Source organism: Lissotriton vulgaris, chromosome 9, assembly GCF_964263255.1.
Source record: "Lissotriton vulgaris chromosome 9, aLisVul1.2, whole genome shotgun sequence".
Taxonomy (NCBI): domain Eukaryota; kingdom Metazoa; phylum Chordata; class Amphibia; order Caudata; family Salamandridae; genus Lissotriton; species Lissotriton vulgaris.
In genome coordinates this window covers 400,110,949-400,183,037 of record NC_141697.1, presented here as the reverse complement: position 1 = coordinate 400,183,037, position 72,089 = coordinate 400,110,949, and positions in this window count along the sequence as shown.

Below are 72,089 nucleotides of genomic sequence, written 5' to 3'. Positions count from 1 at the left end.
TTTATATCCTGAAAAGGAACCAAAATGTGCTGCTAGTTCTTCGATCCTAGGGAAAAAGTGGCACTAAGAGGATAGACAAGTAAAAATAAGGAAAGAAGGGAAATATCAGAACAGAGGGCACACTATAAGCAGAGAGAGGTAGACTGTGCGAGAGACAGCAGAGATTATGGAAAAAGGTGCAAGTATAATTCTTTATTTTACAAAGACGCTCAGTGTGATTCTAGACAGAAACATTTTTAAACCATACATTTCCCCAAAACACTTTTACCACACGAAAACATTTTAGTGACTAAACACAATCCATATAAATGACCACTACATTTCAATAGACAATCCTGACACATTTTGCAAATACATTAACAATTTGCAACAAGGTGAGGAACATGGCGGCAGCAGGCTAGCTGCCGCGATACCCCGCTCTGGGTTCTAGCGGAGCGTTTGGCTTTTTTTTTTTCATTAATGAGGGCTAAACTTGGGCGCTAGCCTTTGTAAGTATGTCTGCACATTCTGCTATCTTTTTTTATTCTTTTTTAATATACCTCCTTTCTAGCCGAAGACAAGTGATTTCTCTGGTCATTGAGGCTGCTCGGCTCGGTCTCCTTTCCCTCTCCATGCTCGCTCCTGGGGGCGTGTTACGGTCTGACCCGGCGTCTGCACTCCTGGACACTTCGTTCTCCCTGCCAGCTCTGTCTTTACTACAGGCGCAGATTGTATCGTCAGCAGTCCCGTGGAAGTGGTACTTGGCCGTCCTGGAGCTCCGTCGAGCCAGGCAAGCCTGCTCCCTCTGCAGAGACCTTTTTCCCGAGGTTGCCGGTGGAGAGAAACGCGAGGCACCGTCAGCGGGCGCGACCGCGACTGCGTCCGTTATCACCTTGGTGCCGGCGTCAACTTCGGTTCTACTCGAGACAGCAGGAGACTTCGAGAGTCCAGAACTGACGACAAACAGGGTGAAGGGCAACCAAGGAGGGGGGGGGTCAGGGGCTACGCAGTCTTTGGAAGCACTTGAGGAGCCGCGAGTGGAGCGGTTTGAGGGTTTAACTAGTCTTAAGGAAGGCTTAAAACCCAAGGAAGGGTCCCCAAACCGAAGTACTAGTTCTGTCAATAATCCATACTCTCTCAGAAATCGAACCTCAACCCGACCTGAGTGTTCTGTAAAATTGACTCCGACAACATCTAATAAGGGGCGCAGAGGAAGAAAAACAACTAAGACAGGGAGTCTACACCATAATAGAGGGGGGAAGACAAATTATAATAAACCAAACTTGTTTTCTGCCTCAGCTCTGGAATCTATGCAAGAGTCTGGGCGGGGGGACCGAGACAATACTGCAGCAGGTTTTAAACTAGTTAACCCAATTAGTGCAATAACCACTAAGTGCAGCGGAAATACAAAACTTCATCTAAGTCCTCCTCTTACCTCTCTTCAGAGGCTAAACCAAAACGATCCAAAAAATCCAAGGCGTAAAATCAGTCTTGGATTCAGGCTCAAAGATAACACCCTCTCTGCGGTCCTATTTTAAGGCCATACCTCAGGTTATGAGCCTTGCACAGAGCAGTCATTACCCTACCAGAATATCCTCAGATACAATCTCTAGCCCGGTAATAACTGGTTCTATGGCCTCTGTCTCTCTAAACATGGAAGGGGGGTCTTGCAATGTAAGTCAAACCGATGACAAGGGAGGAGGCCTACCCATGGAAAACACACGGCCAGGCACTACGCCAGAAAATGCAGATATAAACGCAGTTTTAATATCAGAATTACCAACGCAACAGTGTATTAATGGCAGTGACAGTCTGACCACCTCTTTAAATCTCGATAAGACTGACAAGATACCTGCCATCCCTTCCAGTATCACAGGATTGGAAGACTCTAGTCTCTCTGGTAGATGTACCGATATTGAAGCAAACGCAACTCTGGCACTGGTAGATTTCGAGTTGGATAATCAACTTTAACTACTTGAGATTTCTCTAAATTCAGACCAGAATACTCAGAGTACTCTACTGCACTTAGCTCAGAGCCCACTTCTTAGTTCTGAAACACAACTACCACCAGACGCCACTATTTCTGCCTCACCCTTAGATCTTTCTTCAGTTCTAACTATGTTTTCCAAATTGACAGCTGACATTAAACGAGGCTTTGAAGAGTCATCTAAAATCCAGAGAGAGATTAGGACATACTGTGAATCACTGTATAGCAAAATTGACGGACTTTTTTCAAGAACTGGGGCTTTGGAAGAAACTACAGCGGTAATGTCCATAGAACTAGGCAATGCTTAGGAAGAAATAGTGAAACTTGAAAGAGAGGACACTCTATTGGCTGAAAGAATGGAGGTCCTGGAAAATAATGCGAGGCGCTGTAATATTCGCATCCTGAATGTACCAGAAGCAAGTGAAGTTTCCAACATCAAGGCATATATTATCCAACTCCTAATAAAATCTTTAAATTTAAAGCATATAGCGGAGGAACTCAATCTAGACATTCAACGGATCCACAGGGATCCCTTCAGGCATAATCTGCAGCAGGCAAAGCCCCGCAAGATTCTAGTGAACTTCCACACGTTTCAATTGAAGGATCACATTCTAAATCTGGCCCTTAAACAAAAATCTCTGACTGGAGAAGGTTTTTCCTTTCAAGTGCGATCTGACCTGTCAAGGGCCACCCTTGATAGACAGTCGGAACTAGGTCGGAGAATGGAGGCATTCAGAAACTTGGGGGCGCCTGTCCAGCTGAGTTTTCCTGCAGCACTGAAGATCATGCTTAATAACAAAATGTTTAATGTCCGCACAGTCCAAGCTGCAGATGAGTTATTGTTGAGTATTGGCACCTCTAAAAACTGACGGTAGCTTAGTTCTAGGCCAAGAAGTTTGAGGGTTTCCTTATATGGTTGCCTATAGAGTTTATCTATGAATGAATATATAAAAATCTTAGCTCGGCATAAACTTACCTAATAGAAGACAAGTAAAATAGAAAGTAAGTTAATTCAGAAAAGAAGAGAGTGGAAAAAAAAATAGAAACAAATAAGGAAACACATAAATTTCTTCTGGAAAAAAAAACAGCAATAGCAAAACACAAAGGACACAAATATACGCATACTACCTCTATAAACCTTTACAGAGATACCAGTTAATGCTACTTAATTAAATTGGAGTTTGTCCATAATGGGCTCGCCTGAAATTAGACCTATTTAGTCCCCCACTACTTTAGTCATTAACGCCTCGCCTGAGCCTGGACAGAGTATCAGGGGTATCACAAACCGGACCTATTCCGGTTGGTTAACCAGGGGTTCCTCAGGGGAGGAGGGGTGGTTTTCACGTAGGTAAGGGTTAGGGAAACAAAAAATAAAATGCTTCTCATCTCTAAAATGGCGGTCGATAACTTTATAAGTGAACAATGGACTAATTTTGCTCTTTTAAGTAGTACTAAGGGGTGTGAGTTAGCTAGACTCATTATCATTAGATATATCAACTATGAGTACCATTAAGATTCTCTCCTAGAATGTTAATGGCCTGCGCACCAAACCTAGATCCAGCACGATTTTACAATACATCCGTGACTTTGATGCGCAGGTCATTATTCTCCAGGAGACACATCTAGTTGAAGCTGAAGTACTGGACCTGGTAAAAAAGAACAGATGGATAGATTTATCTGTTACCACTTCTCAAACAGTTAACACTAGAGGGGTTGCCATTCTCTTTAAAAAAAACATCGCAACAAGACTCTTGAAGCAGAAGGTTGATCCTTTCGGTAGGTGGGTAATCGCGGCTGTCATGATAGGGGGTACATGCGTTACGTTGGTTGGATATTATGGGCCTAACCGTGATGACCCATCTGCCCTGGCCATGCTGTTCTCCGAGCTTTTACATTTTCAAGAACCTATGGTAATAGCGGGAGATTTTAATATCGTGCTCAATCCGCTGCTGGATAACTCTACTTCTGGCCGACAACTTGCTCACTCTAAATCCAGAGACCTCCTACATAAATACATGTATCAATATATGATTTATTGACATATGGAGAGCAAGGTTGGGTCAGAAAAACCGCTTTTCCTTCAGTAATTACAAGTACCGTCATAGATCTAGGATCGATTTCATTTTGGTAAACAAACATCTGGATCAATCGGTTAGGAGTGTAACCTATTTACCATCTCACCTGTCCGATCATTCGGCGATACTCTTAGACTTCGAACTGCAGTCTCAACCCCCGACCAGGTCATGGTCAATCTACAGATCTTTTCTTACATCCCCCGAGGATTTGGAGTATGTCAAAGTGGAGACGCAATCATTTTTTTAATTAACATTGGTTTGGCTTGCTCTAGCACAGTATGGGACGTTTTTAAATGCTTTTTGAGAGGGGTTATTAAGAATAAAACTTAGTTTCGAAAGAAATAGTATACCGAAGCGGTTACACTGATAGAGGCCAACATATCAACAGCCCAATCACAATTAGAAAATCTTAACAATGCCCCCGAACATGTCACACAGGCTAAATGGGAGGAGTTGATGAATCTTTAAGGGCAACTAGCTTCCGTATTAAACCAACGTATTTTGCAAAGGTGGGAAGCCAGTAAATTAGCCAATTTTGAATTTGGTGAAGGGGCGGGCAAATTACTAGCCTGGAAGTCTAGAACTGATCAGCATGAAATAATATTGACTTTATAATTACTGGCTCCGGCACAGTATCCTCTGACCCAGAAATAAGGTCAGCCTTCAAAGATTTTTTCCAGGCTATATATCGAGAGGATAATAACATCTCCTCTAATAATGCAAGAAACTGGCTTAATAAAATTTCACTACCACTACTCTCTACAGAACAAGTGGCTTTTTTAGAGCACCCTATAACGGTAGAAGAGGTATCAACTGCCATGCTAAACAGTAAATTTGGAAAGGTGGCGGGCCCTGATGGCCTACCGGCAGAGATATACAAACATATTGCAGCTGATATCGCCCCCTTTCTCGCCAAGTTATTCAATCAAGTTCTTATAGATGGCGATTTACCGCCCACATCATGGAATAAAGCTTCTATCACGCTTATTCTGAAACCAGGGAAGGCATCCACCGCCTGCGGTTCGTATCGCCCAATTTCAGTTCTTAACGCTGACTATAAGATCTTCGTATCACTTCTAGCCAAGAGATTGGGGCAGGTCGCCCCTCAGTCCTACACTCCAACCAAAAGGACTTTGTTAAAGGTCGCCAGCTTTATGAGCTGATATACGACCTAATAGGAGCGATTGACATGGCAACTAGCTCGCTACCCTTGGCTATTCTCACCCTGGACGCAGCCAAGGCCTTCGACAGGGTCAATTGGGTATACTTGTCGGGGGCCTTGGAAAAATTTGGCGTGGGTCGGGCCTTTCGCAGAGCGGTGGAATTACTGTACCATAACCCTTCGGCCTCGGTCTTGGTTAATGGCGGACTGTCGGAACCATTTACCATCACAAGGGGCACTCGGCCGGGTTGCCCGCTGACGCCCTACTCTTCGATCTCTATATAGAGCCATTTGCTCAAATAATTCGCGAAGATAATAACATCGTTCCATTTAGATATAGAGATTGGGGAAAAAAAGTATCTTTGTATGCTGATGATCTTATGATCATAACCTCAGATATCAGCACAGCGTTTCCGACAGTCATAAATCTAGCACAACAATTTGGCAACATCTCTGGCTATGAAGTTAACGCCACAAAGACCGAGGTTATGGCGTGGAACAGCACAACAGTGCGACTCCCTGTACAACCCTGTGACAGCATGAGATATCTAGGCATAAAAATTGTAAAGGATATTAATCTGATCGCCCATACAAATTTCACTCTGGTGGCTAAAGAATGTAGGAAACTAATGAGTTCATGGAGACATCTTCCATTAACGCTCCTAGTTCGATCAAACTTAGTCAAGATGTCTATCCTAGGAGGAGGAGCTTCGCGGGCAACCAAGATGGGCGCGTGAGCTTGGAGCTCCGAAGACCCTCCGATCCTCCGTACTTATCCTGTCACATATCCTCTCAGATTCTCGTGAAATATTGAAGATGAACCGACGCTGACACGGATCCCGTTGTCCGATTTCAAATCCGACACTCCTGGGTGCAGTTACACCGTGTGGAAGTTTGCGGACTGCGGGGGGACCAAAACTCAAGCCGGGGCCTGTGATTGCGACATTGCCAGACGGAGGTGACGAGTCATGGATCTGGCTGCTCCGGCCCACAACGAAGCTAGCATAGTGGCGGAGTGAGCGTATGCTGGATGGAGTGCGGGATAGATCGTCCCAAACGCAGGTGAACTGGTGAGGCCCGTTGTGTTGACTGGCGAGGTGGCCCGGGGACCAACAATGGCTGGCAAGGGTGGCACTGACAAAACACAGCCTCGGGTCAGCAGGAAGACTACGTACTCACAGTCGAACAATATGGAGCGCTACGCTCAGCCGAGGGGCTCGCCTGGTGCCTCCACGAGACCCAAGGACCTGCATCAGGAGGTGTCGCCTGAGGTTCAAGAACCCACGCTCCGCGACATAATGAGCGCCATTGAAGGCATGAAGGCCGAGATGCACCAGCAGCACGAAGTGATGGCGCGCAAGTTGGACACTCTGGCGATTGACGTCAACCTGATCAGAGCGGACTTGGGCAAAACGAACGAGCGATTCAAATCGCTCAACATCAAGACCTCTAGCCTAACTACGGACATCTCGGATTTGCAAATCGAGGTCCGTAATTTGAAGTCGGCCAACTACCTTTTTGCGAGGAGGCTTGAGGATTATGAGGGTCGGGCCAGGCGGCAGAACGTCCGCATTATTGGTGTGCCGGAGGGGGCCGAAGACTCGGCTGTGGACCTCTTCGTTGAAGACTTGGTCCAGAATCATCTAGCCCCTAATGGACTTAGCAAGTTCTTTTCTGTGGAGCGGGCGCACAGGATGCCTGGGGGTCGGCCGAAGGAAGGTGCCCCCCCAAGGACTATCATCACCCGCGTGTTTAACTTTAGGGACCGTGACTCCATTTTACAGGCCTCAAGGAGCGGTGGGCCTCTGCAGTTCCAGAACACTGCCATCAACTTCTTTCCGGACTTCACCCAGTCCATGCAGAAACGGAGACAAAGTTTCATGGGAGTGAAACGAAGATTGCGGGACATGGGTAGGAAGTACGCAATGTTGTTTCCTGCCAAATTGCGGATCGAACATGGCGGCCGAGCTTTGTTTTTTGACTTGCCGGAGGTGGTGTCGGACTGGCTTGACACCTTGCCCCCGTGACGTGAAGACACCGAAGAACGATCGGAAGAAGCCACTGGCGGTCAAGAACGGCAGGAATGAGGATTGGCTACAGGACTCTTTTTTGGACAATGGGTCTACCATAAGCTGTTTGGTTTGGTAATCCTGTATTCATAAGGGGGCTTCCCCTGTACTTTTCTATTTGGAGGATGGGGGGGGATAGGGTCACCTCCTTTCTCCTCTGGGGCTTTTCGTAGATTAGTTTTCTAGGGGCGACAGGCACACTGCGAGTTGGGTGGGCTATTTAGTCTTATGCAGGGGTGCAGGGTGGGGGGTGGACGGGCTCTTTGTTTTCGTTCTTGGGTTGAATTTCCCTATTCTCTGTTTCCTTTTTTGGCAAGGCAATTGGTTGTATGATTCTGTTCATGTAATGGCGGTGCCCGTCGAGGGCACCGCCATTACATGGGATGGGTGGGGATTTCGATGATGGGGGGTAGGAAAGTGAATGTTCTAAGCTGGAATGTCAACGGGCTGGGGGACCGTATTAAGAGGGGTATTGTACTACAAATGTTTAAGAGGTGTGTGCCGGATGTAATACTGTTCCAGGAAACGCATTTGGTGGGGAACACATGCTACGGGTTCCCGGGGGTGGGGATTATGGTGCGCTCGACCCTCCCCCTGGAGATTGACTCGAAGGTGGTCGATGAGCGAGGACGCTATGTCGCAGTCACAGGGAGATGGGAGGAGCGTAACTTGGCTCTAGTTTCGATTTATGTCCCCCCTGGGTTACAGACGGACACCTTCAGAGATCTTGGGTGCACCATTTTAGGTCTTCCCGAGGGGCTGCTTCTTCTGGGAGGCGACTTCAATGCAGTGGGTTCGGGGACATTAGATCGGCACCCATCCAGAGACCTTCGAGGTGTGCAGACCTGGCTTCCTGATTTTCTTGACACCTTAGGACTTGTTGACTGCTGGAGGCTGCTGCATCCACCCAGCGCCAATACTTGTTCCATTCAGGGGCTCACGGTAGCCTCTCCAGGATTGACTATGTTCTGGCATTAGCGGCCCACACATCGGCGGTCTCGGAGGCCTGATTGATGGCGAGGGGCATCTCGGACCACTCTCTGGTCTGGGTGTCCTTCGATTTTGATGTTGGAACGGCCGAGAGGGTGGCTCCGATAAACCTGTGGTATTTTCGTGATCCCAAGGCTCGCGGACTCCTGGCCAAAGCCATGGAGCTCTACTTCTCCGAAAACACGGGCTCGGTAGCCTCCACTGTCTCCTTATGGGAGGCATTCAAGACTGTCCTGAGGGGGGGGCGTTCTCCCTTATTGCTGAAGTGTGGAGACGCAGAGACGTGGACGTGGTGACTATCGAATCCGACATAGCGGCGATTGATACCCAATTGGAAGCCGGACCGACGCCGGATCTCCTGCACGCGCTCTCGCTCAAACAGTCGGAGTATCGCACCACTGTTACGGAGGCGGCGAAGGCCATGGGTAGGGAGCAGCAGGGGCGAATCTATGAGGTTGGGGACAAAGCCGGTAAACGTATTGCCGGCTAGATAAGAAGGAGAGGGGGCAAACTTTGTCCTGTGGAATTACAGAGCACTGTGTGGAAGCTCCTACCTCTTTCCTGCCAGCCGCCGTTGGATAGCCCTAAGGGAAGCGCCACTTCTTGCCGGACCCACTGCGCGGGTCCCGCTGCACCTGCACTGACTGAGGGGCTTCGTGAGGGGAACTAAACATTTCTTGAACCTCCATACACACCGGCAGGGCTGCGAGCAGCCCAGCAGGGACTCCATTGCCCAGGAGTCCCTGCGTGTCTCACCTGTGGCCGCTCTCCCTGCCAGCCACGCCCCCTGCCCTAGCCCTATTTAACAGTTTGGAGACACCGCTGCGCTGTACCGAGCGGTAGCGACCGGGGCGAAGACCGGGCAAAGAGCGGGCCGTTTGAGGCCGTTCGAGGTCTGAAGAGTCTGGGCTGGGCCCCACCCCTTTCGTCCTTCCCTGTACCATTTACTTGCTGTTTCTACCTTATTGTTTCTGTCTGGCTAGTTTAGTAGGAGATGAGTACACGGGTAAGCCGCAGCAGGGCTGCTAAGGGAATGTGAAGCAAAATGGGACCCTAGATGACTTCATTAAGAGGAGTCCCTGCGTGTCTCACCTGTGGCCGCTCTCCCTGCCGGCCACGCCCCCTGCCCTAGCCCTATTTAACAGTTTGGAGACACCGCTGCGCTGTACCGAGCGGTAGCGACCGGGGCGAAGACCGGGCAAAGAGCGGGCGGTTTGAGGCCGTTCGAGGTCTGAAGAGTCTGGGCTGGGCCCCACCCCTTTCGTCCTTCCCTGTACCATTTACTTGCTGTTTCTACCTTATTGTTTCTGTCTGGCTAGTTTAGTAGGAGATGAGTACACGGGTAAGCCGCAGCAGGGCTGCTAAGGGAATGTGAAGCAAAATGGGACCCTAGATGACTTCATTAAGAGGACAAATTTTGCTATAGACAAGGAAATCTCCAAAATACAACAACATGTTTCCTTAGATTTGGAGGCTGCTAGAAGATTGTCCCAGGACATTGCTAAGTCCAAAAAATCATCTTTGGGCAACATAGCGTCCGCATTAACCCCTGAGCGTTTGGCAAATCCGCGATGTATTATAACGCATGCTGATGTCCATCACACATTACCTCCGTCCCCTGCGATAATACCAACCCCGAGTCCCTCTCATCAGCTTGCTAGTCAAATTTCTACCGCGGTTATTCATGATCCAAGCCACGGTCAATTAAGTGTTAATGCTCCACAGATCACTATGATACACGCTAATTCCCCATGCACTAACATTAAGGGTACAACTCACAAAAGAAAACGCAACACAAGGTCTGCTTACACACGCAAGAAGGCTAAAGTTGCTAGGGCTCATCAAATTACTGTTGGCAATCTCCCTATGCTTAGTGCAGAAGGTGGGACTACTTTTCCGGTACAGACGCGTCCAGGAGTAGTTGAGGATGGCGCTACATTGGAACTTCCCAAGGGTAATGTTACAGTAGAGGACATAGGGGCACAACTAACTGAACAGGAGGGAAAAGATGTGGATTTTATCAAAATAGTCTGAGAAATCCTAAAAAAGTTGCTATCTCCCCTCGATTTAAGACTGTCACGCATTGAGAACCATCTCCTAGAGGTGGAAAAGAGTATTTTAGCCCTAGCAACTCTTGCTTTGCGAGGTCAGGAAAACATTAGTACTCCAGATGGCAACTTAGTTCCACCGATACCTAACACTACCCCTCTTGTACCACCCCTAATCAGGCCAATACTCAAACCACGGACTAAGGGTTATGATCACAAAGCTCCCAAACCCCCTTCAAAGTTACCGAGGTACCCTACTACACAACCTGCTATCCAAAATGCAGCAGGAATTGAACATAGGCTGAATGCCAATAAGGCTGATTGCCCAACCCCCCAGGTCCCACAAAACAAAAGTAACTTCTGTGGGGGCTTCATAGATCTTCCCCCTGATGCAAAGCCATATGTGGTGGTCTTGACAGGTGTTCCAGAAATTGAGTATGACCGTCAGGAAAACCACTGGTCCCTAAAGAATAAGGTTACCCACTGGCTAAATGTGAATAGACCAATCCCAAATGGAATGAGAAGTAGAATTTTAATGGTGCGTAGGGTTCCTTGGGTAGGCCCTTCCCGGAAATCTCGCCCAGGTGATTGTATAGTTGTGTCCTTTGAAGACCCACATACGGCTCACCATATATGCTCATGGACTACTTATGGGGAACACTCAGCCATTGTACCTAGGCCTCTAACATTCTTTTACCCCCCACGTCCTTACCAAAACTTCGGGAGGGAATGGTCTCTGGTACGCCACCAGGCACGTGGAGGGGCAAGAGACAAATGGCAAGCCCCACATAGAAGGTGGCTTGGGGCAACAACAGCCAATAGGTTTGGGTGTCTTGAAGAGGTAGATTGACTTCCCATGCTGGTTCTTCACCTCCTGCCAATGTCCCCTCGCCTCCTGTGGTCCCTGACCCTTTACCTCTGGCTATTAAACCTGTGGGAATCAGCATCTATCTCCCTGGCCACCAATCGGAGTACACTACGAAGGAATGGGGGTTGTTGGAAAATCTTAACACCATCACAGCCCCAGATAAAGCTCAGGTGACAGCTCCTCTTTCACTGTCCCCCTTAACATTGCACCTACTGGCCCCGCTCACTAGTAAAAGGAGCAATGTTGCTTGTACCCATGACACCTCGGTATTTATCCCTACTAAGGAGGAGGTCAACGCAACCTTACTTGGGGTTGCTATTGAGGCTACAGTGTTATCACAGGGGCCAAGAGGGTCTTGCCTTGTCTCTGCCCCCCCTACAAGTGACCCCGCCTTGGGGCTGAGTGCCACAGGAATTCCACCATTAAGGCTTCTTAGTTGGAATGTAGCATGTCTTGCACGTAACATCGACACTCCTGATTGGATCGCGTTTGTGGAACCGTTTGGGATTTGTCTATTGCAAGAAACCTGGTCCATGGAACCTCGCCACAGGGTGGGTTATACAACCTTCTTTGTGCCTGCATCCCAGGTATCTGGAACCAAAGGTTGCCCTTCTGGCGGCCTTTTGATCTGGGTTAGTATTACACTGGGATTAACCACAAGGCACATACCCACCAAATCTCCTGATTTGCAGAGACTATCAATCCAATGCCAGGGGGGGCAAAAGCTAGAAGTGTTTAACTTCTACTTAAGGGGGGCTAGGGGTGGTGGCTCTAGGCTTTCCTCAACAGGAATTGAGGAGGAGCTTGGATCCTGTAATACAGACTCCCTCATTATACTGGCTAGAGACCTTAATTGTTGTTTCGAGCCACTAGCCTGTGAGGACATCCTAGATATCTGGGAGGATGATGTTAGGAGAGGTATTCCCTTGCTCTCTCTAAATCCAATCAAAAAATGGACCCAGAGTGCCATCAATATTAATGGCCTTTGTATGGAATACGACCTCAGAACAACTAATGGTAGATCCAAGTCTGAGATCAAGGGAGCTCATACTTATAACAGGGAAGGGCACACTTCACGAATCGACTACATATTGTTGAATCATAAGCTTTGGGCTTACCTTCAAGATATGGAGGTCCTACTAACTTCTGATAGTGACCACAACCCATTAGCCCTGACCCTTATTCCCCCGTGGCAAGGCATGACCCCAACACAGCCACCGCATACATGGAAATCATCTCACGATCTAGTCCCTTCGAACTGCGGTAGGAGGTTAAAATGGAACAAAGTTGCTGCGGATGAGGGAAGGATGGCCCAAGCGAACTCCATAATGTCAACTGTGGAGTTGAGGCTAGATTCCTTGGAATTTAGTAATTCTGATGTCTCCAATGTTTTTACAGAAACAACCCTAGCTCTAAGTAAGCTGTTTGTTGTCCCGCAGGGAAGAGCTAGGGACAAGAATAGAGCTATGTCTAAGGGTAGAGCTAAATGGTATTCTTCTACCTGTGCCACAGCTAAACGCGAACTTATACCGGCAGTGAAATCTAAAGTTCCTGGCCAAATCAGCCTCGCTAGGAAAAAGTATAAAAAAGTCCTGTCTATTGCTAGGGGTGACTACGAAACTAATTTCTGGAACCATTTGATGATGGCTAGTATAAAGAAAGATTCGAAGGCCTTTTGGGAATTGTTGAGAGCCAGGGATAAACCCGCCGACTCTCTACTGACATGTAACATCACGGGGGAGGCGTAGTATGCTAATTTTTCTAAGCTTTACTCCCTACCTGTGGGTTCTGTAGATGCTATGACGGATCTGCCTCATCGAGTGTCGGTTGACTATCTAGATGAGGACCACCTTTTTCTCACTAAGGAAGTTGAGAGGGCAATTAAGTGCCTGGTTGCCAATAAAGCTGCAGGACCTGATGGCATTCCAGGTGACTTAATGCGGGCCAATCCGGAGGTGTGGGGCAGACTCATTGCCCTACTTCTAAATGCAGCTCTGAAGGGGGGACGTCTGCCTGATTCCTGGAGGGGCGCGGAGGTCGTCCCGATCTTTAAAAAAGGTTGCCGGGACGACCCCGCTAATTATCGCCCTATTAGTCTGTTAGACTCCACCCAGAAGATAGCTGGCAAGGTAGTTTTAGGCAGGATCCTACAGTGGGTTGACGATAATCAAGTACTGTCAGACTTCCAGGCTGGTTTTAGATCCGGAATGGGGACCATCGAACAGACATTCCGCTTATTAATGTTATACTGGAAAGTGGTCGTATTGGGCAAGGGCAGTCTGTATCTCGCATTTATAGACTTACGGACTGCCTTTGACCTGGTCCCACGTGTTCAGCTGTGGAGTGTCTTAGAGGGCTTGGGCATTCCCTCCTACCTACTTAGCATGCTTATTAAGTTCCACGAGAGTAACTTTGCACAGATCAGGTGGGGTGATCAGGGCCAAAAAACACCACGTATTCCTGTAAATAGGGAAGTCCGCCAGGGATGTGTGCTAGCCCCCACTCTGTTTTCTCTTTATATTAATGGGGTGGTGGAGCATCTGCTTAAGCATCCAGCAGATGCACCTTCCCTGGCTGGCAGAAAAATCCCTACCCTCCTATTTGCAGATGACACCCTCCTGATCTCAAAGACTCCAATAGGCCTCCAATCCTTACTCTCCAGCTTCAAAATATTCTGTGATTCTAGGGGTCTTGCCATTAACGTAGGCAAAACTAAATTTCTGGTCTTAAACCCACCAAGGACAACTGTCACTCCACCCACCTTGGACTCAGCCCCACTTGAAAGGGTAAAAGAGTTCGATTACTTCACCTCCGCCTCTCTGACTCTATGAACTGGCAGGCCCACCATCAAAAGATCTTCCTGTCACACAAGAGGTTAACAGGGGCCCTATTGAAGGAACAACGTGCTTCGTCCCTGAAACCAATTGGTGCTGTACTCGACATCTATAGGGCAAGGGTGGTGAGCGCAGCTCTGTATGGGTCTGAATTGTGGGGCGTGCAGAACGCTGATTTCCTGAGGCGCCTAGAAAACAAATTCCACAGAGACCTCATGGGGCTACCGCATAGCACCACTTCCCTTCCACTCTTATTAGATGCGGGCACACGCCCAATAAATGAACAGGCGAGACTACGTCCCCTTCTTCTGTGGGCACGAATATGGAGGGTACCAGAATTATCCAGTTATGCTGAAGGCCTGAGGGAACTCCTCATAAAAACCGGCTGGCACAAGGTCCGTTGGCTTAGAGAAGTTAAGCGGCTTCTTTATGACCTAGACCTTGAAGACGCCTGGGCTAATAGAACTGCCCCCCCAAAAGAGACACTAAAGAAGCTATATTGGTCCTGGGTGGTAAATGAGCGAAACAGTAACTCTAAATTATGTAGATCTACTGTAGAATTTCTGATGGTCAAGGAGCTCTCACTTAGAGAACCATATCAAGACATGATCTGCAAATCTTGGGACAGGGCATTATACTTTAAATTTAGGGTGGGTGTCTTGCCACTAGGACAGTTAACAGCAAGTTGGAAATCACCGCTGCAATCTACTCCATACTGCCCTTTTTGTGATAATAGGCAAGAGTCAGTTCCCCACCTAATGTTTGAGTGCCCAGCCTATACAGCCCCGCGCCGCATGTGGTTGAAACCTTTATGTAGGAATCTTGGCAATAGATCTCATTTGGATGCGTTACGCATATTAATATCTGATGCCCGTCCCTTGTTTGCTTGTTGTTTGGCGAAATTCTTGGGTTGGGCCTGGCGGATTAGATCCGCCAGACAATTGAGTCTTCATTAATATGTACTGTAATGACACCATTGTACTTCTTTTGCTGCTATCAAAATCCTTCCACAAATGAGATTTTCCTTAAACCACATTATGTTGGTTTTCTCTTTTAACATTTTTTATTGTAGAACATAATGCTAAAAATGTATTGCTTTTTTATTCCTTCTCTTGTACTGTAATGCCAGTATTGTGTTTTTATATTTCTTGTACTGTAATGCTTTTATGATATGACAAAAATATCGAAATAAAGCTACTACTACTACTACTAAAAGAAGGAGAGGGCTAGCCGCGTTGTCCCGGAGGTATTGGGGGAAGGTGGCGTTGTTGTCACCGACCCTAGCGCTATTGCTCTTGCCTTCGCGGAATACTTCTCGTCCGTTTATACCTCAGACTCTGGTGCCTTATTGCAAGACATAGAGGTCCCGTGCCTGTCGGATACTGAGAAGGAAGACATGGATAGGGACATCGCGGTGGACGAGATCGCTCAGGCGATATGCTCCCTGCGAACCGGCAAGGCTCCAGGCCCCAGCGGTATCCCAGTGGAGCTGTACAAGATTAAACCGGACCTCGTCGCTTCGCCATTGCGGGCTATGTTCCTTGAGGCGCGGGAGTCGGGTGCCCTTCCCCCCGATCAGAGGCTGGCCACCATTGTGGTCATTCACAAGGAGGGGAAGCCCAGAGATTTGTGTCAGTCGTACCGTCCTGTCTCGCTACTGAAGGCTGAGCCCAAGATCTTGGCTAAAGTGCTAGCCAACCGGCTGGTTGGAGCGATAGCCGATTTGGTGCATCCGGACCAGTCGGGTTTTATTCCACATCGTAACACCGCCCTTAATCTGAGAAGACTTCACGGGGCCCTCGCAAGGGTCCGCACCCTTCGGGAGCCAGCCATCTTGGCGTCCCTGGACGCCACAATGGCCTTCGACTCCCTTGAGTGGCCATATTTGTGGGTGGTGCTGGAGAAGTTTGGGTTTGGTCTGGGGTTCATTGGATGGGTCAAGCTCCTATACGCCAACCCGCTTGCCAAGGTGGCGTTTTCCGGCCGCGCATCGGCTCCATTTGCCCTTAGTAGAGGCACCAGGCAGGGGTGCCCACTGTCCCCTCTTTTGTTTGCATTGGCACTGGAACCTCTGGAGGCGTGGTTGAGAGGGCATCCGGACATTAGGGGAATCAAGTGGTCCCCGGGCTTTGAGGATAGGGTGTCTCTGTACGCAGATGACATTCTCCTCTACCTCACCTCGCCGTGTATGTCCCTTATTGTTGTGTGTGACGTCCTGGTAGACATTCTGGACTCGTCATTAACTGGTCGAAGTCTCATTTATATGTCCTGAGGGGTGAGGTCCCAAGACTTCCGCGGGACTGTAACATACAGGTTGCCAGACAGGGGTTCAAATACCTGGGCATCTACATCTCTACTGACCCCACGGTGCGCTACACGAACAACTTGCTCCCCCCTCTTGCGCGTCTTCGGCGTGACGTGGAGGGATGGCGGAAGTTGCCGCTTTCCTTGCTCGGACGGGCGGCATTGTTCAAAATGATGTCCCTACCCCGGTTTCTGTACGTGCTTCAGAATACAGAAGAACAAAATGGAGGAGTACTACCCGATGAGGGTAACAGAAGGCTTTTGTCTAAACTCAGGAAACATTGTTCCTTTGTTAGGAAACCCCTCACTCACCACCTAGTGGTGACTTGCTTCATCATCGGGGCCCACCCAAGTGGCCTAGCGTCACTTGGGTGTGCTTCAACACCTGCGATTGCAGTGGAGCTGGTAGTGAAGTGTGGGGTGCGAACAAAAAAGAGTGTAAATATTAAAATTGTCCTGGTTAATGCTTTTATACAATGTTTAATAAAAAAGTAACTGGACAAAATTAAAAATATAGGTGAGATAGTAGTAGGGAAGTTACGACCTACTTATCTCTGTTTATGTGTTGGTCGACATGTTTCTACCATAAGGGGAAAATCCCCGGTATTCCTCAGGACCAAAACAAGGAAGTGGGTGGTATGTGCCCCCTAAAAGACACACCCAGCCCTAATTCCTTGGACATCCAGAAGAAAAATATACTTCTGGGTAAGCACGCCTAGGGTTAAGGGTGCTAAAAACCTGTGGAAAAGGAAGGAAAGTGAATAAAATAATTACTATCCTGTAACGTAGTGCAGTGATAGAGTGCAGGATACGTGCAGTTATTCTTGCTTTCCACAGTGGTGGTTGACACAGTGCCTTCATCGATGCAGAGCGTGTCTACAGGTGGTGTGCAAACGTGCTCATAGCCTTAGAGATAAAATATCTATGAAATAAGGTCTATCCGTCTAAGGGGATTTGATTTAAGCCTTAGTGCGTGCCTTAAAGAATACATGCTGGTGTCGTAGTCTGGGGTGCACTAAGCCGGAGTGCTCATATTTTATACCGCCGTGGTTTTTCTGGTGCCAGCTGAATGTTAAATATTAACTTTGTAGGACCTGTTCAGGGTTCGTGGTCAACAAAAAGAGACAAGCTGGACTGACAAACACGTACAACACAGAGCTTTACACGACATGTGATATGGCAGAAAAGAAGGAATGGGGCTTACAATGCTGGGGCTCTATTCGAGCTGCATCAGGCAGGAGTAGGGCGCTACACCGGTTACAACATAATCTAAAGAGAAAAGTATATGTTGTGGATCGAGGGATAACCTCCCCGGTGAGCGCTGGGGGGTAGACCCCGTTGTTGGTCCTGCCAGGGGGGGTGGGGAAGGGGAAGAACAACTTACAGTTGCGTGTGGCGAAATCAGGCGGATCACCTATTTCTCCGTACTCGCTGCTTGGTAGCAACGAGTGAATGAGGGCGTGGCGCATAAATGCATGCGATCGCTTCCGGGAAGCTCGTGTCTGCTACGGGAGCCTGGAAGGGTCAGCGGTCGGCATAGAAACCAACCGGCGCTGCGCCTGCGTAGTGGAATTGTAAACAGTGGTTGACAGAAGGGGGAGTGGGCGTTGTCACCGGCGCCGTGTGTTCGCCTTGATGGTAATGATCGGAGCGATCATCACATAGGTGGTTGCTTAAAGGCTGTCTAACGCGCTGGGGCTATTTCAGCGGGATGAGACAGGGGGGCCTCACTGGGGCCTAATTGGGAGTGCCAAGTGGATGGCTAGATAAAGGGATATGGTGCCTTCAGTCTAGGGGGCCAGTCGTGTGGGCATGGATATATAGAAAGAGCTCTATAACCTGTTACTAGAGGACATAGGGAACTGGTTATAGTGTAAATTATACTCAAACATTAGAGGAATTATTTATATGAGAGCCATGGTTTGCATAGTCAGGTGACTAGGAAAGATATGTTATCTCAATACAGAATTCCACGGGATATTGTCATTAAGCCCATGGATATGAGTGGAAAGTCTATATATCCATCTCTGTTCTTTTTCAAATAGGCGGGCCTGGATGTTAGGGCCTGCTTGCAACTGTTCGATGACTGTCCACCTCATATCATTTGTAGTGTGGTGGGCCGTTAGGAAATGGTCTGTGAGTTTCAGAATACCCAGGATCTGGTCCCGTCGGGATATTTCAGAGAGGTTGAAGGCCTCCAGCGGGCCCTACTCTGGGATGGCAGGTCACGCATCGCTATTACCAAACTGACTCTCCCGTGGTATGACGGAGGGATTGCGCTGCCTGACATCCGCAGGTATTATTGGGCGTCTCAACTGGTGGCCATTAATATCGGATTCTATGGGCCAGCTGTAAATCCGGGTTTTGCCATGGACCGGTGGCTCCTGGGTGATGGGAAATACTACAGGGCTCTGTACTCTAGGTCTCCGGATGGAAGAATGACAGGTCCCACTAAAACATCGGTCCACATTTGGAGAGCGGTGACGAAGGCACAGGGATGGAAAGGCAAACTCACAATGGTGACTCCACTCTATGACTCCGATCTGCTGGGTAACTTATGGCACACCAAGGGGTTTGACCGCTGGGACTTGATAGGCATCTCCAGGGTGGAAGACATAATGGCCAGGGGTCAGATTAAGCCATTTGAGGCACTTCAGAGTGAATTTCAGCTGGGGGAAAGGGAGTTCTTCAGATACGCTCAGTTAAAACACGCCCTCCTGGCGGTTAAACCGGAAGGTGAAAAGATCCCCGAATCTTCCCCACTGGAGGACAGGTTGCTGGACGGCTATATGCCCGAAAGCGCTATCTCACTGACCTATAAAAAACTCATTAACGTTAGTACGGACCTTCTGCTAGGGGTGCGAGATCAGTGGACCCGTGATGGAATTGAGTTGGACGACGAGGATTGGCAGTGTGCGATCTCGTCTCCGAAGAAGGTGGCAATCCCGGCCAGACTGCGACTCGTGCAACTGAAAATCTTGCATAGGGTTTACGTCACTGGCCCCCTACTGGTCCACATGGGTCACTCTGAGGATGGTCTCTGTAGACGGGTGTGTGGTTCCCTAGCGACATTCATGCACATTATATGGGAATGTAGGGCGGTGGCTGCATATTGGATGCGTATACACATAGTGATGGGTGAAGTGACGGGAGTTGACTTGCCCGCTGAAGCCTTGTGCTGTCTACTAAATGTATGGGGCCCCACAGACTACACCAGTTCACAAACTCAATGGGTCACCCTAGGCAACATGGTGGCTAAAAGGGACATTGCACAGAAATGGGGAGCGGCTCTGCCCCCCACAGTAGAGAGGTGGAAGGCTAACATGGACTGGTGCATGTACCGGGAGAAAACTGTGTATGTTGCCAGGGGTAGGCCCAAAAAGTGGAATAAGATTTGGGGGCCCTGGAATGAATATAGAGGTGATATTTGCCTCCCGCTGGACACAGCGCCCTTGGAGGAGCGAATGTCCCCTTAGCCCCTGAGTCCAGCTGACTTAGTTATACACAATGTCCTGTCTCCTCCCTCCCTTCGATACCCAAGCATGTGACCTGTTCATGTATCCTATTCCATATATAGGCCCATCCTGCCCTGAAGTAGGGCGATGCCATACTCATTTCCATTGCCTTGCCCTTTTGCGCCGTTATAGGTGTTTTTCCGTTGTTATACTGTTTCCTTTCTTTTCATATTATAAAATAAACCTCACGTGATTCTGTATTGTATTCTGTGTGCACCATTTTACACTGCATAAAGTCTTGCTGCCAAGCCTTCGGGATGTATGGCTGAATAGCTGTGTACTACTGTGTTGTAAATAAAGGTTTTCCCAAAAAAAAAAAAGATGGCTATCTTACCTAGGCTGACCTTTATTTTCAACAGCTTACCACTTTACTTTGATAAAACACTGATAGCAAAGATGCAGAGTGACATCACCTCATTTGTATGGAGGAACAAGACTGCAAGAATTTCTTGGAACAAATTAAGGCGACGTAGGGAGAAGGGTGGTTTGGCCGGTCCCGACATCCAGATTTATGCTTGGGCCTTTCAGTTGACACACGCCCAAATGCTACTTAAAACCCCATTAGATCAGGGCATAGGTTTAATGTTTTCAACACTATTACAATGTGAAGGTCTAAGTCAGATGTTTTTTTTATTAAAGTTCGGAGACCCCAAATGTTTTAAGAAAATCAAGCTGAAGGTATTGCAGGGCCTAGCAAGAACCTGGTATAACCTTAGAACCACTACCAAAATAGGCTACCATTCTAACGGTTCTCCTATATGGGATCTTCCTGCTCCTCCGTGCTGGACTAAAGATGCATTGATAAGCCCACTAAAAGATGCTGGAATTTTAACATGGGGAGATCTGTTCTTTGAAGGGGAAATGCTTTCCTGGGAACATCTAGTGAGTAAGGTAGGCCCAAATCTCTCTAAACTAAAATTCCTACAAATCTCAAGTTGGGCACAAGCACAAAAAACAGGTCCCTCACGTCGTCAACAACGACCTTTAGGAGAAAGTAGTCAACTGGAATCTTGCTTACTTGACAACGCACCAACGACTAAAGAGATCTCCCACTTTTACAATCTAATCTTAGAGGAGATAGACGGAGTATTCCACCTTCCGGACCAGCTGTGGGGCTCCTTATTGCCTGTATTAAACGTGAATGAACTTTGGTTAACATCCTGCAACGTTCTCTGGAATATTGTTAAACCTGCCTGGCTTCACAGAAACCACCTCTTTACCCTTCATAGGGCTTACTATTCTCCCCAGAGGTTGTCCAAATTCTCAACAGGTGCAACAGTGGCTTGTCCCCGTTGTGGTCAAGTGGCAGCCTCAGATACTCATATGTTTTATGATTGCCCACATTTAACATCTTACTGGCAATCAATAGGCAATAAATTAACATCTTCAATAGGCTCTATTGTGAGTATAGATCTCCGCATTGTAATTTTTGGAGTAGTGGACAAAAAACGTAGTGCTAATAACAACCTTTTGTTCTACTCAATGCTGGTGGCCAGACTGCAGGCGCTGAAAAGAGGCCTCTCCTCTGACGTTGCATGACTGAAGTTCTTCCATGCTTCATATATCGAAAATGGATCTTTCCAGGGCTGGAAAACCTGACAAAAGAGCTTTTTGGTTGAAATTTGATTGGTCTCAATAACTAGAGCTGGGGTTTTTTTTCCCCCCAGTTCCAATGATTATGAAGCCATCTCTTCGCTCTATCACTTTCGCCCTTTTTTTTAAGGTGAATTTGTGGTAACAGCAATGGTGGAATCTGGCTAATGGCAATTACCATCCAAATCGTGCACAAGGGTCTGTGATTAACTGTGAAACTGACATGGCTGTAGGGTCCTGGCGCTTCCTCACTACGATCGACCCCTACCAGTCTTGCACTGAGACAGTATGTCTTTTTCTCAAATCACACTTCTCCTAGTCCCCGGTACTAATGGGCCAGCCATGGTTGAGATGAGGAACAAAAAAAAAAACAATTTGCAACAATATTTTTTTGCCAACATTACCTCCAAATATGAAACACAATACAACAAGAAAGAGGCCCAAGGGGCTTGTAAATCTGCGCAAGAATATATGCAGCAGTCTATGTATACTGACTAGAAAATTATTAAGAGAGTGATATACTGAGAGAGAGAAAAGATAAGAGGTCAGAGAAGACACTATAAAGAGAAGGTGCACTATTAAGAGACAGAAGGACACAATAAGGAAGAGGGGGCCTAAAAGGACAGGAGGGAGTATGAGAAAAAGTGGCACTATGAGGAAATACAAGTAAAAATAAGGAAAGAAGGGAAAAAGCAGAACAGAGGGCACACTATAAGCAGAGAGAGGTAGACTGTGAGAGAGACAGCGGAGATTATCGAAAAAGGTGCAAGTGTAATTCTTTAATTTACACAGAGTGATTCTAGACAAAAACATTTTAAAACCATACATTACCCAAAACACATTTACCACACTAAGACGTTTTAGTGACTAAACACAATCCATGTATATGACCACTACATTTTAATAGACAATCCTGACACATTTTTCAAATACATTAACAATTTGCACCATTATTTTTTGCCAACATTACCTCCAAATATGAAACACAATACAACAAGAAAGAGGCCCAAGTGGCTTGTAAATCTGAACAAGAATATATTCAGCAGTCTATGTATAGTTCCTAGAAAATTATTAAGAGAGAGATATAATGAGAGAGAGAAATAAGAGGTCAGAGGAGAGACTATAAAAAGAAGGGGAACTATTAAGAGACGGAAGGAAACAATAAGTACAGAGGGGGATTAAAAGGACAGGAGGGAGTATGAGAAAAAGTGCCACTATGAGGAAAGACAAGTAAAAATAAGGAGAGAAGGGAAATATTAGAACAGAGGGCACACTATAAGCAGGGAGAGGTAGACTGTGAGAGAAACAGCAGAGATTATGGAAAAAGGTACAAGTGTAATTGTTTAATTTACACGGACGCTCAGTTTGATTCTAGATAAAATCATTATTAAATCATACATTTCCCCCAAAACACATTTACCACACTAAAACATTTTAGTGACTGAGCACAATCAATGTATATGACCACTACATTTCAATAGACAATCCTGACATATTTTGCAAATACATTAACAATTTGCACCATTATATTTTTGCCAACATTACCTCCAAATATGAAACAGAATATAACATGAAAGAGGCTCAAGGGGCTTGTAAATCTGCGCAAGAATATATGCAGCAGTCTATGTATAGTGACTAGAAAATTATTAAGAGAGAGAGATATAATGAGAGAGAGAGGAGTAAGAGGTCAGAGGAGAGACTATAAAAAGAAGGGGCACTATTAAGAGACAGAATGAAACAATAAGGACAGAGGGGGACTCAAAGGACAGGAGGGAGTATGAGAAAAAGTGGCACTATGAGTCAAGTCAAGTCAAGTCAAAACCACTTTATTCGATTTAGTTAAAAATCATAAAAGCATTCTACAATCACAAAAAGGGGCGATACAAATTCATGAGAAATTACAAAGTCAATAGATCAATAATATTTACATATTCACAATATAAAAAGTAATTAAAAAGCATCAGTAATAATTAATATATTCACAATTTAAAAATACAGCTAAAAAAGGAGTAAATATTTCGCTAAAAATTTACAGTTACACAAAACATTATCCATTTCAACCTTCCGTGCAAAAACCCTTGTGTTACATTTTAAGTCTTCTTCTCCTGATCCTAACCGCAGCAACAAGATAATTGGCCACGCTAAACATAGCCAAAGCAGAATCCAATAATTGGAGATACAGGAGGGCAGGTTTTGCCTGATGGAAGGCTTTATCCTTCAATAATGGAACCAGGTATTTCTGTCTGGGCACAGTAAAAAAATGACAGAACAACATAAAGTGCATATTATCTTGTATTGAAAAGTTGTCGCAATTGCAAACAGGGGCGTCCTCCTCCTTATACCAGCCTTGACTATCACAAAGAACCATATAAATCTGATTAAACCGAAGTTTAACCAGAAGCCACCTGTGGAAGGGGATGTTGACAATAGTAAGGTATGGTTGTATAGTAAGGCGGGTAATGGTCAGGTAATGGGCTCTGACCGTGGTTTTAGTCAGTTGTCGTTCCTCCCTCTCCACATTTTTAATTTTAATAAAGTTGAGCTTAACCCAATCTAAATCAGATTTCTTTAGACCTTGAGGGACCGAAAAAATATCGGGACGTCCAAGGTCCGAAGAACACTTTTGAATGTATGATAGCCAAGTAATGTTTTTGAAATTGTCCAGTTTTAGACAGTCCACCAGTATTTTATGATTCAGACCTAGATTGTTATTGGTCCAGGTCCTTATCCATAGCAAAATGGGGGCCATTAGAAGGGTGTCTGAAATGTACCCTAGACCAAGTTCCTGGTGAACTGAGAACGTGGCTGTGGATTGGGGAAGCCCTAATATGGATCGAAGGAACTTGTTTTCTTCCCTTTGGACCGATTCGCCATTCACATGACCCCACAAACCTGAGCCATACCTGGCTATTGCCACAGATTTCGCCCTATACAAGTTTAGTAAAGCACCAGTTGGCTTCCCACCCAGTCTCCTGGAGAAACTTAAAATAGCATTAGCCGAGCTCCTAACTGCTTTAGTTTTAGCTGTAATTTGGGGAGCCCAGCTCCCCTTGGTGTCAAAAATAACACCCAAATAGGTAAAAATTTAGACGTTAGTGATCACATCGCCATTGCAGTAGAACTGTTTAGAATTGTTTTTAACAGCCCCAAAAGCCATGACGTGAGATTTGGAGTTATTTATCACTAAGTCCAGCGAAGACATAAAGTCATTAAAAGCATTTAAAAGTCTTTGCAAACCTATGGGGGTCCGAGCTATCAAAGCTGCGTCATCCGCGTACAGGAGAACAGGAATACGGGTATCCCCTGCACGCGGAATGTCCAAGGTAGCAGTTAAAAGAGTCTTCTCAAGTGAATTTATATAAAGAGTGAACAGCATGGGAGCAAGAATGCAGCCCTGTCGCACGCCCCTACTCGATTTGAACCAAGCTGTACAATTACCTTCTTGGTCCATCCTAATGGAAGCTTTTAAATCCTTGTGTAGTTCTGCCAGGAAATATACAAGGGGTGGATCAAGTCCCAGTTTTAACAACATGGTCCACAGCCGGGCTCTATTAACTAAATCGAAGGCCGTGGACACGTCCATAAAAGCAACAAAAATTGACCCCTTTTTAGCAGTAGTGTATTTCGAAATTATCAAATGAAGATTTAAGCATTGGTCCTCTGTCCCTCTACCTGCGCGAAACCCATACTGGGCATCTGCTAGAATGTCGTTTTCTAGGGACCAAGTGTTAATTCTAGCTAACAGAACCTTGCCCAAGATCTTCATAGAAGAATCCAATAAAGAAATTGGTCGAAAACACTTGGGGTCACTTCTTTGGCCCTTTTTAAAAATGGGTACTATAATTGAACATGCCCAGGTTTTTGGCAAACCCCCCTCATGCACACAATTAAAAACATTGGCTAAGATCTCAGCCCACAACTCAGGGTTAAGTTTGTAGAGGTCCAGAGGTATCCCATCTGGGCCCGGAGCTTTGTTGGCAGCAGAGCCTAAAATTGCCAGCTCTACTTCTGATTTACTAAAAATTAACTTAGTAGGAGAGGATAGGGAGTAGGGTATTGCAAACGCCTCAACTGTTTCATTTGAGCCGTATATATTGGAAAAATGATTAATCCAGTCTGCTTCAGGGATATTTATTTCAATATGGCCCAAAATTTGGAGCTTTGTTTAAGAGTTGTGGAATCCATTAAAGAATTCCCATGCTTCATCTTTAATGGCTTTTTTTCGTAATTTAACCGCCATTGCATATTCTCTTCTCAACTGTGCCACCAGAGACCTATCTCTGGGAGATTGTTTAAGGGCTTTCAACAAAGCCGAGTGTGCCTTCGAGCAAGTGCGGTCAAACCACCTAAACACTGGGGCAGGACCCCTCCTCGGATTTGCTGTGAGCTCTTTTTCTATTCTTGCACAAATAGCTTCAAAGGCACTAACAACCTCCCCCCCCCCTCCTCTCTCCATCCCTACATTTTTCAAATTCAACTGCCATATGTTGCTCAATTAGACCATGAAAGTCCTCTGGACAAACTTTACACCATTTAAGGCGTCTACCCTGGTCTCTGCTCCTTACATCCCTTGTGGAAGTAGCCCTTTGTTCCCCTTTACACAAACCAGAGAGAGTGTCCAGAACCAACAACACCGGGTTGTGGTCACTGAACCCACTTACAAAAGCATTATAAAACAATACATAACGTAAAAGCCCCGGGGACATAAAAAAGTAATCAATAATCGATTCGCTGCCCCTCGCGTTGTACGTGACCACACAGTTTGTTGGGTCTGCGAACCCTGGCTCGTATAAATCATTAGATGATAACAGGTTCTCCATTGCCACACCCTTAGGGTTATGTTCAAAATGAGGCAACGATGTGTGGTCTGGACCGGTATCATCTACAATCTGGCAGTGAGACTCACACAGATGAACATTAAAATCACCCATCATTATTAGCTGAACAAAAGTGGTTTGATTCGACATGTAATTGATTAAAAAGGCCGATAAGCCTTCTAAAACAAAATTAGGGGGCCCCCCTTGCATGGAATTATAACAATTTATAAACACAATCTTGTTCTTGTCTGCCAAACGAATTTCCACCAGGTGGAAAAAGTGAGATGAACTGAGGATTTCTCTAACATTCCCTGCTAATTTGACTGAAACAAGAAATTACAAGCCCCCTCTATCCCTTCCCGCCGTGGAGCTCTGGGCATCAACAAAAAATGAAATGTAACCATCTACCCAGAAACCCTTATCTTTTGACCAAGTTTCTTGCAAGGCAACTATATCATGTTCCTTCAGTACTTGTAACCAAATCGGGTCATCCTGTTTTGCCCGTAGGCCCGCAAAATTCCATGATAATAACCTGATATGCCCTTTGCCCGATTGTAATGGGTCATTTATAACAGTTTTGACCATGGCCTCAGGTGTGGTAGCCTCTGCATTACCTAAGCATGGGACAGTCAGGTTTTCGTGTTCGGGCTCTAGTCATTCAATGTCTATTCTATCGGCTAGGGCCACAAACCTATTTGACAAAAATAAATCATTTGAAGGAATGTTCCTTACAGCATTAAGTAAACCGTTGCCCTTGGTTGGCCTAGTAACCCAATCATTAGTAACCATAGATAAGTTTGTCCTCCGCCCAAGCGTTTTCAGTAGGATGTTACATGTTATTCTCTACAACACCCGGTCTATGTACTCGGGGGTAGAAAAAGCCAAGAGGCATCGCCCAGACACCTTTACTTACAGGGTCCAAAGGGGAGTCGTCCCAGAAGAGTCGGCTGGCGACGTTTCTAGATTTAAAATTAACAATGACACAATCTCCAGCTACCTCTTTCTTGCTTGTGCCCACCCAATTGACCCTTCTGCTTGTTACAATATTGTCAGCGATATTACTTTCTCCCGTGCAGTTAGCATTACACCATTTTTTAACATGCCTAAGAAGAGTATCATGATGTTCCGCCTCCCCATCTTCAAGTTTAGGCACGTTAACTAAGATTGCAACAAAGGGTGTAGCATCCGGAGGTAGATTTATTGGGGGTACCCTTCTTACCACAGCCCCTTGCTGGCCTCTAGGCTTTACAGAGGTAATTACACTGGGAGCACTGGGAGCAGCCTCCGTTGTGGGGATATATATCCCCTTATCCACTTTCCCTTTTTTTGGAACAGGGTTATCAATGGTCGGTTGTATGACGATCCGTCGTATTCAAACTCCTCGCGGCCGTTCGCATCGCGGCCAATACATCGCAATGTCACTTACATCGCCCGTTTTTTCATCGCACGTCGTTGCGACGCAAATGCGGCCGTGACCTAGGATCGCGTATCACATCGGCGACATTACATCGCGCGACATGACAACGCAATGTAAGGGGTGCTTCCCGCATGTCCTGGACACCCTCCACCCATGTAGCTACAGCTGGGAGGAGCTTCAGCTATGCCCCCTTGGTGTCATGCCCCAGCAGGAATTCTCTCACCTAAGAACATGGACAGGGCAACTGTTTTGCTCCTCCGAAAGCATTATGTTTTAATCTGGGTTCTACTTTTCTATTCCAAATGCAGCAATCTCACTAATATTAAAAATGTTGAAACTCCAAACTCTCAAGTAGACATGGCAATAACATTACGCAACATATTGGTACAATCCTCATGCCTTCTTGCCACACCTGGCAGTGGACCTGGGGTACATGGCACCTGTGCCACTTTCTGGTTTTCTCAGGAAGGAACGACAGACAGCTGTAGGGAGGGAATCAACCTTTGTTTGTACGAATGAGGCCTGAAAAAGCATTGCAAAAACGCTACAGCCACCTTATGGTGTATTCACCGGCATTGCCATTGAAATACCAATACAATCTCTCCTGCCGTCCATGCCCGGTGCCGCCCTGCCCTCGGTGCCCCCGGATTGAAGGACCCCCCCGGGAAGGAAGGAGCTCAGGTAAGATGTCCTCGTGCGCAGTGCGGACACAACCGCGACCTTCAAAAAGCAGCATCCGCAGCGCCTGGAAGCGGCTGCGGATGGAGGGTGAGAGGAGGCGCTGGGAGCCCCGGGCACCGGCCGCGCTGTGTATTCTACAGGGGTCTGCGGGGGACATCTCCGGAAGCGCTCTTGGATCTATAAGGACACGGTACCTCTGGCTGTGTAGTCTATAGGGACGCTGTGCGGCTGGCTCTGTATTCTATAGGGGCACTGTAGGCATGGTCCTATAAGGGTACTGTAGGGCTTGCTGTGTATTCTATAGGGGCACTGTAGGCATGGTCCTATAAGGGTACTGTAGGGCTGGCTGTGTATTCTATAGGGGCACTGTAGGGCTGGTTGTGTACTCTATAGGGGACTGTAGGCATGGTCCCTCCGGGGGCGCTCAGAGGTCGGTAAGGTCACGGTAGACTGTACTATACTGCAGGTGGGGGTGATGTACTTCTGGTTCCCTGTGTCCCATGTCTGCTGGTACTATGCACCATTCTCACATTTACACTGTGGAGTAAACCTCATTCGTCGTTGTGTATAGTGTTTATGGGGGGGGGGGCGGGTTAATCAACGTGTTTACGGGCATTGTGATGTTCGTGATGCTCAGAGTTGTGGGGCACTGTTCCGAATGTATAGTGTGTTTGTTTAAAAGTACTCTTGTACCGGATGTATAGTGTGTTTGTTTAAAACCACTCTTGTTCCGGTGGTAATATATATAGCGTGTTTGTTTAAAAGTACTTTACACAGTCTCTGTCTGCCAACGTACACCGTGCTTTTTGCTGTGACGTACAGTTTGTGTATTCTCTGTACACGTACCTGTTAATTTGCTGCATACATTGCACGTCTCGCTACCTTTGTAGACTGGGTACATCTTATAGCGACAATGTATATAGCTTTTGGTAAACGGGGCGTGTAAAGTTCTCTCTCCTGCTGTAAAGTGTACACCGTCCCTCTAGCTCGTGGTGTGCAGCATTTTCCATCTATGCGCTATGACCCGCATTCCTTGCCACCGGTTTGCACTGTATCTATAGCGCCTCGTGCACTGTGTGTACGCGGAATAACATTACTAGCCTCTCTCTTGCTGTAAAGTGTACACCGTCCCTCTAGCTCGTGATGTGCACCATGTTCGGTCTATTAGTGACCTGCATTCCTTGCCATCTGTTTGTAAAGTGCACGGTATCTATAGCGCCTCGAGCAACTGTGTGCACGCGGATTACCATTACTAGCCTCTCTTGCTGTAAAGTGTACACCGTCCCTCTAGCTCGTGATGTGCAGTATTTCTTATCTATAGTGACCCGCATCCCTTGCCATCTGTTTGTAAAGTGCACGGTATCTATAGCGCCTCGAGCAACTGTGTGTTCGCGGATTATCATTAATATCTTCGAATTTATTTTAATGTCATGTTCATGTCAATTTGCAGGTTCTTACTAACTGACATAACCGGACCATAATCACAGTAAAGGCAACGCGCTTTAGTTGAAGTCGCATATGCGCTAATGTACAATTCGCTGCTTTATAAACATATTTCCAAATTCGAATTGTGCTCGCATATGCGCTGCTTCCCATTTTATGTAAATTGCGCTGCTTCCCATTTTATGTAAATTGTCATGTGCTCGCATATTGCAATACTTCAATAATGTCACGATGTCATCGTTAGCGCTGCTTTGCTTGTTTAGTTAAAGAAACAAAATTTCCATTTTATGACTTAAATAAACATTGTGCTCGCATATGCGCTGCTTCCCATTTAATGTAAATTGTCATAAACACAGTAAAAGCAATGCACTTTAGTTGATGCGCTACTTCAATAATTGTGCTTGCTGTCACGATGTCATTGTCATGAACACAGTAAAGGCAACGCGCTTTAGTTGAATGCTGTCACGATGTCATTGTTAGTAAATGCGATGCACTTGAATGCGATGTAAATGTAAATGCGATGCACTTGCATGCGTCCTGATGACATGCGATGTGATGACGGCCACGATGTAATCGCCGCGTTGCAATGTCAGCGCGATGCGATGTATCCGATGTAAGGGGTGCTTCCCTCAATGGTCACTATAGGGGAGCCAGCCGACCTAATTGTGGATGGACCCCCGCCCTTGGGAACAGAAACCTGCGCAACTGTAGGGCATGGCGCTGTAGGCATAGAGGGGGAGGGGGCCTGAGTATTAAGGGCATCATTAATGCGGTCACATTTTGCTATAAGGTTCTTAACACAATCCTTCAAAGTCTCAGTAATGTCAGAGGCAATCTGGATCAAAGCGGTTTCCAGTCTTTCTGTAAACAGTTTTTCCAGTAGGGCCGAAATACCCTCCTCAGTTACATAAATTGGCTGTAGAGGACCAGGCTGGCTTAATGCAGTCCTTTCTGCACCCCCCGGGGTCATAGGGAGTGATGGTATCACAGTTTCGGATAAAGCCGGGAATGGAAGAACTGTGGCGGATTGTGGCAGAATAGGTCTACATGACTCAATAATGACCCGAGGCTCCAACGGGATACAGTTTATAACAGAGGCATTGGATGTGTTAACAGCCCCAGGGCTAGCAGCAAGACCCAGCTCACGCTCTGACTCAGTGATCTGCGTTGATAGCTCCCCCACCTTTGTTGTTAGGTACGTGATAATACTGGTTGTGTACTTGGGCACCTTCGCTTTAGCTTCGCCTGCCGCCGATGTAGCCAGTTTGCGCTTACCCATGATGAAAGGGACGTGGCCCGTCCCATCCCTGGTCGTCCTTGGACGGCCTTAGATGGCCCGCCCTCTGCCCGGGATCCGCCCGGCATCGCCCGCGCGCGTCCCGCGACGCGGAGGGATAGGCTGGGCTTTGTAGCGCCTCTGGGCGTGAAGACAGCGGGGCACAGGAAGTCCACGCAAAGCCCGCGGGAGCTGTAGTCTCCAGCCGCTCCTGGATGAATGATGGTGGCGAGACCTACAGCGTTACCAACCCAGGGGCAGGCGCTGCGTGCTGGCGGTGAGTGCGCCTCTTGCCGTTTGCCGTTTGACCCCCGCTCCACCGAGGGATAGGCTGGGCTTTGTAGCGCCTCCGGGCGCGAAGACAGCGGGGCACAGGAAGTCCACGCAAAGCCCGCTGGGAGCTGTAGTCTCCAGCCGCTCCTGGATGGATGATGGCGGCGAGACCTACAGCGTTACCAACCCAGGGGCAGGCGCTGCGTGCTGGCGTGCTGTCGGTGAGTGCGCCTGTTGCCGTTTGCCGTTTGACCCCCGCTCCACCGAGGGATAGGCTGGGCTTTGTAGCGCCTCCGGGCGCGAAGACAGCGGGGCACAGGAAGTCCACGCAAAGCCCGCTGGAAGCTGTAGTCTCCAGCAGCTCCTGGATGGATGATGGCGGCGAGACCTACAGCGTTACCAACCATGGGGCAGGCGCTGCGTGCTGGCGTGCTGTCGGTGAGTGCGCCTCTTGCCGTTTGCCGTTTGACCCCGCTCCACCGGGGGATAGGCTGGGCTTTGTAGCGCCTCCGGGCGCGAAGACAGCGGGGCACAGGAAGTCCACGCAAAGCCCGCTGGGAGCTGTAGTCTCCAGCCGCTCCTGGATGGATGATGGCGGCGAGACCTACAGCGTTACCAACCCAGGGGCAGGCGCTGCGGGCTGGCGTGCTGTCGGTGATTGCGCCTCTTGCCGTTTGCCGTTTGGCACTATGAGGAAAGACAAGTAAAAAGAAGAAAAGAAGGAAAATATCAGAAGAGAAGGCACATTATAAGCAGAGAGAGGTAGACGTGAGAGAGACAGCAGAGATTATGGAAAACGGTACTAGTGACATTCTTTAATTTACACAGACGCTCAGTGTGATTCTAGACAAAAACATTGTAAAACCATACATTTCCCCAAAACACATTTACCACAATAAAACATTTTAGTGACTAAACACAATCCATGTATATGACCACTACATTTCATTAGACAATCCTGACACATTTTGCAAATACATTAACACTTTCCACCATTATGTTTTTGCCAACATTACCTCCAAATATGAAACACAATACAACATGAAAGAAGCCCAAGGGGCTTGTAAATCTGCGCAGGAATATATGCAGCAGTCTATGTATAGTGACTAGAAAATTATTAAGAGAGAGAGATATAATGAGAGAGAGAGGAATAAGAGGTCAGAGGAGAGACTATAAAAAGAAGGGGCACTATTAAGAGACAGAAGGAAACAATAAGAACAGAGGGGCACTAAAAGGACAGGAGGGAGTATGAGAAAAAGTGGCACTATGAGGAAAGACAAGTAAAAATAAGAAAAGAAGGACAATATCAGCAGAGAAGGCACACTATAAGCAGAGAGAGGTAGACCGTGAGAGAGACAGCAGAGATTATGGAAAAAGGTACAAGTGTAATTCTTTAATTTACAGCGACGCTCAGTATGATTCTAGACAAAAACATTTTAAAACCATACATTTCCCCAAAACACATTTACCACACTAAAACATTTTAGTGACAAAACACAATCCATATATATGACCACTACATTTCAATCGACAATCCTGACACATTTTGCAAATACATTAAGAATTTGCACCATTATTTTTTTGCCAACATATGCAACACAATACAACAAGAAAGAAGCCCAAGGGGCTTGTAAATCTGCGCAAGAATATATGCAGCACTATATGTATACTGACTAGAAAATTATTAAGAGAGAGATATAATGAGAGAGAGAGGAATAAGAGGTCAGGGGAGAGACTATAAAAAATAGGGGCACTATTAAAAAACAGAAGGAAACAATAAGGACAGAAGGAGACAAAAAGGACAGGAGGGAGTTTGAGAAAAAGTTGCACTATGAAGAAAGACAAGTAAAAATAAGGAAAGAAGGGAAATATCAGAAGAGAGGGCACACTATAAGCAGAGAGAAGTAGACTGTGAGAGAGACAGCGAAGATTATAGAAAAAGGTGCAAGTGTAAATCTTTAATTTACACAGATGCTCAGTGTGATTCTAGACAAAAAAAATGTTAAACCATACATTTCCCCAAAACACATTTACCACACTAAAACACATTTTAGTGACTAAACACATTCCATGTATATGACCTCTACATTTCAATAGACAATCCTAACTCATTTTGCAAATACATTTCCAATTTGCACCATTATTTTTTTGCCAACATTACATCCAAAAATGAGACACAATAGAACAAGAAAGATGCCCAAGAGACTTGTAAATCTGCCCAAGAGTGTATGCAGAAGTCTATGTATACTGACTAAAAAATTGTATAACACAAGCCTAATTCTACAGAAGCAACACTATTAAATATTTTACAACTAAAAAAGTGACTGCACACATTCTACATTTGTTAGTACTGCACTTTATTGCACAAATGTGACTAACTAAACACATTAACTTACCAATTGATTTTATCACAATACTTATCAAAATGCAGAGAAACTCAGAATATGGTTCTCCAAACTTTACAGGAATAAACACATTACTTTTACTAAAAATAAAATACAACACATACACTCCCTTACAAGTAATCAACTCACCTTACAAACTGATTGGAAGATTAAGAAGAATGCCACTCACACAGAAGATAGCCTCACACAGAATCTCTCTGCTTCAGTGCTTGCCGCAGAACCAAACACATGGCACATTTTCCCTCTAAATTTAAACATATATACACATTAATAACAAATCAAATACCTTCACACAATAATTCAAAACCAAAGACACATTTTCATTGGTTCAACATTTCAAACATTTCCAACTGACATAACTTTCCACCCTACCCCCAGCAGAAGTTAACTGTTAACAGAGGTCAAAAGTTCAGCACTCTATAAAACACTGCTGCTCAATAAGTTTAGACTATGCATAAGTACTTACATATAAATACCAATAAATACAAAAGGTATAATTAGAACCAACCAACACATAAACACATAAACATGATAGGTATTTGTTAAATTAATTTTTTTATTGACGTTTACTTGCTGAGGTACGCTCAGGGGACGTTTTACAGTACGTCATATGTGCGAACATGGTACTCGTACTGTAAATCTACCGTAAAAAAAATAGCCTTTATCACTACATTTTTATAATCTCCTGGGACCCCATCCACTGGGGCTTAAAAATAACATTGGGGACCGTGCGGGGAGCCCCAATACCCCCACGGTCCCAGCCGGCTCCCCGCGTCCTTCGGGAGCCGGCATTGCTTTTCGTCAGAGAGAGCAGCTAACATTCTGGTCTCTCTGACGAAAAGCAGTTTGTTATGGTCGGGTAGGAGCCGCGAGGCACCCGCCCTACCATAACAAACAGCAGTGTCCCGGGTGTAGGCACCCCGGGACACTGTAGGAGCCGGCCCTGGGGAGATGGGGATCCCCAGGGCCACACAAGGCTCCAGGAGGAGGGCCGCGCAGCCCCCTCCCAACATTAAAAAGCCCTTAGGGGTTTTACATAGTAGTGCCCCAGGAGGTGGCGGTCCCGGGGCATGTGGGAGGGGTTAAGACCCCACACACAGGTTTTTTTTGTTTTTTAAACAAAGCCCCGGGGTGTGGCAGACCACGGGGATGCAGGACCCGTGAGCCTCCCCACATACTTATAAAGAAAGCCCCGGCGGTAAAGGGGCCCGGGGCTCGGGGGGTTCTAGAGGCCCCTTATAACTAATATCAAAGCCCCGGTGGTGGCGGTCCCAGGGGCCAACAGCCCCCCGCAAACATATTCCTTAAACCCCGGGGATTATAAAAAATTAGTAATAGAGGCTATTGTTTTTTACTGTAAATTTACAGAGCGCGTACCATGCACGACGTACGGTGCAAAGACTTTAAGTCGTCCCGTAAGCACACAAAACCAAAAAAAAAGAAAAAATAGACATTGGGGATCATTATAAATCCCCCTAACTAACCCAAGAGAATAAGGAAGTCCTATAGCAAACAGTAAACATTTCCTGTCAATCTACACATTCAATCCGCACACATATACAAATAAATAACAAATCACATTTATTCCCACATTAAATCGAAATTAAACACATTTTTCTATTGCTTGAACTTTTGAACCTTTTCCAAGTGACAAAACTTTCAACCCTTCCCCAACCACATTCTGCCAGTTACCATTGAAACACTTCAGGGAACACCTTACTGACAACACAGGTGAAAAGTTCATCATACATTGTTGCAAATCAAAACAGCAAGTGTGCTTGACTTCACAATATACCAGCTTATATTAAGTAATGTTCTTTTCTATCACTTTTTCTTAACCAATAAATGACAGGCTTTGAAAAAACAGAAAATTGCACCCTACTTTTCTACCTAGTAACATTTCAAACAACCAATCTTTGTTTTTTTCCAAAACTCCACTTATCCACCATTTTAGAAAGAAAATCTTCAAACTGCCCTTTCATTTACAGAGACCATCTGAGTACATACAGACCGCTCTTCAAGATGCTTACAGTGTTGATTGTGGGACACAGCTATATTTTCTGGAGTGAAAGGTACGCACAACAGAAAGAAATTCACAAAGACCTAGGTTTACCAAATGTGGACATCAAATGGATTGGACAGAAAGGTTTAAAGTGGCACCAATTGATGCCATTGGTGAAATCATTTATGCATCTCCAACACCCTAACCTCATAATGGTGCACTGTGGCGGCAATGACCGAGGCACTTTGACTGGGGTAGGACAGGAAATGTTTATGAAGGACACCTTTACAGAACTGATGTCACTTTTCCCCCAAACTGCCTTTGTCTACTCTAATATATGTCAAAGGCAAAAATGGAACTGGTCCAGTCAAATTTGTCCACAAATTGAGAAAGCTAGGAAACATGTGAATAAATCTGTTTCTGCTTTTCTCCAAGACTATAGAATGGGATCAATTTACCACAACAATCTGCGTTTCAATATACAAAACATCTATAGGAGAGACGGTGTAGATTTTACAGATGAAGGGAACAGAGTCTCCCTCATAAACTTAAGACTCTGCATTAGTACTTACTTGTAGGTACTAAAATCTCCCAATAAACACAAAGGCTCTTTTTAGAGCCACCCAACATGTAAACACATACACTTCATAAATATCTAAAAATATTTTACTTTTTCTACCTTAGGTACGCTTATGGGATGTTTTGCAGACTTCGCACAGTACGTCGTACGTGCGAGCATGGAACGCGTACCGTAAATCTATTGTAAAAAAAAAATAGCGTCTATTACTGATTTTTTATAATCCCCGGGGACCCCATCCCCCGGGGCTAAAATATAATGTTGGGGACCGTGGGGGGAGCCCCAAAGCCCCCACGGTCCCAGCCGGCTCCTCGAGTCCTTCAGGAGCCGGCATGGCTTTTCGTCAGGGAGAGCAGCTAACATGCTGCTCTCTCTGATGAAAAGCAGTTTGTTATGGTTGGGTGGGAGCTGCAAGACTCCCAACCTACCATAACAAACAGCAGTGTCCCGAGGGTAGGAACCCCGGGACACTGTAGGAGCTGGCCCTGGGGAGATGGCAGTCCCCAGGGCCACACAAGGCTGCAGGAGGGGTGCCGCGTGGCCCCCCTCCCAACATAGAAAAGCCGCAGGGGTGGTGGTCCCCGAGGCTGGGGGGTCCATAACGGACCCCCAATGTTCAATATTAAAGCCCCAGGGAGGTGGCAGACCCCGGGGCAGTATGGGGGGGCTTGAGCCCCCCACACAGGATTTCTTTTTTTAAACAAAGCCCGCCGGTCCTCAGGGCTGTGGGGGGCCATCAGCCCCCCGCATACTTAGAAAAAAAGCCCGGGGTGGCCTTAGAGGCCCCCATCACTAATAACAAAGCCACAGGGGTGGCAGTCCCCGGGGCCACGGGGGGAAGCTCTATGCCCCCTTGCTATCACAATTACTTTGCCCCGGGGGTGGCAGTTCCCGGGGCAGTGTGAGGGGGATTTTTAAAAAGTAGACAGGGTGTTTTTGTTTTTTTTCACGGTACGTATGTGGACCCCGTGATTTTTTTTAAACAAAAAATGTGGGTGGGGTCTTGGGGGTCCTTGTGGGACCTCCTGAGCAGGCCTAGGGGGTCAGGGTGTTTCTACCCTGCCCCCTTTTTACGTTTTCCACATTTGCTTCTCTGCTTTCTTGTGCCTCGGTTCTACCAAAGCACAAGATGGCTGACAACACTTCCTGGTTTGGAGTGTTGATAGCCAATTAGCATTCAGCTCTTGCTCGGGAAGGTACAGAGTACAGTAAGCTTACGGTAAGCTCCTATAGATATACTTATGATTTTACTTATGATTTTCTCAGGAACTACTGAACGGATTTACACCATTTAAGTAAAAGCGTGATCTGCGAACCAAACTCTACCTTTTTGCCAAATTTGGTGTAATTCCATTCAGCCAGGCTGTAGCCCTGGCTAACTCACCAGTTTGTGTATGTTTTTTTGAATCTGAGTTTTTTTATTCAGTGCTTCATCCAGTGTTCTGAATATAGCAGTACATCTGTAGACATGTACTTTACTCCTTTTCTTTGCCTCCCTCCACCTTAATTGACAACATAATGAAGTGAGTCAAAGCATGGCACTGGTGTCATCACTGTTTTAAGTTGGCAACACAGTAGGTAGGATAAAATAAATAAAGCACTTGACACAATGCAGAGTGACACTATTTATTGTATTTATTTTTCAAATGTTTTCAAAATAAAATACACTCATGTACAAAATATTGTTGCTTTATTTGCAAGATAAATATCTAATATAATTCATATTAATCACCACATATGCTGATATTACAGTAAAGACAAAATGAAGTGTTTATGTTTTTGTACAAGGACCTACAACATAAGAAATTTAGTATGGAAAATCAACAAAACAATTTGGTAGACAGTTACACTCATATACAAAATATTGTTGCTTTATTTGTAAGATAAATATTTAATATAATTCATATGAATCACCACATATGGTGTTATTACAGTAAAGATAAAATTTAGAGGCAGATTTATGAGGCCCTTGCGCCTCTTTGCACCGCAATTGCGTCATTTTATTTGACGCAACGGCGGCGCAAACAATGCGCCCTATTTACAATGTGACGCATCTAGGAGATGCGTCACGTTGTAAAAGCCCTGCGCCATAAGGAGGCGTTCCTGCGCAGGGGGGGGCGTTCCTGCGCAGGAACGCCTCCTAAAAGTGGCTGAGTGAAATCTATAAGATTTCACCCAGTCACTTTCAGGCCAATGCTGCGTCAAAACCCTGCGGCTGCTTGAAGCAGGCGTAGGTCTTGACGCAGCATTGTGAAGATGGGGCACCCCCAAGCCTTGCTGGAGCTGTGTTGCGCTTGCGACGAAACTCGAGCAATGCGCCACCTTTACGGCACAGATGCGTCACGCATCTGTGCCGTTTTTGCCCAGATGCCCATGGGTGGCGGAGCTGTGGCGCACTGTGGCGCACATCAAGTGGCGCATTCCTGGGGATGCGCCAGTTAACATAAATCTGCCCCTTAGCGTTTATGTTTTTGTACAAGGACCTACAACATAAGAAATTCAGTATGGAAAATCAACAAAACAATTTGGAAGACAGTTTCGAAATTATTAACAGTGTCATAGAAGAGGTGAGCATACTTTTTACAAGTAGCGAGAATGAAGAGGAAGATATCAATGCTGCAGATATTAGCTGTGAGTTCCTAGACTAAACCTTAGATGTTGATTTTCTCGAAGCATTAGATGACATTGAGTATGATAGTATGACTTTTGAAATTGATAATCAGGAATATAAAATACATGATGAAATTATTTTAGAAGCTCTATTAAGTTATGAGATGTTATAAGAATACATTTATTAAAATGGTTTGAGAGATTCTTCTTGCAGAAATGTAATCATTCAGCTAGTACTGAAGTACTCATGTTGCAAAGTGAGCCTTAGGGCATGGACTGCTTAAAACCCCTATAGACTATGTATGCACTTTTTCATGCACCGGCAAATTTGACTTTTGTACCTTTAATTGCCCAGTCTGTTTCCTTACACTTCCAGGAAACACTAATACACTTCTAGAAAGGCAGCAAGTGTGCACATTTCTTACTGCCTTTGGATGGGGTAGTTGTTACAACAAAAAGGCTCAATAAAGGGCCTGCACTTTGAATACAAATATGAAATAGAATAGTTGATAACCATAGCCAATAAAGGCAGCAAGTAGGTGTGTGTACGTGTAGATGGTGTGTTGATTGAGTGGAAGATGAATAATGTAAAAAATAAGAAAGGCTGCAAGTGTGCAAATTACCCACTGCCATTCACGGGTAGTAATTACCAAGAAGGCTCAATAAAAGGCCTGTACTTTGAATTAGAATAACAAACAGAAGATCTGATAACCATAGACCTTACTGGCTCTTTTTTAATATTGGTAGACTTTTATTAAGCTTTTAATTATACATGAACGGCAGGAAGTGTGTGAATTACCCACTACCATTCACAAGTAATAGTTACCAAGAAGGCTTAATAAAGGGCCTGTACTTTGAATTTGTATTACAAGAAGAATAATTGATAACTCCAGCCAAGAAAGGCAGCAAGTGTGCAAATTTCTCACTGCCTTCAGCCGGGGTAGTAGCTACAGCAAAAAGGCTTGATAAAGGGACTGCACTTTGAAAAGGCATATGAAATTGAACAATAATTGATAACCCCTGTCAAAAAGGCACTAAGTAGGTGTGTGTATGTGTGGATGATGTGTTTATTGAGTGGAAGATGAATAAGGTGTACAATAACAAAGGCAGCAGACCCACACAATACACACTGCCTTGTCAGGGAAGTGGATGTTTGGCTTTCCAGTCCATTACATAGAGTGGGAGTTGCATTCCGCAATGAGAGTCTTGAGAAACTGCTTCCACATGTAAATAAGCAAGGAAGTGCATAAAGTACACACTCCCGACACTGGGTGGTAGTGTTGAAAAATAACAATATTGGCCCCATTCTGGGGTTATAAAAAAGGTGAAAAATAAGAAAGGCTGCAGATGCGCAAAGTACCCACTGTCTTTTCAGGGAAGTGGATGTTTGGATTTCAAGTCCATTACACAGACTGTGCGTCGGATTCTGCAGTGGGAGCCTGGCAAATGGGTACCACATCTAAGCAAGCAAAGGAAGTGCACAAAGTACAGGCTCTGTGCGGTAGAAAGGATGTAAGAAAGGACGTTAGTGTGAAAATTACCCACTGCCATTCACGAGTAATAGTTACCAAGAAGGCTCAATAAAGGGCCTGTACTTTGAATTTGTATTACAAGAAGAATAATTGATAACCTCAGCCAAGAAAGGCAGCAAGTGTGCAAATTTCCAACTGCCTTCGTCCGGGGTAGTAGCTATAACAAAAAGGCTTGATAAAGGGCCATGACTTTGAATCACAATATGAAATTCAAGAATAATAGATAACCCCAGCCAAGAAAAGCAGCAAGTGCGCAAATTTCTCACTGCCTTTGGCCGGGGTAGTATCTCCATTAAAAAGGCTCGATAAAGGGCCTAGAGTTTGAATCAGAATATGAAATTCAAGAATAATTGATAACCCCAGCCAAGAAAGGCAGCAAGTAAGTGTGTTAATGTGGATGATGTGTCCATTGATTGGAAGATGAATAAGGTAAAAAGTTAGAAATGTTGAAGATGCGCAATGTTAGCATTGTCTTATCATGGAAGTAGATATTTGGATACCGAGCTCATTACAGACTGAGCTTTGGAAGAAAGGATGCAAATGTGGAAATTATGCACTGCAATTTACGGGAAGTAGTTAACAAGAAGGCTGAATAAAGGGTGTGCACTTTGAATTTGTATTAGAAGAAGAATAATGTATAACCCCAGTCAAGAAAGGCAGCAAGTGTGCATATTTCCAATTGCTTTTGGTGGGAGTAGTTACAACAAAAAAGGTTGATAAATGTCTAATGAGTAATGTTGAGGAGAGATATGTTCCTGTTTTTTATGAAGTTGATAGACTGTTTCACGTAACAGAAAAATTCATCGCAATAAATGTACAGAAATATAAGTTTACTAAAATCACGATTAATATGTGAGTATGGACTGCTTGCCGAAGATGCTGTTGCAGTAGTTTATGTGCTTAGTGCAGCAGCAGGTTGGTTGTTCTGCAATTTTGGTGTTGCAGCTCAAGCAAAGTTGTTGTGGTGCAAGTCTTTTTTGGATGGATTACCCTTTGAAAGAGTTGTTTGGTAAATTTCACAGATTACTTTTGGAGCATTAACCTGCGGCTGGACTATTATAAAAAGGTTTGATAAAGGGCTTTGACGTTCAATCAGAATATGAAATTGAAGAATAATTGATAATTCCAGTCAAGTAAGGCAGAAAGTGTGCAGATTAAGCACTGCTTTCGGCTGGGGTAGTTGGTACCAATTACAAGATAATGTCATAGCGATGCTCCTGCTCCCTGCATTTTATTAGGTCAATAAACTGTTCCCCATAAGACAAAAGTTCAGCACAATAAATGCATAGATTGTTAATTTCACCAAAATGAGGATCAATTTGTGGGTGTGGATTGCTTGCTGAATATGCTGCTGCAGCAATCGATGTGCAGCGGCAGGTGGGTTTTCCTGTAACATCCTCGTTGGAGCTCAAGCAAAGTTATTGGGGTGCAAGTTCTTGATATAACGTATCATACTTGGTGTGCCAAAGGAGTATTTTTTGGATGCATCACTCCTTTAATGGGTTGTTTGTCAAATTTTACAGGTTACTAACGGAGCATTACCCTTTTTTTGTTCTTCAAGGATAGTAAATAAGTTCGAAATTAGAGCTTTTTTCTTCTTCTTTGGAGGGTCTTCAGGAATGAAAACTCTTTTTGAAGAAAAGCTGGAAGATGAGTGCATTGCTGTTATTATGGTGATCTTCTTTCTATTTGACAGGATTCTCAGAAGAGATGGTCCTTCTTAGGAACTCAAAGTAGAATAAATAAAAAGGGAGGGATCTTTGAACAGTTGGAATAGGAAGTGTTATGAACTAATACCCTATAATATGTATACTTTCTGTCTTTTTTCAGTTAAATATTCAATTTCTTGTACTGATTTAAGTACTCAATTTCGTGTTGCATGAAGACTTAGACTCACCCAAATGATTCTTCTAGATTTAGAGTAAAGACTTGCAGATGATAAGCGATCTGAACATTCATAAGATCCAATTTCTCGATAATATAACATTTTTAAACTGTAACTATCTCATTTTTTAGTTAGACTTTTTTGTAGGAAATCTCTTTTCACATCTCCTTCAATTTTGTCTTTTCTCATTTTGCAATGTAGGGTGTTAGATATCGAGCAACAGCAACAAAATTGTCTGCAATATATTGAATGTCTATGTTAGAATTCCACATGGACAAAATGACTGGGTTGTAGTCATTTATATATTTTGAATTTTCATTTCTTTTTAAGTTGTATGTATTTTTTGGAGACTTTTTTGTGATAGTATGTAGCAAAGGTGACATAAAACTGTTCACTCTTCCTTACAATATTACAGGACGTGGAAATCGAAAACGACATTTGGGGCCAGATGTGGGTAGCCCTTTACCTATCGGAATCGGCCTAAAAAAACGATTTTCGGCCGTTTCCGATCGGTAAAGGGCTATTGAGATGTAGGGGCACATTTTCGGTAATTTTACCGAATCGGTATCATTACCGAATCGGTAAATTTACCGATTCGGTAATATGTACCGAATCGGTAAAATAATTACCGATTCGGTAATATTTACCGATTCGGTAAAATTACCGAAAATGCAATGTAGATAGGCAATGTACCTTCTGCACATGGCTTACAGAATCGGTATTTTACCATGGAATACAAATCCATGGTAAAATACCGATTCCGGTGTGCATGCACATGTGTGCATGCACACCTATGTCATGTGACAGGCAGGCCTGCCCTTAGGGCAGGTATGCCTGCCACATGGCACCTGTGCCTGTTTTGGGGGTGCCAGAGGGTGTCAAAGTGACACCCCCTGCACCCTTGTGAATTCTTTAATTACCGATTCGGTAAATACCGAATCGGTAATGCCTAATCATTCCTATGGGCTTCAAAGCCCATAGGAATGAATGGGCATTACCGATTCGGTATTTACCGAATCGGTAATTAAAGAATTGCTAAGGATTCGGTAACAAATCCAGATGTTGGGACCTACATACCATTTACCGATTTTGAAATACCGAATCGGTAGGATTCGGTATTTCAAAATCGGTAAATGGGATTTACCTACATCGGGCCCCTTGGTGTAGAACTTTTTCTTAAATTTGTAATTTCGATGACATTATTTCCCACAACGATGGCTTTTTTGATCTTAAGACTTGTTGTTTTAAGTCCTTATCTTGTGTACTTTTTGGTATATTACATGTGGCATATTTTCCAATAAAAGACAGCACAGTATCATCTGACTCAGTTGTAAATTTGGGAGCATATTTGATTCATATTAGCATATGTGTGTGAGGAGCATCTTTTGGTTGATACTCTTTTCTCCAAAAGAAATCCAAAACCTTTCCAAGAGGAGAATTTTGTTTTATTAGTGATGAAAAATATTATAGCTTTGAATCTATGATTGAAATACCTGTATACATTAACTGGATTCAAAGACCACAATTATCCAGGTGTCTTGTATTCAATATTTAGTATCTTTGGATTTGTGTCTCGAAGAAATTGAAGTAAATTATCCCAAGCGTACTCAGCACAGCTCACATACACATTTTTATAATATTGATTATTTTTTTAGTAGATATGTTGCCTTTTACACTTTGCTAACATTCACTAATTCTTGCCAGATTTTCATACTCCTAGTAGGAATGCCAAAAACAAGAATAACTAAAGGTTGATCTTCTACATTTTCTACACCATTTGTTTCAATTTTTTATAAAAAAAATCTACAGGCAAATATACAACTCTTCCCTTTAATCCTGTTTGTAAATCTGAATGAGGCAATTTTCCTGTCTTAGGCTCCATACGAACAATAGCATGAAATGGTTGCACACATTGAATAAGAATAGGCTCATAGGTATTTAAATCCATCAGTTCAGAAGGAATAATTACGAACTCAAGAATTTTATGCACAGCTCTAGAAGGCATTTTGTTCTCATCTAATTTGTTATAACAATATTTACAAATACGCTGATCAGAACCCAAATCAAAAGAAATCTCTACCAACAAATAAGTTGCGAAATGCTTCAATTCATTATTATTTTCCTTTTAAAATACAGATGAACAGTCCTGGTTTGATTTTTATAATGAGTTTGTTGAAAACAAATAGAAGAATAATTTGGCATTTGAAGTGAAATCACCTTAAACTTTGTAATATCTTGCTCAAAATTTTCTACAGTAGAACATTGTACATTCTCTTTCACATTTTCTTCTATTAAAATCTCAGTTTCTGCACTGTCTTCCTGCGGACCAAAGTAAGTAAGCTGGATTTCATGAGAGACATTTGTTACATCAGATACAGATGCACGGAAAAGAGTCCTGTTCAACTTTTTTTAACATTAATGCTGGAATTTTTGCGTAATATAATGTTCGGACTAGTTTCCTCATTTGAGTTTGATGAACTGGTAACATTCTGAATTGGTGAAAAACACTTTGCCATACTTTATTAGAAAGACAAGCTAGAGAATAACCTTGCAAACCAGTATTTTCTCTCACTCTACAAGACTGTAGTCCTTGCAACAGCTTAATCTTTTGTTTAACACTTTTCTTAATATAGTTAATTAAGAAATTGCATACAAAAATCAATAGATTCTTGAGTTACGGTATAAATACTACTACAATTGCAAGTGTTCACTGGAGCTTTAGGTCGTTTCCTTAAAACTTCCTCAGCTAACACCACTTTTGCATTTCTAGGAACAATGTTGTCTTTCACAATAGCACAACCATTTCTAAGCTCATAAGCACAACCACTAGTGTCAACTGCATGTAAGAAATCATTACTCTGAAGATAGCTGTCATCATTAAAAAAAGGCTCAGAACTTGAACTATTGTTCCATTCACCCAAAAAAACCTCTGAACAATTACTTCTGTTAGTTACTCTTTTCCACTTACTTTTGCCCTTCATTAGAGGGATTGGTTTATGTAGTGATCGAGTTGTATTGATTACTATACCAAATAAAAAAAAATTCAATTTGAAAACCTTGTCAAGTAGATTTTTTAGTTTTATTTTTCTTATAAAATGCGTTTAAAAAAAATCTTCACTTTCTTAATTAAATTTGTCACAACTGTATTATAAAATATAAGAATAATTGATAACACTAGCCAAGAGAGGCAGTAAGTGTACACATTTCTTACTGCATTCGGCTGGGGTAGTTGTTACAATTAAAAAGGCTTGATAAAGGGCGTGTACTTTGAATACGGGTATGAAATAGAAGAATAGTTGATAACCGTAGCCAAGAAAGGTAGCAAGTTGGTGTGTGTATGTGTAGATGATGTGTTGATTGAGTGGAAGATGAATTATGTCAAAAATAAGAAAGGCTGCAAGTGTGCAAATTAATCAGTATCTTTAGCTGGGGAAGTAGTTACAACAAAAAGGCTAGATAAAGGGCCTTGACTTTGAACTAGAATATCAAATTGAACAATAGTTCATAACCTCTGTGGGCAGTAAATATCCAAATTTCGCACTTCCTTCTGCCGGGGTAGCATGTATATGAAAAAGACTTGATAAAGGGCCTTGACTTTGAACTCCAGCCAAACACGGCAGAAAGTGTGCAAATTTCCCACTGCCTTCGGACGGGGTAGTTCTTACAACAAAAAAGCTTGATAACTGTGTAGTGACTGATGTTGAGGACAGGGATGCTGCTTTTTCTTGTTTTTGATGACGTTGATGGACTATTTCATGGAACACATATGGCTGAGATACCCGCCACCCCCTCTCAACACAATCCCCAAGAATTGGGAAACCGGAAACAGTTCTTGAACTTTTGGAAGGCGGGAAGGGAGTTACCCTTCCCGGCCGTATTTATTAAAATATGAAACAAAATCAAAACATTAAAATAAACAGTTTCATATCATGTACAATTTCATATCAACATTACGATGTTTGGCTAACCTTAACATATATCTAATACAAAGGTTCTCCTAGCCGATACTAACATCCTTACAACATTGCATTTCAAATTGAAATTGTACATCCTAACGTTAAGGGCCAACGGCAAGGTCGTAACCGGTGTCAGATCCCTAAACCAGAACTCCCCCCTCACTTGTGAGGGGCGGTCGCACAGAGGACTTCACCTCGTGTGCCATACCAATTTCCCTTGTCTTGACGGGGGCCCCTGTTAACTCGACGCCATGTACGTGGTCGTCCGAGGACTCGTGTGAGGTGTCTAGAAGGTAGCGTAGACCCCCCTCCCCACCCTACACAACTTACCACATCTGCCGTCGCAGATGTCCTGGCCCCGGGAAATTCCCAGGAGGGGCCCGTAGCCCCTCCTATCCAGGGAGGGGCCTTGACCGCCTTCCCTTTCCTTTAGGCGTCCCGCCCTTAGAAGGGACCGCCTCCCCGTTGAGGGGCCAATGTCCACCTCCCCCCGGGCGCTCCCATCCGTAATGGGTGACGCCCCCCCCTAGGGATCTTCCAATGACTGCTCACCGATCATGACCTTACCGCCCGACAATAAATACGACAAGAGAAATGACTAAAAACAAGAGACATACCTAATTAAAACGGATCACATCTCTACCTAAAACATCTAAACCTCGAAAACACTCCGATGAATATCTTTAATCAAGTATACGTACAAAATTATCCACTTTATTGCAATCGAATCAAACTTTATTCAAAACAACCTGCAAGAAAAAACCAATTATGAAAAACGAATTTTACACCCCAACAACTTGCTGTCTTCAGGGGATGGTGGGTGGGTTCAAAAAATGGCTCTTCGTTCCGTCTCGAGCTCACGTGCAGCGAGGAGGTGCAGCTTCAGAGCACAGGAAGAAGAGGATGCTTTCTTGGCTTGTGGCTCCTTTTATTCTTCTCGGGGCGGGCGTGAACCCGCCCCCTTCCGCCTCCCTGGGCGTGGCGGATGGCTTCAGTGTCTAGGACAACCCACTTCTGGGCGGGAAAAAAGCGCGCCCCGGCTACGCCGCTTCGGGCATACCAGCCGAGACGCGCCTCCCGCCCAAAATGGCTTCCCGGGGGGATCGGGGTACTCCACCATACGTTCGGGGGGACCGATTGGTCGGCCCTTTCCATATGGCTGAGATACCCGCCACCCCCTCTCAACACAATCCCCAAGAATTGGGAAACCGGAAACAGTTCTTGAACTTTTGGAAGGCGGGAAGGGAGTTACCCTTCCCGGCCGTATTTATTAAAATATGAAACAAAATCAAAACATTAAAATAAACAGTTTCATATCATGTACAATTTCATATCAACATTACGATGTTTGGCTAACCTTAACATATATCTAATACAAAGGTTCTCCTAGCCGATACTAACATCCTTACAACATTGCATTTCAAATTGAAATTGTACATCTTAACGTTAAGGGCCAACGGCAAGGTCGTAACCGGTGTCAGATCCCTAAACCAGAACTCCCCCCTCACTTGTGAGGGGCGGTCGCACAGAGGACTTCACCTCGTGTGCCATACCAATTTCCCTTGTCTTGACGGGGGCCCCTGTTAACTCGACGCCATGTACGTGGTCGTCCGAGGACTCGTGTGAGGTGTCTAGAAGGTAGCGTAGACCCCCCTCCCCACCCTACACAACTTACCACATCTGCCGTCGCAGATGTCCTGGCCCCGGGAAATTCCCAGGAGGGGCCCGTAGCCCCTCCTATCCAGGGAGGGGCCTTGACCGCCTTCCCTTTCCTTTAGGCGTCCCGCCCTTAGAAGGGACCGCCTCCCCGTTGAGGGGCCAATGGCCACCTCCCCCCGGGCGCTCCCATCCGTAATGGGTGACGCCCCCCCCTAGGGATCTTCCAATGACTGCTCACCGATCATGACCTTACCGCCACAGGCCGGATAGTTGACCGGCTATCCGGACCCCCCACAAAAAAATCCTACCTAAAGGTCATGTTGCAAACTCCTCAACCATGCTACGAGGTCTCCTATTAGTAAAGAATTTCCCACCCGGGACAAGTGGACCCCATCCTCCAGATACATATTGTCCCCCCTGATACAACCATGAGGAATCGAATGCAAAGTATTGGTACGGAACAGTCTACCAAGCTTGTTGTTAATCTTTTTCACTGAATGATTAATAGCAGACACTGAATTAGCCCCCCGCCACACCTTTCGAGGAATCATATGGGACCATGCAATAGTGCACCCTGGAACTCTCCTCGCCAACCAACTTACTGTGGATAGTATCGCCTCGAGAAGTAGTCGTCTACCAGTGGTCACCAAATCATTGCCCCCAAGATGTACTATGATTATAGCTGGCGGTGACCTTGTCCGCCCTAAGAAACCCTCACGAAAAGATTGAAACTGGTCAATACAGAGCCCGCCCCTTCCGTAGAAGGTCACCCTGTACCCGTATTCCCCAGCTGTGTGAATCATGTCACCTGCTTTGAATACGTCCCCGGCACGCCTCACGTATGAGTGGCCCACGACCCACACCACTCTTTCATCAGCCGGTGATCTCTGACCGCTGGTTCCCAGGTGTCGGGCCGACTGCACAGTCCGCCCCGCCTCGTAGGTTTGCGAAACTGTAACCAAACAAAAACAAGAAGCGTGAGTACATGATATCAGCTTCACAACATGTGCAACCGCACATACCTTTTGTAACAATTCGAGGACCAACGCCCCAACTGTTTCACTTTATCAACACTCAGACCCCTGGCTGTAGCCTCTGTCGCAGCCCCTATCCGGAAGGAATGAGTCCCAAACTCGGCCGGGTTCAGGCCCGCGGCCGAGATTGCCATTGCAAGCACCCGCTGGAACTGAAACTTCGTCAGTGGGGTGGCATCTGCATGCCTCAGCAAGGTCCCTCCCCATGATGCCGCCCTCTGCGCCAAATATTCCTCGACGCATGCAACCGGGCACATGGAAGATCCGGGGATCCGCTGGACTACTACACTGTCCCCGATCGCGCCTTGATCAGTCTTGGACCTGACAAACGAGACAATCATCGTCTCCCCCTTTACCTGAATGTGCTCTCGGCACAGTCCACCCCCCGTATCCTGCTTATTCTTTGCCACCAGTTCGCTTACCCGCATTGCCCCATGAAATGCTAATGCAAAAGCGGCCCGGAATAGCACTGTTTCCGCCTGGGATGAACAAATAGCAGGGAGTACGGACAATAATAGGGCCAACCTATTCAGACCTATCGGGTGCCTTTCATCTACTCTGCGACCCTCAAGGCGTTGCCACCCACGCAGCGCTTTCTGTACCACAAAAGACGCTGTAGGGTCCTGGATACCATGAACCCGCGCCATGAAGGAAATGGCAGCCCGATGCCTCTGGGCCGTAGCCACCGATTTTTCTGCCCTGCGTAGAGACAGTAAAAACTTTATGACCAATTCTTCCTGACCCCAAAGCTCCCCCCTAGCTGAACCCAAAAAGGACAAATAGGAACGGAACGCCCCTTCATATGCCTTCCTTGTCATAGGTGCTAAACTCTCTCCCACAAGGTTTTGTAGTTCGGGGCACCGAGAGACCAGAGAGCTTCGGGAAATGGTGCCGCCACCGGGTCCGCTGTGGGCAGAAAACCCCAGAAGGCCTGCATACGGAAACGAGAAAGCGCATCAGCAGCCTGATTCAGTACCCCTGGCACATGCCTCGCTCTAAAGAGCACGTTCAATTGCATACAATGTAAAACAATTTCCTTGAGCAATCTCAGGATCCACTTGCATCGTGCTGCCTGACTATTGATACACTCAACAACGGTCATGTTATCAGGCCAGAACACCACAGAGTGATCCCTAAACCCCTCCGGCCATGTTTTCAAAGTCACCAGAATAGGGAACAATTCAAGAAAAGCAATGTTACTTGTAAGTCCACACTCGTGCCACCATGACGGCCACGTTTGAGCCGACCAGTGATTGCCAAATATGGCGCCAAAGCCTATACTCCCCGCCGAATCGGTTCACAGCCCCAACTCTCCGGAGGACACCGCCGGCTTCGTCCAGACAACCCGACCATTGAAGTCCGCCAGGAATGCCAACCAGATGCGCATGTCCTGGCGAACCTCGGCCGAGAACCTCGTGCGGTGATGCCCCTCTTTAAGACCGACCATGGCTTGTGCAATCGAGCGGGAAAAGGGGCGGGCCATTGGCATTATTCTAAGGGCAAAATTCAACTGCCCCACAGTCTGCTGTAATTGATGCAAGTTCACCTTAGTTTCTCTAATACATGCTTCAAGTGAAGCCCTGAATTTCCGCACTTTTTCTTCTGGCAAGCGGAAGCAACCCTCTTCAGAATCGAGCTCTATTCCAAGAAACTCGAGTGAAGTTGAGGGCCCCACAGTCTTACCCGGCGCCAATGGCACACCAAACTGTCTCATCAAATCACAAAATTCAATTAGAGCCTGTGCACATTCTGAGTCCCCGGCTGCCCCCAGAAACAGAAAATCGTCTAGATAATGCATGATATGCTGAAAACCCGTATTCCTTGTGAATGCCCATTGCAGAAAACAACTGAATTTTTCAAAATAAGCACACGATATGGAACAGCCCATTGGCATACATTTATCCATGTAATAGCGCCCCTGAAACATAAAGCCCAGGAGACGCTGATCGTCCGGGTGTACCGGGAGCAACCGGAAAGCGGACTCAATGTCAGATTTGGCCATCAGCGCTCCGGGCCCCAGGCGATTCAACATGGCGACTGCATCATCGAAGGATGCGTACCGCACCGAACAAAGCCCTGGGTCTATTGCATCATTAACCGACAAATCCCTCGGGGCTGACAAATTATGTATCAGTCTAAACTCACCCGGGTCTTTCTTGGGGACCACTCCCAATGGTGAACAAATAAAATTAGGAACTGGTGGCGTGCTGAATGGTCCTGCCACCCGACCCCGAGCTACTTCTTTCCCAATCTTTGCTTGCACCACTGCCGTGTTATGCAGGACCGAAAGTTGGTTCTTACACTGTGCTTTCTCCTGAAAATTCCCCACCGGGATGCGGAAACCATAAGAAAACCCATCTCGCAGCACCCCAGCGGAGACATGATCAGGGTATTCGCTGAGCCAAGGAATCATTGCCATGGTATCAACCGGTGTAGGTAAAGCCGCCCCTCGGACTATGTCAGACCTGTTTGGCGCTTCCCCTACTGCCGTTATCACCCGTTTTGGCTCTGCACATGGTCTCGGGATGCGAAGACTGTCCACACCCCCCACATTCATGTCTAAACTTGCATGACCCGTGGGGCCTCGTACACTTTCCCCTGTTAAAGTTCCAGCATACCCCTTTTTTACCTGTATTGCCGCTCGGCTTTGGGTGATGCTCGTTACTTGCTCCCGTCCGAAAGGGCGCCCCGGCTGGTTGGCGGGAAAGTTCACCCCCGCCCCCCCACTAGTGGCGCCTTCAACATGCCTGATTGTTCCATCTTTTGCCAAGAAATGGAGTCATAACAATCCCACGTCATAGATGCATCAAACTCTTTGGCTTTACGAAAAATATTATCATAACAAAACCACTCGTTGCCGCTATATGTCTGCGAATATTCCATAATACGTGACTGGTACACAGGTAACTCGGTCAATAAATCGGGTCTCCGTTCCCCCATAATTGAAGTAAATATGCTAAAAGCCCTACCCCAATTACCTATCGTCTCATCGACTCTAAAGGCGGCCATTTTTGCGCGCCAAACACTCGGATGCATGAGTTCCTTCTGAACTTTCACATGCTCGATCTCATAATGGTCGGTTAGTAAGGAGAACATGTTTACGTATTTCTCAGCCCATATCCGTTCTTTGACCTCCGTCGGGATATGCTGAGCCAATCTCTCCCTTCTCGAGGGTACCGACCCCGTCCCCGCAATCGGCATTAGCTGCTTACCTGAGCTAGAAGCTGTAACCGCCGTTGCTGCCGAACTCGTGCCCGCTGCGGGTTGCTCTACTGGGGCCTGCGGGGAAATAAACGGACAAGTTGGTTTCGCGGCCTCCCGAGACTGCCGCAACTGCCTCATTAATTGCTTGGCTTCCTCAGCCGTGTCCCCCGGGGCCGCGGGACGCCCGCTGCTATTACCCAGCCATGCCGCCAACTGGGCAGCCAATTCCGGGTGCATGTCCCCTTCGTCCACTGGGGTAACCACAACGGGGATCTGCTGACCCTCGGCAGGAGCCGGCGCGGGAATCTCCGCCGGTCTAGGAGGGCTCATCGGGGGAGCCTCCGGAACTGGGACCTCGTCCTCGTTCGACCCGTTCCTGGCCCTCTTCCTTCTGCCGGCCGGGGCCTCCGATGGGTTGGGTCTTTTTGGCCTTCCCGCACCGTCCCTGGCTGCCATTTTCCTTTTCATCTCTGCTACGTCCTTCACCAACATCCGGAGCATCTGGTCGGTGCTGACCTTCTTCGCGACTCTCTTGCCCGGCATGATTTGCAGCGCTAGAAGAGAAAAAGAGAGAAATTACAAATTTCAAAAAATGGCTCTTCGTTCCGTCTCGAGCTCACGTGCAGCGAGGAGGTGCAGCTTCAGAGCACAGGAAGAAGAGGATGCTTTCTTGGCTTGTGGCTCCTTTTATTCTTCTCGGGGCGGGCGTGAACCCGCCCCCTTCCGCCTCCCTGGGCGTGGCGGATGGCTTCGGTGTCTAGGACAACCCACTTCTGGGCGGGAAAAAAGCGCTCCCCGGCTACGCCGCTTCGGGCATACCAGCCGAGACGCGCCTCCCGCCCAAAATGGCTTCCCGGGGGGATCGGGGTACTCCACCATACGTTCGGGGGGACCGATTGGTCGCCCCTTTCCAAAAGGTCATCGCAATAAATGCATAGAAATTTAAGTTTACCACAATCAAGATTAATATGCGAGTATGGACTGGTTGCCGAAAATGCTGTTGCAGCAGTTGATGTGCTTGGTGGCGCAGCAGGTGGGTTGCCCTTCAATCTTTGTGTTGCAGCTCAAGCAAAGTTGTTGGGGTGTAAGTTCTTCATGTGTCGCACTATATTTGCTGTGCCTAAGAAATATTTTTTGTATGGATCACCCTTTGAAAGAGTTGTTTGGCAAATTTTACAGATTACTTTTGGAGTATTAACCTTCAGCTGGGGTAGTAGCTATGACAACAAGGTTTGATAAAGAGCCTTGATGTTCAGTCAGAATATGAAATTGAGGAATAATTGATAATCCCAGCCAAGAAAGGCAGCAAGTGTGTATCTAGAGCAAAAAGGTTCTGTGGAGTGTGTTGTTGCATGGTCCAAGCACAACGCATTAGTAGCAAAGTCTTTAAAATCATGTTTTCTAATAAATATTGGTTTTCCATTCACAGAAGTTGAAATACATCTTTAAAAAGTATGATATATTTTTTTCTTAATAAATCATCTCATTCAATACAGTCATGTGGTGATGAGTTGTGGTGCCCTGAGTTACTAATACCTTTGGCGATGAGCTTGAATGTACCTTGTGATGATGTCTGGTCGGGGGGAGGTACAGTAATTGAAGTTATGTCTTTTGTTGATTGAATTCTGTATCAATTCCATTTAAAAAGACAGTATGTCTCACTGTACATAAAACCGTTCACTCTTCTTTGAGATGATTTAAGGTGCAATGAGTAAGTACTATCTTTGGCGTTGAGCTTGTACGTTACCTGTGCGGTGTAGATTGAAGGCTGTTGTTAACAGACATAGACAATTGGTTTTTGTCACTTATTTAAACAAAATGTGAACACATATAGTAGAATTAAATAAATGAAGGCTGAATTTCCTAGTGTCCAAACTTCAAGAAAATCTGAGGACGTTGTGCAATTGTCTCTGTTTTAAGTAAATCAAGAGTGTATTGAATGTTTTCTGTAGTGCTGGCGCTCTTGTTATCTAGTTGTGAACTCTTCTGAGTGCAGAATTGATTGAAGGCACTTCTAAGCACACATAATGAAGAGAAATTTACATGCAAAACTTAATTGAAGTTGTGAACCCTGCTGTCCGTAATGTACATGGAAGGTACTAATTGACACAAACATCGATGAATGCTATTTTGTACAGTTAACAAAATGTGAGGACTCAGTATAATTGTCTCTGCCTTAAGGAAAGCAAGGCTGAATACAATGCTGTACCTAATGTAGAAGGAAAGCTGAATTCAAGTTGTGAACCCAGCTGTCCGCAGTGTAGATTGAACGCCGTTGTTGACACAAAGATCGATGAATGCTGTTTTGTCACAGTTAACAGAATCTGAAGACACAGTACAATTGTCTGTCTTAAATAAAGCAAGACTGGATTCAATGTTGACCTTAGTGTAGATGGAAAGGTGAATTTAAGTTGTGAACCCTGTTGTCCGTAGTGTAGATTGAAGGCTCTAGTGAGCACAGTTATAGATGAATGCTATTTGTGAGATTCTTTTACAAAATCGGAAGACATAAAATCCATTAGTCTCTACCTTAAATAAAGCAAGTCTGAATTGAATGTTTTCTGTAGTAGTGGAGCTCCTGCTATCAAGTTTCGATTGTTACTGGTCGCAAAATATATTGAAGGTAGTTGTCAGCACAGATATTGAAGACAAATTTAGTTCGAAAGCAGAATTCAAGTTGTGAACCCAGCTGTCCGCAGTGTAGATTAAAGGCAGTTGTTGACACAAAGATCAATGAGTGCTGTTTTGTCACAGTTAACAGAATCTGAGGACACAGTACAATTGTCTGTCTTAAATAAAGCAAGACTGGATTCAATGTTGTCCTTAGTGTAGATGGAAAGGTGAATTCAAATTGTGAAATCTGCTGTCCACAGTGTAGATTGAAGGGTTTAGTGAGCACAGTTATAGATGACTACTATTTGTCACATTCTTTTACAAAATCGGAAGATATAGAATCCATTAGTCTCTACCTTAAATAAAGGATTCAATGTTTTCTGTAGTACTGATGTGCTTGTGGTATGAAGAGGTAAACTCTGTTGTTTCTTTGTGTACATTTGAAGGTAGTACTGAGTAAAGACATTGAGGAATGTTTCCTGTGCCATCCATTAATAAAATTGTGTCTGCCTTACATAAATGAAGGCTAATTTGAATGCTGTGCATAGTGTTGATGAAAAGCTGAATTCAAGTTTTGAACCCTGCTGTCCGTAGTGTGGATCGAAGGCAGTAGGTGACACAGACATGGAGGAATGCTTTTTGTCACTTATTTAAACAAAATCTGAAGACATACAGTAGAAATATCTCTAAATTAAAAAAATGAAGGCTGAATTTCCTACTGTTCAAACGTTAAGAACATCTGAGGACATTGTAAAATTGTCTCTGAAAGGCAGCAGGTATGCACATTTGTCACTGCCTTCGGCCAGGGTAGTTCATAGAACAAAAAGGACTTGATAAAGGGCCTGCACTTTGAATTGGAATATGAAATTGAACAAGAGTTCATAACCCCTGCGAAGAAATGCAGGAAGTGCGCAGATTTCCCACTAATTCTGCCAGTGCAGTATCTACATGAAAAAGGCTTGATAAAGGGACATGAGTTTGAATTACTATATGAAATTGAAGAGTAATTGATAACTACAGCCAAGAAAGGCAGGAAGTGTGCAAATTAGCCATTGCCTTCGGCCGGGGTAGTAGCTACACCAAAAAGGCTCGATAAATGGTGTTGAGTTTGAATCAGAATATGAAATAGGTGTTATACTTAGTTAGGTTTCCACTGAGTTAGTGGTACCTGAAACAACAAAGTTTGTGGAGCTTGCGAAGATGTGTGGTCCGGGCAGGATGTACTAATAGTAATTTTTATTGGTCTTGTGAATTCTGGCTTAGTAAGGGCAATTGGTGATTTTTTGTAGGTTTGAGGGAGATTACTTTATTTGGTACTGTACTTTATACATAATGAATGAAGTATCAGTTACATTCTGGCTGAATATGGACATGTGGTGATGGTACGAGGTAGCGGTTACCAAGACTTCATGACTATGTGGCATTGATTACAGCTGCACAATATTGGTAATTAAGTGTGTGTGAATGCAGCAATGATAAGTGGCTGAATGAGTTAGTGGCACCTGAAGGAACAAAGTTCTGTGAAGTCTGCGATTATGCATGGTCCAAGCAGGACACATTGGTAGCAAAGTCTTTAAATCAAGTTTTTTAATCAATATTAGTTGTCCATTCACAGAAGTAAGTTGAACTATTTCTCCAAAAAGTAGGATATTTTTGTTGTTGTAAGTCAGTCATGTTATTCAATACAGTCCTGTGTTGATGATTTCTGGTGCACTGAGTCAGTAATACCTTTGGCGCTGAGGTTGAACGTACCCTGTGATGACACATGATCGGGGGAGGAACAGTAATTGAAGTAATGTCTTTAGTCGATTGAATTCTGCATCAATTCCATTTAAAAGGAACAGTATGTTTTACTATAACATAAAAGTGTTCACTCTTCTTGGTGATTATTTATGGTGGAGTGAGTAAGTAATATCTTTGGCGCTGAGCTTGTACATTCCTTGTGCAGTGTAGATTAAAGGCAGTGTTTGGCACAGAGATTGACGAATGGAAAGGGGCGACCACTCGGTCCCCCCGAACGTATGGTTGGGTGCCCCGATCCCCCCGGGAAACCATTTTGGGCGGGAGGCGTGTCTCGGCTGGTATGCCTGAAGTGGCGTAGTCGGGCGCGCCTTTTCCCGCCCAAGAGGGGTTGTCCTAGACACTTACACCGTTGGCCACGCCCCGTAGGCGGTCGGAGGAGGGTCCACGTCCTCCCAAAAGAAGAATAAAAGGAGCAACAATCCAAGGAAGCATCCTCTTGTTCCTGTGCTTGGAAGCTGCACCTCCTCGTTGCACGTGAGCCCGAGACGGAACAAGGAGCCAATTTTGAACTTGTAATTTTTGTGTTTCTCCTTTCAGTTGAGTCCGAAGCTTTGGATCCAGGACCTCGAGTCGAATATCCGTGACGATGCCTGGCAAGAAGGTCGGAAAGAAGGTTGGGACCGAACAAATGCTTTGCATGCTGGTGAAGGACATGGAGAACATGAAGAAGCAGATGGCGGCAATGAATGGTACGGGTAGACCGAAGAAAGTCATCGGACTAGCATTGCCGGGAGTAGTCCCTGCCGGGAGAGGTAAAAGGGCCAGAAATAGGGCGGCAGGAGGGGAGGCCCCGGTTCCCGAGTCACCTCCAGCGAGCCCGGTCAGTCCAGTCGAGGCCCCAGTTCCGATCCCGAATGCGGGACAACCAATCCCTGTGGTAGTTACACCTGTTAACGAGGGGGATATGCCTCCTGAGCTGGCCGCCCAGTTGGCGGCGTGGTTAGGCAGAAACAACGAGGGTGCTGTGGCACCAGGAGACACGGCCGAGGAGGCCAGGTTAATAATGAAGCAGTTGCGGCAATCGAGAGATGCTGTGAAGGCACCTTCTCCTCTTGTTTCCCCGCAGGTTCCTTCGGAACAACCGGCGTCGAGCCTTGGAACAGCAGCGACAACAGAGCCAGCTACTAGTTCGGGTAAGCAGCCATTGCCAATGGCGGGGGAGGGATCGTTACCCTCAAGGAGGGAAAAGGTGGTCCAACATATCCCGATGGATGTGAAAGAAAGGATTTGGGCAGATAAATATGTGAAAATGTTTTCACTGTTGACCGATCACTATGAGATAGAGCACGTTAGAAACCAGAAGGAGCTGTTGCATCCGAGTGTATGGCGTGCCAAAATGGCGGGTTTCAGAGTAGAGGAAACGATCGCTAATTGGGCCAGGGCGTTTGGAATGTTCACTGCAATCATGGGGGAACGTAGGCCTGAAGTATTGTCAGGATTAGCTTGTTACCAGACACGTATTATGGAATTTTATGAAACGTATGAAGGCAATCAACGGATGGGTTATGATAACAAATTTCGTAAGGCCAAGGAGCACGACTCATCCCTGACGTGGGATTGTTTCGACTCCATTTCTTGGCAGAAACAGGTTATGCCGAACACAACGAAGTCGTCTTCTTTTGGAGGGAATGGGGCTGAGCCTTCCCGCCATTATTTGGCGGCGCCCTTTCGGGCGGGCGCCAACAGTGATCAGCACACAAAGAATAATGGGAACTCGGGTAGAAAAGGGGTCTGTTGGAGCTTTAACAGAGGCAAGTGCACTAGGCCACATTGGACATGCAAGTTCAGGCATGAGTGTGCAGGGTGCGGACAGTCTTCACACCCCGAGAGTTCGTGTAGAGCCAAGAATGGTGATACAGGAGGTAGAGGAGGGGCCAAACAGGTCTAACATCGACCGAGGGGCACCGTTACCTACTCCCGTTGACATCATGGCCATGATCCCTTGGCTGAACGAATACCCTGATCATGTCTCCGCCGGGGTGTTGCGAGACGGTTTCTCATATGGTTTCCGCATCCCGGCGGGGGATTTTCGGGGGGAAGCACAGTGTAAAAACCAATTATCGGTTCAACAAAATACGGCGGTGGTACAGGCAAAGATTGCAAAGGAGGTGGCCCGAGGTCGGGTTGCAGGACCATATGTGAACCCGCCAGTTGTTAACTTTGTTTGTTCACCGTTGGGAGTAGTCCCCAAGAAGGACCCAGGTGAGTTTAGGTTAATCCATAATTTGTCCGCTCCTAGGGGTCTTTCGGTGAACGATGCGATTGACCCAGGAGTTTGTTCGGTGCGGTATGCATCCTTTGATGAGGCCGTCGCCATTTTGAATCGCCTGGCGCCCGGAGCGCTGATGGCTAAATCAGATATCGAGTCAGCGTTCCGGTTGCTCCCGGTACACCCACAGGATCAGCGTATCTTAGGTTTTGTGTTTCAAGGACGCTACTACATGGATAAATGTATGCCGATGGGTTGCTCCATCTCTTGTGCGTATTTTGAGAAGTTCAGTACTTTTTTGCAATGGGCTTTCACCAGAGCCACGGGTTTTACGCAGGTTATGCATTACCTTGATGAGTTTCTGTTTCTGGGGGCAGCCGGGGACACGGAATGTGCACAGGCTTTGAGGGAATTCTGTAATCTCATGAAACAATTTGGTGTGCCACTGGCACCAGGCAAGACAGTGGGGCCATCTACTACACTCGAGTTTCTTGGAATTGAGCTCGATTCTGTAGAGGGGTGCTTCCGTTTGCCCAAGGAGAAGGTAATGAAATTTAAGGCCTCGCTTGAAATATGCCTCGGCGAGAGAAAAGTAACTCTCCATCAGTTGCAACAAGCTGTGGGTCAGCTTAACTTTGCCCTTAGAGTGATACCGATGGCTCGCCCCTTTTCCCGCTCGATCGCACAAGCCATGGTTGGCCTCAAGGAAGGGCACCACCGCACAAGACAGTCAGCAGAGGTTCGCCAGGATATGCGCATATGGCTGGCATTTCTGGCGGATTTCAACGGTCGTGTCATGTGGAACAAACCGCCAGCTTCCTCCGAGGAGCTGGGGTTGTGGACCGACTCGGCAGGGAGTGTGGGTTTTGGCGCCATATTTGGTAATCAATGGTCGGCACAAACATGGCCGGCGTGGTGGCACGATGGTGGGCTCACAGGTAACATTGGGTTTCTAGAGCTGTTCCCCATTCTGGTGGCCCTAAAAACATGGCCGGAGGGGTTTCGTGATCGCTCTGTAGTGTTCTGGTCTGATAATATGACCGTTGTTGAATGTATCAATAATCAGGCAGCACGCTGCAAATGGATTTTGAGATTGCTGAAAGAAATTGTCCTGCTATGTATGAGACTAAACGTCCACTTTAGGGCAAGACACGTGCCGGGGGTACTGAACCAGGCAGCTGATGCACTCTCTCGTTCCCATATGCAGGCCTTCCGGGGTTTTCTGCCCTCAGCGGACTTGGTGGCGGCACCATTTCCCGAAGCTCTCTGGTCTCTCGGTGCCCCGGATTACAAAACCTTGTGGGAGAGAGTCTAGCACCCAGGACAAGGAAGGCATATGAAGGAGCGTTCCGTTCCTATTTGTCATTTTTGGGTTCAGCTAAGGGGGAGCATTGGGGGCAGGAGGAGTATGTCTTGAAATTTCTGGTATCATTACATCAGGCAGGCAGATCAGTGGCTACAGCCAATAGGCACCGGGCCGCCATTTCCTTCATGGCGCGGGCTCATGGCATCCAGGACCCCACATCGTCCTTTCTCGTACAGAAGGCACTGCGTGGGTGGCAACGCCTTGAGGGACGTAGAGTGGATGAGAGGCACCCGATAGGTCTAGAAAGGTTGTCCCTGTTAATGTCCGTACTTCCTGCGACGTGTTCATCTCAATCAAAGACGGTGCTGTTCCTGGCCGCTTTTGCATTAGCATTCCATGGGGCTATGCGGGTAAGCGAACTGGTAGCGAGGAATAAGCAGGATACGGGGGGAGGTCTGTGCCGAGAACACATCCAAATTAAGGGGGAGACGATGGTAGTCTCAATAGCCAGGTCCAAGACCGATCAGGGAGCAATCGGGGACAGTGTGGTAGTCCAGCGGATTCCGGGGTCTCCCATGTGCCCGGTAAAATGCGTGGAGGAGTATTTAGCACAGAGGGCGGCAACATGGGGGGGAAGCTTGCTGAGGCACACCGACGCCACCCCACTGACGAGGTTTCAGTTTCAGCGGGTGTTAACAATGGCAATCGCGGCAGCGGGCTTGAACCCGAGCGATTTTGGGACCCATTCCTTCCGGATAGGGGCTGCTACAGAGGCTACAGCCAGGGGTCTGAGTGTTGAAAAGGTGAACATGTTGGGGCGTTGGTCCTCGAATTGTTATAAAAGGTATGTGCGGTTGCACATGTTGTGAAGCTAATGTCATGCACTCACGCTTCTTGTTTTCTGTTTGGTTTACAGTTTCGCAAGCAGGCTTTGCGGGGCGGACTGTGCAGTTGACCCGACACCTGGGGACCAGCGGTCAAAGATCACCGGCTGAGGGAAGAGTGGTGTGGGTCGTTGGCCACTCATACGTGAGGCGCGCCGCGGACGTATTCAAAGCAGGTGACATGATTCACATGGCTGGGGAATACGGGTACAGGGTGACCTTCCACGGAAGGGGCGGGCTCTGTATTGACCAGTTTCAAAGTTTTATGGAGGGACTGTTAGGGCGGACGAGGTCACCGCCATCTGTAATCATAGTGCATCTTGGGGGCAATGATTTGGTGACCATTGGTCGACGAGTACTTCTCGAGTCAATTTTATCCACAGTAAGTTGGTTGGCGAGGAGGGTTCCGGGGTGCACGATTGCATGGTCACACATGATTCCTCGGAAGGTGTGGCGGGGGGCCCTCTCCGTGTCAGCCTTGAATCAGTCGGTAAAGAAGGTTAATAACAAACTAGGTAGGTTGTTTCGTACAGGAAAATTGCAGTGTATTCCACATGGATGTATCCGGGGGGACCATATGTATCTGGAAGATGGGGTTCATTTGTCCCGGGAGGGGAATGTCTTACTCATAGGAGACTTCATAGCTTGGTTAAAGAGTTTGTGTAGCCATGACCTTTAGTAGGAGTTTTGTGGGGGGTCCGGATAGCCGGTCAACTATCCGGCCTGTGGCGGTAAGGTCATGATCGGTGAGCAGTAATTGGAAGATCCCTAGAGGTGGGGCGCCACCCATTATGGATGGGAGCGCCCGGGGGGAGGCGGCCATTGGCCCCTCACACGGGGAGGCGGTACCCACTAAGGATGGGGCCGCCGAAAGGGAAGGCGGTCATAGGCCCCTCCCTGGGGAGGAGGGGCTACGGGCCCCTCCTGGGAATTTCCCGGGGCCAGGACATCCGCGACGGCGGATGTGGTAAGCAGTGTGGGGTGGGAGGGGGGTCTACGCTACCTTCTAGACACCTCACACGAGTCCTCGGACGACCACCAAGATGGCGTCGAGTAAATATGTGGCCCCCGTTAAGACAAGGGAAATTGGAAGTTGGCACAGAGGTACAGTACTCTGTGCGCCCGCCCCTCACAAGTAAGGGGGGGAGTTCTGGTATTAGGGATCTGACACCGGTTACGACCTTGCCGTTGGCCCGTAATGTTAGGATGTACAATTTGAATTTTGAGAAATGCATTTACAGGATGTTTTAGAATCGGCTAGGAGAACCTTTGTATTAGAGATATGTTAAGGTTAGCCAATAAACATCGTAATGTGTAAATGAAATTGTACATGATATGAAACTGTTATTTTAATGTTTTAATTTTGTTTCATATTTTAATAAATACGGCCGGGAGGGTAACTCCCTCCCGCCTTCCAAAAGTTCAAGAACCGTTTCCGTCTTCCCATTCTTGGGGATTGTGTTGGGAGGGGGTGACGGGTATCCCGGCCATATGGAAAGGGGCGACCACTCGGTCCCCCCGAACGTATGGTTGGGTGCCCCGATCCCCCCGGGAAACCATTTTGGGCGGGAGGCGTGTCTCGGCTGGTATGCCCGAAGTGGCGTAGTCGGGCGCGCCTTTTCCCGCCCAAGAGGGGTTGTCCTAGACACTTACACCGTTGGCCACGCCCCGTAGGCGGTCGGAGGAGGGTCCACGCCCTCCCAAAAGAAGAATAAAAGGAGCATCAATCCAAGGAAGCATCCTCTTGTTCCTGTGCTTGGAAGCTGCACCTCCTCGTTGCACGTGAGCCCGAGACTGAACAAGGAGCCAATTTTGACCCACCCACCAGCCCCTGATGACAGCGATTTGTATTGCAATAAAGTCGATTAACGAGGATATTATCTCTTTTTCAGGTTGTTTTCTAATAAAGTTTGGACTGTTTGATGTGCAATAAAATAGTTGCTCTTTTAGCATGAATTTAGGCGAAGTATCGCAGCTGTGCTGAAAGAGGTGTATTGTAGAGATAGAAGTTTATACTTTGAAATGCCCAGTATAACTGTTTATTTCGTTCTCATTAGGTTAAACAATGTCGTATTTATTTTTTGGTCGGGCGGTAAGGTCATGATCGGTGAGCAGTAATTGGAAGATCCCTAGAGGTGGGGCGCCACCCATTATGGATGGGAGCGCCCGGGGGGAGGCGGCCATTGGCCTCTCACACGGGGAGGCGGTACCCACTAAGGATGGGGCCGCCGAAAGGGAAGGCGGTCATAGGCCCCTCCCTGGGGAGGAGGGGCTACGGGCCCCTCCTGGGAATTTCCCGGGGCCAGGACATCCGCGACGGCGGATGTGGTAAGCAGTGTGGGGTGGGAGGGGGGTCTACGCTACCTTCTAGACACCTCACACGAGTCCTCGGACGACCACCAAGATGGCGTCGAGTAAATATGGGGCCCCCGTTAAGACAAGGGAAATTGGAAGTTGGCACAGAGGTACAGTACTCTGTGCGCCCGCCCCTCACAAGTAAGGGGGGGAGTTCTGGTATTAGGGATCTGACACCGGTTACGACCTTGCCGTTGGCCCGTAATGTTAGGATGTACAATTTGAATTTTGAGAAATGCATTTACAGGATGTTTTAGAATCGGCTAGGAGAACCTTTGTATTAGAGATATGTTAAGGTTAGCCAATAAACATCGTAATGTGTAAATGAAATTGTACATGATATGAAACTGTTATTTTAATGTTTTAATTTTGTTTCATATTTTAATAAATACGGCCAGGAGGGTAACTCCCTCCCGCCTTCCAAAAGTGTAAGAACCGTTTCCGTCTTCCCATTCTTGGGGATTGTGTTGGGAGGGGGTGACGGGTATCCCGGCCATATGCTTTTTGTCACTTATTTAAAGAAAATGTGAAGACATATAGTAGAATTCTCTCTGCATTAAATGAAGGCTGAATTTCCTACTGTTCAAACTTTAAGAAAATCTGAGGACATTGTGCAATTGTCTGAAATAAATCAAGATTGTATTGAATGTTTTCTGTAGTGCTGGCTTTCTTGGTATCTAGTTGTCAACTGTACTCGGTGCAGAAATAATTGAAGGCCGTTCTCAGCACAGATACTGAAGAGAAATTTACATCCAAAGCTGATTTGAAGTTGTGAACCCTGCTGTATGCAATGTAGATTGAAGGTACTACTCGACAAAACCATTACTAAATCCTATTTTGTACCGTTAAAAGAATCTGAGGACATAGTACAATTGTCTCTGCTTTAAATAAATCGAGAGTAATATGTCATACTCTGTTTTAAGAATTTGCTGCATTCTTAAATGCACAAAGGCAAGCATTAAGTTTGATACCATGCTTAGGTCATCAATATTGAGCAGTTTCATTTTCATCAAGACTCTTGAAACTTTACAACAAGCTTCTCCAGATACCTTGTGGTATTGTAATTTGTTGTTATGCTCCACAGGTAGTATAAGTAAACGATGTAATGTAGGATTGGCAAAGAAGTTTTACAGAGACGATTACTTTGAAATTTGTTTCCAAAAGAAAATATTGTTCCTAAGCTGGTAGCTACTTTTAAAATAATTGAGAACAACAGTGAAGAAAAGCAGCAAGTGTGAAAATATCCTACTGCCTTTGGCCAGGGTATTAGCTACAAAAAAAGGTTTAATAAAGGGCCTTGACTTTGAAACAGAGAATGAAATTGAACAATAATTGAAAGGCAGTTAGTGTGCAAATTTTCCACTACCTTCGGCCGGGGTCGTAGGTACAACAAAAAGGCTCAAAAAAGGGCCACAAGTTTGTATCAGAATATGAAATTGACGAATAATTGATAACCCCAGCCAAGAAAGGCAGCAAGTGTGCAAATTTCCCACTGCCTTCGGCTGGGGTAGTAGCTACAACAAAAAAAAAAAGAATAAAGGGCCATGAGTTTGAATCAGAATATGAAATTCAAGAATAATTGATAACCCTAGCCAAAAAAATGGTAGCATGTTGGTGTGTGGTATGTGTAGATGATGTGTTGATTGAGTGGAAGATAAATAAGATGAAAAATTAGAAAGCCTGCAGACGTGCAAACTATCCACTGACTTGTCAGGGAAGTGGATCTTTGGATTTCCACCTCATTATATGGATAGGGCTTTGAATTTTGCAGTGGGATGCTAAGAAATGGCTACCAGATCGAAGGAAGCAATGTAAGTGCATTAAGTTACCACTGTGGGTGGTAGGGCTGCAATATTATTACACCGGGCCCATTTCAGGGACTCTAGTTTGAATTAGAATAATACTTGGCAAAGTCTTCAAGAAAGTTAGCAGGTAGGTGTGTTTGAGGTAGTCGATGCAGAATAAGGTGAAAAGGAAGAAATGTAGCAGATGCGGAAAGAACCCACTGCCTTGTAAAGGAAATGGGTGTTTCGTTTTTCAGTGAATTACAGACTGTGAGTCTGATTCCGCAGTGGGAGCCTGAGAAAGGGGTATCTCATCTAAGGAGTTCAAGCAAGTGCACAAAGTACACACACTGTGCGGTGGAAACAACGCAAGTGTGTAAATAACCACTGTCATTCACGGGTAGTAGTTACCAAGAAGGTTCAATAAAGGGTCTGAACTTTGAATTACTTGAAGAATAATTGATAACCCCAGCCAAGAAAAGCAGCAAGTGTGAAAATGTCCTACTGCCTTCAGCCAGGGTATTAGCTACAACAAATAGACTTGATAAAGGGCCTTGACTTTTAATCAAAATATGAAATTCAACAATAATTGTTAATCCCAGCCAAGAAAGGCAGCAAGTGTGCAAATTTCACTGCCTTTGGCCGGGGTAGTAGCTACAATAGTAAGGCTCGATAAAGGGCCTTGTCTTTTAATCAGAATATGACATTAAAGAATAATTGATAACCCCAGCCAAGAAAAGCAGCAAGTGTGCAAATTTCTTACTGCCTTCAGCCGGGGCAGTTGTTACAACAAAAAGGCTTGATAAATGATAATAACCACCTTTATCAAGACTTGTTGTTTATCTGTCACCATACAGGGGTCAGTAAGATCTCCCCTTATTTCTAGGCAGCAACGGTCCTAGATATCAAAGTCTGCATGTGTACTGCTTCAGAAGTCTGGTCAAAATTGTAAATCTCTGAGCGGCTAGTTCTGCTTCCTGTATAAATCTGCAACCCAGTATTAATTGCTTTCTTATAAGATAAAACCAGTATTCCTTCCAGTGGATATTTACAAATGTGTCTATGAAAATTCAAAAACCAGAGACCTGTAGTGGTGTTTTGAAAAGATCAGCTTCTCCCATATATCAAATATAGTTGTGGGTTAATGCTGTCACACTCTCTTGCTGTCAAGGTACTTGCATCTACCTCCTAGGTCTCTGGTAACACCGGCGAGTACTGGGATTCCGTATGGTGACAGATAAACAACAAGTCTTGATAAAGGTGGTTATTATCATTAGAACCCACCGAAATGCGTTGACGCCTTTTCTGGTACAATTCAAGACTCTGACATCGATGTTGACGTACAGATGCTGCAGTAGCAAAATATCGATGGAAAACATAACAGAGTCCATATGTACAACCTGTATTTAACAATTTTCATGTTTTACTCCTTCTGTCCTTAGCTTCAATTGTGCAGGTCATAATTGATTCTCTTGTTGTGTTTTATGTATTTTAGATTAGGGCATTAGACTAGTTAGCCCAATTATATTGTTTTTATTTACAATGTATTCATAATAAATGACTTTTAATTTGATATATTCCTGGTGGTATATATGATTGAACTGTTTGCATTTGGAGGTATGTTCATGTGAACCTGTTCTTTATTTGACTCAAGGGAACCTTTGAAATTTTGGGTTGTAATAACCTCATTTCCCTTGACTAGCTTAAGGGGTACCTCTCTCTTTTCACACATACATTAGAGATATACAGAACTGAAAGAATATGCATGTCAATGCATGACATCTTTTTTGAAGGTTTTGAAGAAAGCAGTGAAAGGGTGTTTAGAAACAATACTGTCCAGCTTAAAAAGTGCTTGATTGTTCTTTTTGTTGAGTGTTAACACACCTTTTTGATTATCACAATGGAAAAGTGGTGTAACTATATCATAGATTATATTGTCAGATATAAACCATAGTGATAGTCGTATTACCACTTCTTTTTAGACTACCATTGAACAATCATGTGTAGAGGAGCGGTATTGCTTCTTGACTTTCAAAGAGGAGGAAGCTTTACATTTATATTTCAACACCTAAACAAAATGATTGTTGAATTTCAAAAAGAAAATTAAGTAGGAATGTTAGAGGAAATCTGGTCCAACTCTAAAAGGATTGTGCAAATCATGACAGCTGAAAGAAGTTTGTCTCAACATGAGTTTTTAACATAATTCAGACACAATACTAGATTGCAGGAGTGTGCTAATGTCTACGTAGACACGTTGCATGCGATCATATGTTACTTAAAAAGATGCATTTTTTACATATCTAACCAGTAAAAGGTAAGTAAGATTTACATTTGGTTTTATAAAGTCAAGGTGGAGTCATCTGCTGCATTCCAAACATTGGCCCTGTTGGGAAGATAGTGAAAAGTAACTTGTTATTAAGATTGCATGATTTAAAGGTTAATAGCTTTTTTAAATGAAAATGTTATATGTATTTACATGGTAAACATGGTTATCTCTCATCACTTAGTGGAAGCTCCATTAATTTGAAGGGTGCATAGCCAGCTTTCCAACATGGTGGGCGTAACTCTAAAAAGACCGTTGCAAATGCCTCAGTTATCTGAGTGAGAGTAACATAGTTTCTGTATTAGACAAATGTGAACTGGAGAGTTAATGCGTTCTAAAGACTCCAAGGACTTAGATCACTTAATTTTTAAATTCTGCATTTAGTCATTGAGGGTACCTACCATTAACGTTTGCACGTATGTCGTTGAAGTATCTTGGTTGCAGAGAACAATACTTTTCAACAGACTCTAAATGTAAAAAAAGATGGACATTAGGACATCGTAACAGGAATGCTAAAAATTAAAAACTGGTGGGCATATTATCAAGGGGGTTTATCTCCGCTTTTTTGGCTTTAAAAGCCAAGAAAGCGGAGATAAAATTATCTCCCTATTACCTAGCTGCCGCTAACACCAGTTAGAGACAGCTAGTAGGAGATAGCGACCATCTTGGGCCCCACTTTGCATGTCAGTGATATTTATCACTAATGAGATGCAAAGTGGGCGTGCCAAGATGTTAGAGACTGAAAACAGTCGCTAACATCGCTATGTCCTATTACCAACTTTTGGAGATATTCGCGCTAAGCGGGAATATCTCCAAAAGCTAACACCTGCCCTGAGCAGTTCTTAGCCATGTTATCCAATGGGAGGTGGATAACATGGCTAAGAGCATTAGCTCGCTAATGCATGAATATCGCTGACTTTTCAGTGATATTCATGCTTTGCGGCGATTTTTACCGCATTTGCGTTAAACCTTGGTAATACCAAGGTTTATTTGCGGTAAAAATCGCCGCAGCGCTGCGGTAAATTTTTGTCTCTAACCAAGCAATAGCGATAATTATCGCTATTGCTTGGTAATATGCCCCTTAGTTTTCAATATATTATGCATGAGTCTAGGTGTTTTTAGATCCAGGATTAGAGACAGTTAGAACTGTTGCAAACATATTCAAATGGCTTTATTACAAACAATATTGAATATTCACAACTATAATGACAATATCTAACTATACTATGTTAAAAAGTAATGATATGTCTTTCTCTATGAAAGATCTTGTATGAAAAACAAAATAAAGAAGAATCCAATGTTGAGGACAACACTAGCGTGTGAGACCTTATTTACCATTGAAATGTTAAAGTTAAGCGTATATATTACAGAACACCAGAGCACACTCTATCATTATATCTGTAATCCTAAACACAACCCAAGTCAGTCCAGAGAACAGAGATCACTGTGGGGCAGTCTCCCACCAGTGTACTTCTGGTGGGAGAGTGCCCCACAGTGATCTCTGTTCTCTGGACTGACCTGTGTTGGGTTTAGGATTACAGATATAATGATAGAGTGTGCTCTGGTGTAGCTGTAATAAATGTCATACCAATCATAGGTTTCAGATTTCAGTACACAGATTGATGGGAAATTATTACTTAAAGATAAGTTACTGTAATAGGAATGAAAATATATATATTTGGTGTTGAGAGACATATGTTTGAGAGGAAGGTAACGATTAGTTGTAAAAATATATGAAAGCACACCAGCTTCTAAAGAGGAACCATTATGTACATCATACGCTATTAGGTATAGTATACACAATTTACATGTAGCAGAATGTGGAGTACCTGGTACAGGTTGTGTAGATTGATCACATTGTAAAGATTGACCACGTTGTGGAGATTGATCATGTGCTGGTGAATTATCACTGGTTATGCTTCCTGCAAATTAATTTTGAAAAAGTAACATTGTTTAAAGAAGAAATTAGTTCAACAACCTAACAGAAAAGTTTCTTAAACACAGTTAATCCAAAATAACTTTCTTATATTAATGTAGTTTGAAAAATATGTTGTGTGCAGAAAGTTTAAGCAAGGGATATAGAGTACAGTCTACACAAATACAGAGGTAAGGCCTGTCAAATGGATGCACTTTGAAAACATGACAGTTTAACAAAGGGTGCTCAGGCCCTGCAGTGATAGACTTGATTTTTATATTTAGAGTTTCTTGTGTGGGTGACACAGTTACTGTTGTAGGCCCAGTTGTAGCATGTACATGAGCAGTCTTGGTACACATAACTATCAAGAGTAACATTTTAATCATGGACAAACAATTACCATTACACTTTAAAAAAAGGCAGCAATTGCACCTAAAGACTGATCATGAAGTGGTGAAGTGTCGAAAACATTTATTTTGGTGAAAGCATGTTATAAAAAGATGTACGATAGAGGGAAAAATGGTTAGGTAACCTAAGCCAAATAAAGGGTTAGTACAACACCGTAGTGTCAAAGTTACAAATCTAACAATTATTATGAATTAAATTTATGGTAGTCTGAGGAGGCAAAACTTTCGTAGGCCAACTAGAGCACAGAAAAAAAACAACTATAGGTCACGTGAGGAAGCAAGAAATGGTAAGTCAGTGGAGGATTAAAAGGGAGCAAATATGATGATTACGAGAGAGTACGTATGTTGCAACACAAAGCATGTGACATAGCACAAAAATGCAACATATATATTTATGAAAGCACAATATGGAAGAAAACAGGCCTGGGAAGGCCATGTGAGGCAGTAATAAATATTAAAATTCATGGGAGAAAAAAAAAAGGAAAATAGAGCTGGGAGGGACCCATGACGCAGTAAAAAAATAATACTAATATGAATGCACAAATTGGACCGATACAGGCTAAAGCACGGGGCACAGTTCAAAAACACGACACAGAAATTCATGCACGCAAACTTTATTTAGAAAAGGCCTAGTAGTGCCCCGTGACGCAGAAGGTAATATTACGATCAACTATATCTGATCAGTAAGAATAGAGGCAAGGGAAGGCCACGTGAGGTAGAAATAATTATGAAAAGTCACGTGCGGATTAGGAGGGAGCAAATACGATGAAGCACAAAGCATATGGAGCACAAAAATAAAGCAAAACAGAGATGGGAGGGCCATGTGACGCAGTTAAAAAATAATACTATTATGAACGCACAATTTATAAGAATACAGGATAAAGCACGTGACACTTCAAAAATACAACACAGAAATTCATGCACGTACAATTTATTTAGAAAAGGCCAAGGAGGGCTCCTTGACGCAGAAGGAAATATTATGATCAATTATATATGATGAATAATAATAGAGGCCTGGGAAGGCCACGTGAGGTAGCAATAAAAATTAAAAGTCACGGGAGGATCAGGAGGGAGCGAATACGATGAAGCACAGAGCATGTGCCGCAGAAAAGTAAAGCAAAACGGCTGGAGGGGCATGTGACGCAGTAAAAAAAGAATACTAATATGAATGCACGAATTGGACCAATGCAGGCTAAAGCACGGGGCACAGTTCAAAAATAGTACACAGAAATTCATGCACGCACAATTTATTTAGAAAAGGCCTACTAGGGCACCATGACGCAGAAGATAATATTACGATCAACCATATATGATCAATACGAATAGAGGCCTGGGATGGCCACGTGAGGTAGCAATGAATATTAAAAGTCACTGGAGGATTAGGAGGGAGCAAATACAGTACAAAGTAGTGTCACACAAAAATAAAGCAAACCAGAGCTTTGAGGGCCACGTGACAGTAAAAAAAAAATACTATCATGCAGGTAAAATTTATAGTGGCTTCTCCTACCTTTGCTTTGGTCGTCTCTTGTCTTGTCTTCAAAGGCTGGGGCTTTGGCTGGGCCTGGGTGGGTGGGCGCGGGCGACTCCGGCACTGTGGCTATGATGGCCTGGCTGGAAGGCAGCAGCAGTGACACCAGGTCGAGTGTCACGAGTCCTCCTCCGCTCGAGCAAACAGTTCGTAGTACAATCGACGACGATGAGAGTCTGTCTGTCACCGCAGCAGAGGCAAAAGAGAGCATGGTTAGGTCATTATCCATTTTATATGGTAACCGCGGGGGCTGACCAAATTTAGGGCCAGATTATAATGGAGGATTTTCCGCATCCTCTAGGCCGGCGGAAGCCACTGCCGGCCCGGAGGATGCAGAAAATCCTCTGCGGACCCACCAAAGACCCACCACCACATTAGGATGGCTGGTGGGTCTTGGTTTCAGTCTGCCGCTTTTCCGCCGCGGTTAGCTTACGACCGCGGCGGAAAAGCCCTAATATGGTGGCGGTGTCTCTCAGACACCGCCAGACATATTAGGATGGCTGCCAAAACATGCTTTTCTACGGCAGGTTCTCCGCCATGAAAAAGCATACGGATCTTCATTTTGGGGGCCCGTAGCTGGCCCCCTGGGTGAAGGGGGGTGGGGGTGCAAATGGGGGGTACCTATGGTATCCCCCTGAATTTGTATGCAGAAATTGGCAGGCACCGCGCGGTGCCTGCCGCTTTCTGCATACAAATGCAAAGTATGCATTTTTAACATTGCGGCGGGTGAAACTTGAAGCCACACCCGCCGCAATGTTAAAAATAGA